This window comes from Anguilla rostrata, chromosome 8 (assembly GCF_018555375.3).
Source record: "Anguilla rostrata isolate EN2019 chromosome 8, ASM1855537v3, whole genome shotgun sequence".
Taxonomy (NCBI): Eukaryota; Metazoa; Chordata; class Actinopteri; order Anguilliformes; family Anguillidae; genus Anguilla; species Anguilla rostrata.
The window spans coordinates 51,021,611-51,093,346 of NC_057940.1; the positions used below are offsets into that span (position 1 = coordinate 51,021,611).

Consider the following 71,736-nt stretch of genomic DNA (forward strand, 5'->3'; position numbering starts at 1 on the left):
TCAATTCATTTTTATTCTCATCAATCTACATAAACCCCATAATGACAAAGCAAAAACAGGTTTAGAAATGTTTTCAAATTAATGAAAAATAATAAGACTGTAATGTAACAAAATGTGAAAAACGTGAAGGGGTCTGAGAATCAGCCCAATTCACCAATTTCTTTGCCTGACCTCAGCAAAACAGGAACAACGAAAAAAAATATCCTCTCTCAGTACAAAAAAAAAACAAAAACATGTTGTTGTTTCAAATCTGCCAAACCGCATCCTACAAATGTAGGAAGTCCTGATGGCTACTTTTACCATGAACTAAAGCCAGTCTGTGCAGCAGACAGACCCCACAGCACGTAGACATGCTTACATTCCTTACCAGAAATGTGTTGGTATCAAGTTAGGTAATTGCATAGAGGCATGCTCATTATTCATAGTACATTACATTACAGGCATATAGCAGATTGCATACATTTACACAGTTGGATATATACGCTGAAGTAATGCAGGTTAAGTGCCTTGCTCTAGGGTACTACAACAGTGTCTTACCGGGGGAATCGAACCTGTGACCTTATGGTTGCAAGACTGATCTTTTGTTGGGGGTTTCATGGCACTTTGTTCTATTTTACATCATTACTTACCTTTTGTGTTCGCTGCACATCAAGAGGCCTACATTGCAAAATGGGGAGCTTGCTACACTTTTGTTAAATGAATAGCCTATCGCTTCCACTGCAGAATACAATTTATCCTATTGAATAGATCGATGTGTCGTTTTTATTATAAGACCACGTTAGTGGCTAAGTGTTGAAAGAAAGACAAAAAAACAAGTGTATCGTTTGTTTATTACAAAGTTAAGCATTAATAAGAATTATTAATAAGCAATATCTTTTGTCATCAGTAGTCCCTCCTCTCCTGTACAGATTTCTCAGTCCATGAATCCATGTTTGAAAAATTTTGTTTATTGCCGTTATGACCTTAATACACAATGCAAATCCTGTTTTATTGATTGTTTTAAGAGCATGTCTTAATAAATCTCTCTGATATACAGTATACAACTCATTAATTGGTAGGCCCTGTTTTGAGTCATTCTTTTTATAGGCCAAATAGTAGATTTTAAGCTTATCAGTTAATCATTATAAATTGATAAATGGGAGCCGACGATTGATTAAAAGAATTGCACGAAATTTGCATCCCAAAATAGAAAGCTTACTACTTATTTATGACATGATATTAGTGTATGCAATACATATAATGTCTAAAATATAAGTATAGTTTATTTATAAGTAATTAAGATTTATATTTATTAACTGTTTTGTCGCTGGTCGCACACACAGCTGAAATGCCCATTTGAAGACCAATTTGTTCCATCAGTACAGTATGCAACTGAAATCCATTTCAACTAGTCACACTCCAAGTACTTTGCAGCACACAATTGAATATGACAGACAGAAGTTGCATTGGTTATGTTTGAACAACCAATTAAACCACAGGGTCACATCCAGTGCATAAGGGTCATCCGTCAATGGTCGTTAATGTTTTCTCAGTACTGTACTGAATGTACTGAGAAACTGGAAAGAATAAAAATGAACATGTCGAGGGAGCGTAATGTGTTGCCAGTTGATTAACATTTCCTTTTCATCATCCATGGCAATAACACAACTATTTTTTCGTTACCAAAGCAAGGAAATTGCATGCATCACATTCGGATATTTTGTACATTCGAAGCACCAGCAGTCAACTGGTTTACAGCGTGCGGCGCGTGCTCCGCAGCCCTAAGCTGTTTTGACAAGGGCTTACCCAATCAGAGAAAGGTTTCGAAGGAACCCCGTCCAATCAGATCGATACTTCATCAAAGCGTCGTCGAATCCTGCTGCTTATTATGTCGTGACGTCAAGCGACTGGAGTCGGGAAGAAAAAAGGGTTGTCTTGTGATGGTGGGGCGGGTCAACAGTATTGGGTCTACACAGCTAGCCGTCGCCTATTCAATGTATTACTGAAAAGTGAGAGGGATAAAAGTGGAGGGGTTGAAACAAAAATATGGCGAATGTCGAAGGAGATGAAATTCGTCCGGCGTCCCCGTCGCTGGTTGCACCGTCGTCTCGAAACGGATCCGGTATTGGTTCAGCTGCAGTCAGTCCTGAAGGCCAAACGGCGACCACGATTACGTCGGGTCCACGGATGGTACGAATTGTCAAGTCGGATTCGGGCTATGGATTCAACGTTCGGGGACAAGTTAGTGAAGGAGGGCAACTACGGAGCATTAACGGGGAATTGTATGCCCCTCTTCAACACGTCAGTGCTGTTTTACCGGGAGGGGCAGCAGACAGAGCTGGCATCGTCAAGGGAGACCGGATTCTGGAAGTGTGAGTGCGCAAACTTAGTTGTGTTTAAGCAAGCCTAAATTAATGTTTCGTGAAGCAACATGTAACTTGCTTGCTACGTTTCTGACTGACCTATAGTATTAGCTTGTCATGTCGTGATCGTGAGATCATTTAGCTAAGTGAAACATTGAATAGAGTACAAGTTAGCCATCAAGGTTAATTGCTGGTTAAATGAAAACGCTTGACAGCTATAATGCTTAGACTTGTGCTAAATGCTATCATAATTACCTAAGCTGCTCCTAACATCCCTTGGCGTGCCAAACCAAGCTAACCTAGTTCTGCTCGCTAGCCAATTTAAGGTAGCTATTCTAAGCGCTAGCAACTTACCAGCACTACATTGCTAACTGGTTTGCCTAGCATTGTGTTGCTAAAACGAGCACACAGATAAGTTAATGGAAACTGGCTAGTTGTAAGAAACTTACAATCTGCGAACAACAAAAGCTAGCTAATTAATTTGTGTTCCTGTTAACGCCACTGACCTGTTAACGATAGTCAGCATGGCTAACTGTAACTAGCTAGGTAACTTTAGCATCGGTGTGCTAACGCTGTTGGTACACAGTGCGACAGTGTTCATGTTAACGTTTGGTATCATTTGCATATTTTCCAGATAACTATCAAGGTTTTAAAAATAATAAATTGTGCTTTTGCCGTAAGTGGCCTGGCTAGCTTGTGAGCTAAACTGGAAACAAGCCTTTGCTGCAGCGGTGTGCAGCAGTACGGTCAGTTTAGCTAGTTCACTACTGTGACGCTGATGACTGCTTTTCTTACTTGAAAATTGTGCATGACTCGCATGCTAAATACCATGGAAAATCGCGTCACCTAGCTAGATAGCTACTCCTGTGGCCATGTACACAGAAGCCCTGGCATATGCAGTTAATTATAAGTATACCGTTTGCTAGATGAAGAATTGTGGCTAACTGTACTGGTCAGGTCGGCAGATTGTGTTTGGAATTACTTTGCATTCCTGGTTATGCTTACATTCCCTACTACTGGGCTATGACCAATGTTGCTCTAGAGCTTGATTCCTTAATGAAATAAAACGGTGAAAAATTTCAGGATTCACTGGATTTGTGAATTTGGCTAACAAAATAGCTATCTATTTTTGAGGAGGAAAGAACGTCTATACATACGTAAATAGCTAGGTAGCATGCTTTGGGCCCGTGCCTTTAGGTAAGAGTACGCATACCAGTATTGGGATGGAAGTCGTTATCATCAAAGCTATTAGGTCAAGCTCTGAATGCTAATGCGTATTTTGTCTCGTTAAAACGGTGGAGACACGATGATCTTACAGGCGATTTTGAAACGGCAGTAGTTTGGCTGGCATGGTGTACTTTGGTATGGGGAAGTGGCGTAAATCTGTTGTCATGGAATAGGCTCGCTCCAGCGCGAGGGATGTCGCGTTTTGGGCCCGCGTGAGATGAGGAGTGGGATATTCTAATGTGCTGCAGTGGCTCCATACCTAACTAATGTTGGGGTATCTCGTCATTAATTCGTCTGTGTGGAGAAAAAACTACTGCCTAGTCGGTTAATTTTTTAATATCCTGTGAAATCTTCATGACCCAAATGTACGCTCCTCGGGGATAGGAAAACCTGGCCTAGTAATTACAGTATTGGGGTCTTCAATATGGAAGAAATAATACAACACATTTATTGCCAAACCCCAAGACAGACCATTCTGTGGCACAATGCAAATTAGCCACAAATACAACCAAGCATTTTAGCGGAAGTTTTCACTGCAGTCCTTAAACAAAAAATGCACTAGAGATTGTGCATGAACAAAAAAAGGCAAAGTTGAACGCTGACCCATTGCGTGTGCTGGCAAGTAAGTGAGGGGGAGCATTAATAACACATGAAGTTTGGGAATTGGCATAAGGGTTTTGGGCGTGGAGGCTTGCACGGCGCAAAATACAAGTGCGTCAAAAGAAGCGTATCAGCTGGCTCGATCCTTTGTCTGGCGTGCACTCCTGAACTCACACTCCCGGCAACAGGTCGGTGCCTTTTCTCGCGCTCAGTGTCTGGATGAAAAAGAGGGCGGAAGAAAGCACAGAGAAGGTAGCATTACCATACATAATTTATTCACTCAGCTGACCTTTATCCCGATGCCTACTCGCCAAGCCTGCAACTTCACGTCTGGCGCGCGTTTGTAATCCATTTACGGCTGGTGCTGTTTTGGAGGGGGGGAAAGCACTTTCCTCGAGGTTACAACAGCTGTGGTCTGCCTAGGGTTCAACCGCATGACCTTCTGATCCTGAATTCAGTGCTATAACTACACAACCTACTGTCTTAAACATTTTGTAGCGGTAATTGTCAGTATGAACCATCATTTAAGATGTATTTTGTGCACCATTAAATGCTCCAGTGCTCTTAATAACCCAAGAACACAAATAACAGCAAGTTTTATGGTCTTTTTATGATTAATACAAATGTTATTCGCTGTGTTTAGTATTATTAAAAGATCTTGCTCTCTGCTAGCACTGAGAGGCTACTTTGTTGTGTACATGAAGTTTTGGAGTGAAGGACTGTTTGGTCTGTGGGGCCAAGGAGTGAATGGGGGAGACAAGCGTGTCTGTCAGCCTGTACTGTGGAGAAGGAAACAAGTAAAATACTGATAAGTAGACTTGGCTGATCTGAGGTGGAGGGTGGTGTCTATATCTCGGTGGTTATGTGGGTAGTCCTTTAGGCCTTCCAGACACTCTCCGTCCGTCCGTCCGTCTGTCTGTTTGCGGCTGATAATCTGGGGAGGGCCTCGGGGAGACGGGGGAGATTTAACGGACACTCTTTGTGCTTTGGGGAGACTGCGCTCTCCCCTGGAAGGGGGGCTGCCCCCCAAAACTGAGGAGGAGGATACGAGAGAGTGGGATTTTTCCCCCCCCCCGCTTACGCTTCAGTTTTCAGTGCTGGAGAAGCGCGAGACTGTGCACATTCGCCTCATGTGACCAGCGGCTTGCATGTTACACAGTAACCAGCGCACTCCTCTCGCGACCAGAGGAAGTGAAGAAATGCATGCTTTTGCATGTGCCGTTTTGCAAGTGTCCTCGCTTGGGTTCCGTTGCGCTGGGCTGCTGTACATTATGGTTACCGGCAGGGTTGTGTCACTCTTTGTTACTGATTTGGCTGTGCCGAGTTTCATTATTAGGTTGAGCTGTGGTTCATTCTCAGTTAGGCTGAGCTGAGTTTCATTATTAGGGTCGGCTGTGTTTCATTGTCAGTTAGGCTGGGCTAGTGTTTCATTGTTGTTCGGCTGAGCTGTGTTTTGTAATGAGTTAAGATGAGCTGTTTTCTGTTATAGTTAGACTGAGCTGTGTTTTGTTATGAGTTAGGATGAGCTGTGTTTTGTAATAAATTAAGATGAGCTGTTTTCTGTTATAGTTAGGATGAGCAGTGTTTTGTTATGAGCTAATCTGAGCTGTGTTTTGTTATGAGTTAGGATGAGCAGTGTTTTGTTATGAGTTAGGATGAGCTGTGTTTTGTTACTGGGTTGCTTGTGCTCTGTGTTTATCCCTAGTGAGCTTGACTGTGCCTGTCTGTGTGTTGTAGTCACAGCAGTTGTTTGGACTGTGCGTGTCTCCGGCTTCCATAGAAAGAAATGTATTTTCTCAGGGGATTTCTGTGCCACTCGGGTGTGACTGGTCCTTTGTTGTATAGCAAACTGATCCTGGGTCAGTGGGGCAGTGCTGGACCTGGGTGTTCTGTCTCCTGGCTGGCTGCATTGTTGGGTCATGGTATGACCCTGTCAGTGGGCGGCTTGCTGGACACAGCAGGGGTTTCTGTCCCCTGGGCTGTGGCTGCATTTGTTGGTCATGGAACTGATCCTGGGTCAGTGGGGCGGTGCTGGACACAGCAGGGTGGTTCTGCCTTCCTGGGCTGCGGCTGCGCTGTTGGGTCATGGTGAACTGACCCTGGGTCAGTGGGGCGGTGCTGGACACAGCAGGGTGGTTCTGCCTTCCTGGGCTGTGGCTGCATTGTTGGGTCATGGTGAACTGACCCTGGATCAGTGGGGCGGTGATGGTAGCAGCGGGCTGACAGGAATGGGGGTTCTCCACCCTTCGCTGGGCTGACCTGGCTGTGTTCCCTCCCGGTCCTCGTCCATTTCCTCTCTCCCCCCCCTCCCGTCACTAATCCTGGTCCCTGAGCCCCAGAAGGAAACCCTTAACTTGCATCGCTCACATTATCTCCTTCATTCTTTCACTCTCTCTTTCTTTCTCTCAAATTCAAATTCCCTCTCTCTCTCACTCTCTCTCTCTCTCTCTCTCTCTCTCTCTCTCTCTCTCTCTCTCTCTCAGGTTCACTCTTGTTTCGTGTTAGGGAAATGTGTGGAAACGTACAGTGTATTGCTCACAAGCCCTGTCCGGGGTCGTCCTGTCAGTCACAGTGAAGGTGGCGGGGCCAGAACTCGTGGCCGCAGGGCATTGTGGGGAGGCGTGGCACCGCTGACTGTAGCGAAGTGGGTCGCAGCCCAAAAACCCCGAGCGGGAACCGCAGATTGTTCTGAAAAGCCCGGCTGTCTGGCATGTTCATCCTGAAACGGGCCCCGCCCTGTCCCCTCCCACAGGAACGGCGTCAGCGTGGAGGGGGCCACGCACAAGCAGGTGGTGGACCTGATCCGGGCCGGGGAGCGGGAGCTGGTGCTGGCCGTGCTGTCGGTCCCGCCCCTGGAGGCGGACGGGCTGGACCAGGGGGATGAGGGCGGCGGCCAGCCCTGCTACGACTACAGCGACAAGCAGGCCGTGCCCATCTCCGTGCCGACGTACAAGCACGTGGAGCAGAACGGCGAGAAGTTCGTGGTGAGTGGCCTCTCTCTCTGTCTCTCTCAGTTTTTTTTTTTTCAATTTCAAAGTGCTTTATTGGCATGACAAATACAGGCACTTGTGTTGCCAAAGCAGTGGTTACAAGATACAACTAGCCTATATACAATGGATGGTAGACTATGAATTTGTTATTTAAAAAAAAAAAAGGCCAAGCCTATGACAAAAATATCAGTAAGTGATGTTAGGTGTGTGTGTGTGTGTCTGTCTATCTATCTGTGTGTTGTGTGCATGAGTGAATATGTGTCTGCTTTTACGTGTGTATGCTGTGTTGCTCTGTCTCTCTCTCTCTCTGTCTCTCTCGCTCGCTCTGTCTCTCTCTCTCTCTCTCTACCTCCCTACCTTGCTTTCATCCTCTCTCTCTCTCTCCCGCTGTCTTTCTACGGGTTTCCTCGCGCTTCAAACGAACTGGTTCTTACGACGCGTCTTGTCCGACCGCGACGGACAGCGTTTTTCACGGAGCTATTTTCGTGGCAAAATTTGTCGAACGGATTCACGAATCTGTGAACCAGTGCGAGCGGACAAGCTGGAGCAGTTGCAAACGTGTAGGACTTGAGCAAAGATAATCACAGCCTCTCAAATCTGCTTATTCAGCACTCTGGACTTTTCCACCAAATTCTGCAGTGAACCTTGAGCAGAAGGGATCGGCAAACTTGTAAAATGTTATTTGTAACGGAGTCCTAATGCTCTGGTGGGGGAGGGTCATTGCCTCCTCTTCCAACCAATCGGACGAGTGGATTTGTCTGTTCTCGTCTGCCGGCTGTACGATGCCCCCAAAGAAACAAATTCCTAATGGATTAATGAATGAATGAATCTGTCGATCAATCAGTGTGTACAGTTTCATCGTGAAAGAGAGATGGGTGAAGTTTTTGAACTGAGCAGCAGCAATCCTTGTTTGATTGCCGTGTTACCATATATCATTTGAATTAAAACACGGTATGTTTATCTGTATGATGTCGTGAAAATGTTTATTAGCCTTATTATTTTAGAAGTTCCATCTGTAATCAAAAGAGAATCCACACAAAGTCGACAATGATGCATAAAGATAAACAGGCCTGAAAGAAATAAAAACACCCTAAGAAAATAACGTAGTAGTGAGAATAACTGAATAAGAGAGGGGGAAAAAGTGGCCAGATGAGTTCGGAATTCTGAATTTGCTGACCTGAAACCCTGCCCATTGCGCACCTGACCAATCGCTATGGAGCATGGGTGTGGGGTTTGGAATATTGTTTTCGGAAAGTTCCCAAAAACCTCTCCGGCATTCCGAACGCCAGTTCGTTTGGAGCGTGCGGTAGCCACGCCTTTCTCTTCTTGCCGTTTTTCTTTCTTTCGTCCTCTCTCTCTCTCTCTCTCGCTTTCTTTCTTCTCTCTGCCTCTCGCCCTCCCCTAGCTCCCTAGCCTCTCCTGTCCGTGGGAGGCGTGGCAGGGTGGGATCAGCCGGGGGTTTCCTGTCCTGCTTCTCCGAAAATAGGCCTGGGAAAAGTTCGCTCGGGCCGTTCCCGTTCCGACTCTTCCTGACCTTATTAATCATTTACTGTTCCTGTTGTCGCCGGCCCGTTTTGCTCACCCGTAGCAATGCAGAGCAGGCAGAAGGCTGTTTATACAGTACGTGGAAGTAAATCCTGTAGGCTAAGTAAAGAGGGAGGTACTGTGTGTTAGCTTTTATGAAGGCTTGCTCGCAGACTGTCTGAGAATGAGTGAATTGAGCCTTTGCTTAGGAAAAAATCAGGAAAGAAAGAATCAAATCATGAAGGAAGATTACCTGCTAATTGTTGACCCAGACCCGACCCTTGTTTCACATCTGTTGGCTCGCCCCATTCCTGTGATGCCCTCCGTCGGGTCAGGAGCGCGCACGTAAGCGTGCACGTGCCCAGAAGCCGCCGCAGCCAGCTGCTGAGCTGCGCAGCCGCTGGCCCGGAGGACGGCCCTTCCCGCGCATCTGACGCGGGCGGGACTCGGGCGGCCAATCGGCAGAGCCGTTGTTGAGGCTGTGAGGCAGGGAGTGGCCAATCGTACGTCACTGTCCAGGACTCCTGGCCACAGTTGGCACTGGCACTGTCAGGCTTTCCCACAGAGCCCTCACTACATCAAAAGCTTGGACTTGCTGCATAAGAGTTCATTCTTAGTCTGTTTCTCATCGCCCCCCTATTTGCTGTGTCCATAAGTTCATATTAGAATGGCAGTCGAGGGCCTCCCGGGTTTTTGTTTCGGTTGCAGTCTGGTCGTGCTTTCAAAAAGGGAATTGAAATCTCGCACGGGCCCTGCTTCCTGTTCCAACACTTCCTTTTTTGGCGACTGTGACCTGATGGAATGTGGGTAATATATCTGGCTGTGAGTGTGTACCCATGGCGCCCCTTGTCTGTGTGCAGGTGTACAACGTGTACATGGCCGGACGGCAGCTGTGCTCGAAGCGCTACCGGGAGTTCGCCATCCTCAACCAGAACCTGAAGAGGGAGTTCGGCAGCTTCAGCTTCCCCAAAATCCCCGGGAAGTGGCCCTTCTCCCTGTCCGAGCAGCAGCTGGACGCCCGTAGGAGGGGTCTGGAGGAGTACCTGGAGAAAGGTGAGGAAGGAGAGCAGGGCTATTGCTGGGGAGAGGTGAGGAAGAAGAGCAGGGATATGCCTTGGGAGAGGTGAGGAAGAAGAGCATGGCTACACCTGAGGAAGGGTGAGGAGGAGGAGCAGGGCTGTACCTGGGGAAAGGTGAGGAAGAAGAGCAGGGCTACACCTGGGGAAAGGTGAGGGGGAGGAGTAGGGCTGTACCTGAGGAACGGTGAGGAAGAAGAGCAGGGCTATACCTGGAGAAAGGTGAGGAAGAAGAGTAGGGCTATACCTGGGGAACGGTGAGGAAGAAGAGCAGGGCTGTACCTGGGGTGAGGTGAGGAAGAAGAGCAGGGATATGCCTGGGGAGAGGTGAGGAAGAAGAGCAGGGCTATACCTGAGGAAGGGTGAGGAGGAGGAGCAGGGCTATACCTGAGGAAGGGTGAGGAGGAGGAGCAGGGCTGCACCTGAGGAAGGGTGAGGAGGAGGAGCAGGGCTATACCTGAGGAAGGGTGAGGAGGAGGAGCAGGGCTATACCTGAGGAAGGGTGAGGAGGAGGAGCAGGGCTATACCTGAGGAAGGGTGAGGAGGAGGAGCAGGGATATGCCTGGGGAGAGGTGAGGAGGAGGAGCAGGGCTATACCTGAGGAAGGGTGAGGAGGAGGAGCAGGGCTATACCTGAGGAAGGGTGAGGAGGAGGAGCAGGGCTATACCTGAGGAAGGGTGAGGAGGAGGAGCAGGGCTATACCTGAGGAAGGGTGAGGAGGAGGAGCAGGGCTATACCTGGGGAAAGGTGAGGAGGAGGAGCAGGGCTATACCTGAGGAAGGGTGAGGAGGAGGAGCAGGGCTATACCTGGGGAAAGGTGAGGAGGAGGAGCAGGGCTATACCTGAGGAAGGGTGAGGAGGAGGAGCAGGGCTATACCTGAGGAAGGGTGAGGAGGAGGAGCAGGGCTATACCAGAGGAAGGGTGAGGAGGAGGAGCAGGGCTATACCTGAGGAAGGGTGAGGAGGAGGAGCAGGGCTGTACCTGAGGAAGGGTGAGGAGGAGGAGCAGGGCTATACCTGAGGAAGGGTGAGGAGGAGGAGCAGGGCTATACGTGGGGAAAGGTGAGAGAAGAGAAACCACTTGGAATTAAGGACCAATGGGTCCTATCTTTTAGCTCCTTATAAATACTAAGGCATTTGTTTGTGCAGTAATGGGAGGAGGCTTCTCTTCAGTTCGTGGCTTTGTTTAATCACTGAAGAGCTGGGCATGTTTGTACCCTTCACATAGTAATAGACAATTGTGCCAAGAAAGAGAAAACTATTTACATGCTTTATAGATTTCTGGCTGCAGATTGAGTCCAGTAAATTTCACAGTCTGCATCGATGATTTGGCCAGGGTTCTGTCACAGTCTTCAGATGTTAGTCTCAGTGAGCCAACAAGACAGGGCAGTTTAATTCCTGCTCCATGCAACTGTGTTAGGAACCCGTTAGTCACCTAAACACAGACTGCACTGATGCTTGAGTATGCTGGAGAAATCCTGTCAGACCTGGGCCCTGGCATTGACCCTTTGACGAGTAGGTTTTTTTGGAATGTTTTCTTCAACATTCTAAATTTGTTTACTAGAACTCTGTTGCTTTATTGTTACATCAGCATTAGTATGTCCAGGTAAGAACATTTGAATAACATTTTTGTGACCTCACACCTTAAAGGGTTAAACATGAATAAAATGGCCTTTGACATCAAATGCACAAATATGAATTTATATGGGTATGCAATTTATAATAAATCAATGAAAAAGGAGTAGCTTGATAAGTCTGTGGCAGGTCACTTAGGGTACCTCTGGTTGTGACAGGCGTATTTACACACATATTATATATATATATGTGTGTGTGTGTGTGTGCGTATATATATATATATATACATATATAGCCAGTGTAATGGGCCTTTTTGCTTCCTGCAGGACACAGACAAAACAAATATTTTGTCAGTGTCCTGCGGTGCAAAGAGCTCTGGATGAACTTCTCTCACTCCTGGGGAATATATTCAGTATTCAGCCGGTGAGCATCTCCACAGCAAAATTTACTTCCACAGCACATTCTGTATTTTTGCAAGAATGTTGGCAACTTGATGCTTCAAAAATTAAACAGATTGTAGGACCTTCAAATAAATCCTTTATTACTGCAGTTGCCCTCGAGCTTGCTTCCGAAGAGTTGTTTATTCTCCATTCAGTCTCTTTCGTGTATAACCGTACTCCGTTCCTGTTTCAAAGGATGTGTGCTCCTTGAACAGCTGACGTTTCGCTTGGTGCATTTTTATATCTCGTAGGTTTTGTCTGTTGTCAGACGAGGCTCACGGGCAAGCCCCTTTGAACCCACGCTGCAGCTAAACCGCTAACGCAACCTCGCGTTTTTAACGTTTCCGACCGAGGCAGCGCTCGTTCGTTCGTTTCGGCTGGAGTTCGCGGTCCTCCTTACGGACGGCCCAAACTCGTAGCCCCAGTAAAAAGCGCCGGAGAGTTTTCTAGCCGCAGTTCTGAAAATCGCTCACCGACCACGAGCGTCCAGCAGTGGCTGCTTTTACACCGGAACTTAGTTACCGCCATCTGCTGAAAGTTGCGCGAGCGCTTTGGGGTGGGGGTGTCATATTCGGCGCTAATGGGAGCGCTTCTCTCTACGCGCTGCTGGGAGGTAGGCCTCGTCGCCGCGGTCCCTGCTGTGGCAGGAAGGGGAAACCGTACATTGTTGTGTGTCCAGTTACAGCGAGCTCTCTGACGCTCTCTCTCGCTCTCTCTCACTCTGACAATTCAATTCAATTTGCTTTATTGGCATGGCATGTTAACATACATATTGCCAAAGCGTACTGTTTCTGTAACATTACATTACATTACAGGCATTTAGCAGACACTCTTACACTTTAACACTTTACAGAAAACGGCAAAAACAATTATAGTAATAGTAATGATAATAATAATGAAGCAACAAAACAAATGGGAAAAAAAGTATTGTGGATTACTTATAAAATAACACTACTGTATGTAATAGCTATGGTTACAGGTCTCCTGTTGTGTCCAGAAGTTACATAATCGGCTGGAGAATTTGCCTAATGCTCCTCCTCTCCGAGCAGTTTTTGCATTTGTTTTGTTTCGGACAGGTCTGGAAAACTTGGGTATAGGATTGTGAATTTTGGGAACCAATGATCTCGATTTCTGTTTACGTTTTTCACATTTAATGAGGAAGTGCAGCTCTGTCTCAACTTGCGCTCCCTCTGTCTCTCTTCCTCTTCCACTCCCCCCCCCCCCCCATCTTCTCCACAGTGTGCTCAGTACGGGTGATTGGGGAGAGTGACATCATGCAGGAGTTCTTGTCTGAATCGGATGAAGTAAGCACGTCTTTGTTTGTGCAGTGTGCCTATTTGTCATCTTGGTCTGAGTCTGAGTCTCCTTCTCTGCAAGCGGGTTTGACCCCCTTCGCTCTTGTCAGGCTCGTCTGTGTGTGTGTGTGTGTGTGTGTGTGTGTGTGTGTGTGTGTGTGTGTGTGTGTGTGTGTGTGTGCGCGTATGTGTACGTATGTGCGTTTGTGTGTGTGTGTCTGTGTTATTGAGTGTGTTTGTGCATGTACATGGGAATGTGCATTTGCGTGAGCATGTGTGTGTCTGTCTGTCTGTGTTAATGTATGTGTGTGAGTGTATGTGTGAATGTGAGCGTGTGTGTGTGCTATTGAATGTGTGAATGTGTGTGTGTCAGTGGTCAGCGGGTGTGAGTGTGTGTGTGTTATTGAGTGTGTGTGGTGCTGAATGTGTGTGTGTGTTATTGAATGTGTGTGTGTGTTACTGAATGTGTGTGTGTGTGTTTGTGTGTGTGTTATTTAATGTGTGTGTGTGTGTGTTACTGAATGTGTGTGTGTGTGTTATTGAATGTGTGTGTGTTACTGAATTCTGTGTGTGTTACTGAATGTGTGTGTGTGTGTGTGTGTGTGTGTGTGTGTGTGTGTGTGTGCTACTGAATGTGTGTGTGTTAATGTGACTCTGCTCTCTCTTCCCTTTGGCAGAACTTCAATGGCGTGTCGGACGTGGAGCTGCGCGTGGCTTTGCCAGACAAGACCACCGTGTCTGTGAGGCTGCGCAAGAACAGCACCACTGACCAGGTGTACCAGGTACGACCGTCAGTATCACCACACCACTGACCAGGTGTACCAGGTACGACCGTCAGTATCACTGACACCACTGACCAGGTGTACCAGGTACGACCGTCAGTATCACCACACCACTGACCAGGTGTACCAGGTACGACCGTCAGTATCACTGACACCACTGACCAGGTGTACCAGGTACGACCGTCAGTATCACTGACACCACTGACCAGGTGTACCAGGTACGACCGTCAGTATCACTGACACCACTGACCAGGTGTACCAGGTACGACCGTCAGTATCACCACACCACTGACCAGGTGTACCAGGTACGACCGTCAGTATCACTGACACCACTGACCAGGTGTACCAGGTACGACCGTCAGTATCACTGACACCACTGACCAGGTGTACCAGGTACGACCGTCAGTATCACTGACACCACTGACCAGGTGTACCAGGTACGACCGTCAGTATCACTGACACCACTGACCAGGTGTACCAGGTACGACCGTCAGTATCACTGACACCACTGACCAGGTGTACCAGGTACGACCGTCAGTATCACTGAACCCACTGACCAGGTTTACCAGGTACTAACCGTCAGTATCACTGACACCACCGACCAGGTGTACCAGGTACGACCGTCAGTATCACCGACACCACCGACCAGGTGTACCAGGTACGACCGTCAGTATCACCGACACCACCGACCAGGTGTACCAGGTACGACCGTCAGTATCACCGACACCACTGACCAGGTGTACCAGGTACGACCGTCAGTATCACCGACACCACTGACCAGGTGTACCAGGTACGACCGTCAGTATCACCACACCACTGACCAGGTGTACCAGGTACGACCGTCAGTATCACTGATACCACTGACCAGGTGTACCAGGTACGACCGTCAGTATCACTGACACCACTGACCAGGTGTACCAGGTACGACCGTCAGTATCACCACAACACTGACCAGGTGTACCAGGTACGACCGTCAGTATCACTGACACCACTGACCAGGTGTGCCAGGTAGGACCGTCAGTATCACTACACCACTGACCAGGTGTGCAAGGTACGGGCATCGGTATCACAGCCAGCGTCAGTGACTGAGAAACGCGTCTGTAGTTTTCCACAGAACTTCCACGAGGATGTAATGGATTGTATGACATCACTCTTCACGGCAGTATTATTTAAAAACACTCCGTCATGGTACATGTGACCTCGTGCAGTTCCTGCAAACATTTCCAGCAGAAAGTGTGTGCTTGCGTGCGCAGTGAAATGTCCGGTGTCGATTCTAACTCTCACAGAGTACTTACGAGTCCTGTTAGGGGATCTTTAATATGAACTGGTAGGCTGTTCAAGGCAATTCGTATTACATTTGGGATAATATTATGCAACATATGCAACATTTGTGCTCGTGATAGTTCAAGTGATGCCCACGTGGAACCGCAGCCTTACTGCCATGCGTTTCCTCAGAGTTGCTTTTTAAATGCTGACTCGTCGCAAAAAATCGGTACGCCGAAACAAACTCCGCTCCTGCTGACGTAGCGATTAAAAAGGACCACGCTCAACATGCGGTTTCCTTTCCCCTTACCGAAGTCAGACCTTGTTCAGTTGGAACAGTACGGCAGTGTTGTCTCATGGGTGTGAGTGTCTTGGTTTTACCACTTTGGGGTGCACCGATCGATCGGTCGTGGACTGGAACCGGCAGTTTTTTTTTTTTTTGCTTCAGAACATGGTCCTCGGTGACCGGCAGGTTTATTTTTAGATTTTGGCTGATCGGTGTTCCGGTTTTATGATGTAAGGAATGTGGGCGGAGTCCACGTGCAAGCTGCATTGGAATGCTTGCTGATGTATCTTTCCCAAAATGTCTGCCGTCTGGAAACGGTACAAAGTGTGTGAGGTGGACATTAAAGGTCTGTTTTTTTTCAGCCTGGGTCTTATTTTCGTAATATTCTTCGTCAATATAGGATTCTTCTGATAGTTCTGATAGTATTTTATGGACCGTCTGTCGTGTTCACTCCGATGTCTCGTGTGTTTTAAACATTGTTTGGGAAATCTACTGTCATTGCGTCTGTTCTTCTCAGCTCTGAGCAGTCTTTAGCATAATCTGTTCTTTGCTACATCTAGCTGTCTGTCGTTGGCTGTTCTTGTTACGTCAGCTACTGTTGGGGGCTAGATTCTTTGCTTTGTCTTTGCACTCTTCATTGTCTGTCTGAGCAGCTAGCATTGTTAGCTTTGCTACATCTAGCTGCCTGTTCTTGCCCAGCAGGATTCTTTGCAGTACTGTTGGCTGGCAACTTTGGCACATTTATAATTCCTTTTCCTCCAGCCCGGGGCACTTTATCTGGTGGAATGCAGAGGTTACTCCCTGCCCAGTTTGAATTGATTTTTGGTCTCTCTCTCTCTCTCTCTCTGTCCCTCTCTCTATGTTTCTCTTTCTCTCTCTCTCCCATTTCCAGGCAGTAGTAATGAAGGTGGGGATGGACAGCATCACGGCCAGTTACTTCGCCCTCTTTGAGGTCATCAACCACTCCTTCAGTAAGAGCGCCCGCACGCCCCCGCCCCTCCGCCCCGCTCTTCTCACGCAACGCCAAACTCAGGGAGGCTCTCTGGTTGGCCCGCTTGAGCGCTCACCCGCCAGCCTTTTCGGCCGCTCTCGTTGACGTCCGGCCGAAGGCCCCGTCGTCCCGGCGATCACGGAGCGCTCCGGCTCGTCCGTTAGCGCAGAGCTCGACTAGCGCGAGCTTGTCGAAGAGTCGCTGTGACATCACGTTACGTTTATTTAGCTGACGCTTTTATCCAAAGCGACGTACAAAAGTGCATATCGTGGTCATTGGACAACTACAAAACACAGGTTCAATAAGGTACGATATTCATTTCGTACAGCTATTTATAGCCAAGAACACAGTTCAGTGTTCAGTGAACATTAATCTGGCGTAACTTATGCCAAGCCAAACTAGGGAGAAGAACAAGCTACGATATTAGGAAAAATACAAGTTACAGGAAGTGCTGGAATGGGGGTACATGTAACATGAGTGTCACAAACGGGGGGGATTTAAAGTGAAATGATGCACAGAGCAGTAGCAGTTAGTCCAGGTGTGGTCTGAAGAGATGCGTAGACGTAGCGTAGCGAAAGTTCCGGTTCCGCTCAGGGATGTGAGGTGTGTGACTGACGGGGGGGGCTCCCCCGCTCTGCCCCCGCCTGTCTCAGTGCGCAAGCTGGCCCCCAACGAGTTCCCGCACAAGCTGTACGTGCAGAACTACACCTCGGCCGGCCCGGGCACCTGCCTCACACTGCGCAAGTGGCTCTTCACCATCGAGGAGGAGGTCCTGCTCAGCGACAACGAGCTGGCCATACACTACTGCTTCCACCAGGTGTGTGCTAGAACCTTCTCTCTCTCTACCTCCCATACCAACACCACCACCCATCACCTACTGCTTCCACCAGGTGTGTGCTAGAGCCCCCCTCCCTTTACCTCCCATACCAACACCACCACCCATCACCTACTGCTTCCACCAGGTGTGTGCTAGAACCTTCTCTCTCTCTACCTCCCCCCATCACCTACTGCTTCCACCAGGTGTGTGCTAGAACCTTCTCTCTCTCTACCTCCCATACCAACACCCCCGGCCATACACTACTGCTTCCACCAGGTGTGTGCTAGAACCTTCTCTCTCTCTACCTACCCTACCAACACCACCCCCCCATCACCTACTGCTTCCACCAGGTGTGTGCTAGAACCTTCTCTCTCTCTACCTCCCATACCAACACCACCACCCCATCACCTACTGCTTCCACCAGGTGTGTGCTAGAACCTTCTCTCTCTCTACCTACCCTACCAACACCACCCGCCCATCACCTACTGCTTCCACCAGGTGTGTGCTAGAACCTTCTCTCTCTCTACCTCCCATACCAACACCACCCCCCCATCACCTACTGCTTCCACCAGGTGTGTGCTAGAACCTTCTCTCTCTCTACCTCCCATACCAACACCACTGCCCATCACCTACTGCTTCCACCAGGTGTGCCCCTCTGTCTCTCTCTCTCTCTCACTCTATATCTCCCTCGCTCTCTCTCAGTCACACTCTCTCTCTCCCTCTCACTCTATATCTCCCTTGCTCTCTCACTCACTCTCTCTGTCTCGCTCACTCAATCTCTCTCTCACTCACTCTCCTTCCCTCTCTCAATCTCTCTGTCTCTCTCTCTCTCTCTCACTCACTCACTCTCCCTCTTTCAAATTCAAATTCAAAGTGCTTTATTGGCATGACAAAATTTGCATTTGTATTGCCAAAGCATGGCAAGGAACATGTGAAACAAAGAATTAGAACAGGATAATAAGATTGTATATATAGTATACATAATGTATATACATACAGCATATATATACGTACATACATATATACGCACATATACACATACACATATACGTGCACATACATACATACAAACATACACATATATATACAGATACATACATATGCATGAAGTTATAATTACATATTAATTGTTATAACACTAACATGCTAATAACATAATAATAATAACAGCCAACGTGTTGATTCTAAGCATGTGTGAGTGTGTGTGTGTGTGTGTGTGTGTGTCTGTGATGATGTTTGTTTTGTCACTCACTGTCTCTCATTATATGGCATTCAGACACACATTTTGCTGTAATAAGTGCTGTTGGTCCCTCCCCCAAGACTATTAGCAGTTTGTTGCCCTCTTCAAGATTGAGGAAGTTGGGGATATGTTTTTAAAATTTCTTAAAATATTTCCCCCTAATATTGTCATATTTTTGGCATTTTAGGAGGAAGTCTCTCTCTCACTCTCTCTCTTGCTCACACTCTCTACATCACTCCATCTCTTCCCCTGTCCTCTCTTGAGGCTCTACTCGATCCCTTTGTTTCTCTCTCCCTTTTTTGCCTCTTCATTCATCCTGCTTTCCATCCCTCTATTTCAACTAATTTACATCCCTCTGTGTCAAGAAGTCATATCTCTCACTGATTCTCTGACTTTTTTCCCTCTTTCACTTCTGTAACTTTTTCTCTCCCCCTCCCTCATTCCCTCTCTTCTCCCTTTCCCCGTGCCCCTCCTCCCTTTCTCTTTCTCTTTCTGCATCTCTCCGTTTGTTAATAATATCTCAGCCCGTGGGATGTGCTGAATCAGGCTGGTAGCAGTGAGCATGTGTGCTGAAGGCACACTGCTGCAGAGACTGTGACGAAATATGACGTTCTCCCCTCTCTCCCTCTCCTCTCTTCTCTCTCTCTCTTCTCTCTCTCTCCCCTCTCCTCTCTCTCCCTTTCCCCCTCTCTCTCTCTCTCCCTCTCCCCCCCTTCCTCCCCCCTCTCTCTCTCTCTCTTACACTCTCACTCTGTCTCTCTCCTCTCTCCCCCCTCTCTCTCTCTCTCCTCCGCTCTCCCTCTCTGTCTCTCCCCCCCCCCCATCTCTCTCTCCTCCACTCACCCTCTCTGTCTCGTTCCTCTTCTCCTCTCTTGCCCAGGCCCAGGATGACGTGAAGAGGGGATCTATCAAAGCGGACGACAAGTCTTACCAGCTGCAGAAGCTGGCCGAGCAGAGCAAGACGATCATGGTCTGTTGCTCTCTTTCTCTTTCTCTCTCTCTCTCTCTCTCTCTCACTCACCCTCTTCAGTGTCAACTGACTGAATCGTCTCTGCTCTCCTTCTCTCTCCCTGTCTCTCCGTTCAATTCAATTTAATTCAAAATGCTTTATTGGCAGGAAATACTTCGGTGTACGTGTTTGCCAAAGCTTTACAAAACACAGTACAATGTACATAAAGTACAGTGTAATTTCATCAGTTATGAAAAAAGAACACCTAACATGCAAATACATGAACTTAAGAACACCATTAATAAACAACAAATGACAGTTCATTATACTTTATTAACATTAAGGGTCACAGCTGTTCCTCAGGCTGTGGCAGGTGGCTACATATTGTGCAGCCAAATTTTCCTCTCCCAGGAGAATTAGATTTTTATTTGCTTCGGGTAGGATTGGGAAGTTTGGGTTTTTTTTGTGAGTTAAATTTTTTTTTGCATTTCTCACGTTTAATGAGGAAGCGCAGCTCTGTCTCTACCTGCTCTTTGTTGTAGTGGGAGCACAGCCTCTCCTCCCTGGGCAGCCAGGTCTGCCTGTGTTGACCTGTCTCTGTCTCCAGGCTGTGCTCCCTGAGTCACTGTGCTTCGACTGTGTTTTCCTCAGCTTCTGGTTTTTCACTCTGGTCAGATCTGTAAGTCTGCAACAGTGTGTTCTCAGTTTAGGGCCGAACAGCATGCCAGTTTGTTTAGATTTTTTGTTTCCCAATAGCTAATGTAATTTTGTTCTTGTTGTGCTATGGTTTGGCTGATTCTGATGGTGGATGCCCCGGCGGGTAATACTGGTTGAGACCTTTAGAGTGGCTGGTACCTGAGCATCGTGTACCTATGGCTGCTTACGAAGATGGGGGTTAGTGACTAGGGATGAACTGAGCCTCAGGACCAGCTGGCTGAGGGGGCTCTTCTCTGGGCTCAGCTCCTGTCATTTCTGGGCGTCGTAATTGTATGAGTGGGGGGTCGCTGTTTTTTTTTTAGGTGCATCCAGTATTTAACGGCTCTGTTTTTGGATGCTTATGAGCAGCGCTGGATATCGGCCTAATTCTGCCCTGCTTGCGTTGTTCGGTGTTTTCCTCTGCACACGGAGGAGGTTTTTACAGAACTCTGCATGCAGGGTTTCAGTTGGGCGTTTATCCCAATGAGCAAAATCTTGCTTTGTAAGCAGACCCCACTCTTCACTGCCATATAGTGTAACTGGTTTTCTCTCTCTCCCTGTCTGTGTAGTGTTCCCTCCCTATAGGTTTTTTATTTGTTTCTTTTTGTTGCTTTACATTTTTAGTTTTATCTGGTCACACCCGTCACTCTGTCTGTCCTCTGTCGAACGCTGTAATTCCTCACACGTGAAAGTGTGTTCGGCCATTCACCCGGTGCATGCTGGGATAGGCTCCTGCCCATCCCCTCCTTGACCCTGACCAGGTATAAGTGGTTTAGAAACAAATGAATGGATGGATGGAGTTTGTGGTCATTTTCTAGGGTCTTGTGTGTTTTTCCTGCCCTATGTCTGGCCCTGTCTGTCTGTCTGTCTGTCAGTCCGTTGTCAGTGTGTGTCGCTAACGGTAACCGTTTCCCCCCCCGGCAGTACCTGAGCATGCTGCGCTCGTGCGAGGGCTACAACGAGATCATCTTCCCGCACTGCTCGTGCGACTCGCGCCGCAAGGGCCACGTGGTCGCCGCCATCAGCATCCGCCACTTCAAACTGCACGCCTGCACCGAGGAAGGCACCATGGAGGTGGGGGGCGGGGCCTGCGGAGGGGGAGGGGCGTGGGATGGGGTGGGAGGGGTGAAAGGGGGAGGGGAGGGGCATAGGAAGAGGACGGGAGGGGTGAAGGGGAGGGGGAGTCCATAGGAAGAGGACGGGAGGGGTGAAGGGGAAGGGGGAGGGCCATATGAAGGGGCTGGGAGGGAAAGAGGGGGAGGGGCATATGATGGGGTGGGAGGGGTAAAGGGGAATGGGCATATGAAGGGGCTGGAAGGGATAAAGGGGGAGGGCATATGAAGGGTGGAAGGGTAAAGGGGAGGGCATATAGAGGGTGGGAGGGGTAGAGGGGAAGGGGCATAGGAAGAGGGTGGGAGGGGTAAAAGGGAAGGGGGAGGGGTGAAGGGAAGAGGAATGACGAGTGCGATGACAGGAGTAAAGGGAGGAGCTTAAGTTAGAGGGTCAGAATGGTGGCTAGCAGGATGGTAGTATGGAGGTGTGCGTGTAGGAGCGTAAGTATGAGCATGTGCGCTTTTGACGGACCGCCCCCTCGCTCTCCCTGCAGAACCAGGTGATCGTGTTCGAGTGGGGCGAGATGCAGCGCTGGGACACGGACGAGGAGGGCATGGCCTTCTGCTTCGAGTACGCACGGGGCGAGAAGAAGCCGCGCTGGGTCAAGATCTTCACTCCATACGTGAGCCCCGAGCGTCGAGTCCGCCTCCGGGACTGAGTCTGGAACAATAGCACATCTGCCTCTGGATTCCCTAATAACACATTTAACTTTGTGTGTGTGTGTGTGTGTGTCTGTGTGTCTGTGTGCGTGCGTGTGTGCGTGCGTGTGTGCGTGCGTGTGTGTGTGCGTGTGTGCGTGCGTGTGTGCGTGCGTGCGTGTTTGTGTTTGTGTTTGTGTTTGTGTGTGCGTGTGTGCATGTGCGTGCGTGTGTGTGTGTGCGTGTGTGTGTGTTTGTGCGTGTGTGTGTGTGTGTGTTTGTGGCCTCTCCCCAGTTCAATTACATGCAGGAGTGTTTCGAGAGGGTCTTCTGCGAGCTCAAGTGGAGGAAAGAGGTAAAGTGCTCCCGCTCTTCTCCGCAGTAGTTATAACCTACACAATCTTTCTGTCTCGTGCAGTTACAGCAGTTTATAACCTACACAAGCCTTTTTATTGGATTTAGTATATGCAGTTTATGACCTTCATGAGCCTTCTTATCTGATGCAGTTATAGCTGTTTATAACCTACACAAGTCTTATCTGATAGTTATAGCAGGTTATAACCTACACAAGTCTTATCTGATAGTTAGAGCAGGTTATAACCTACACAAGTCTTATCTGATAGTTATAGCAGTGTATAACCTACACAGGTCTTATCTGATACAGCTATGGTAGTTCATAGCCTACACAAGCCTTTTTATTGGATTTAGTATATGCAGTTTATGACCTTCATGAGCCTTCTTATCTGATGCAGTTATAGCTGTTTATAACCTACACAAGTCTTTTTTATCTGATATAGTAGTTTATAACCTGCATGAGCCTTCTTATCTGATAGTTATAGCAGGTTATAACCTACACAGGTCTTATCTGATAGTTATAGCAGTTTATAACCTACACAAGTCTTATCTGACAGTTATAGCAGTGTATAACCTACACGGGTCTTATCTGATACAGCTATGGTAGTTCATAGCCTACACAAGTCTTCTTATCTGATGTAGTTATGGTAGTTTATAACCTATACAAGCCTTCTTATCTGATATAGTTAGTAGTTTATAACCTATACAAGCCTTCTTATCTGATATAGTTATGGTAGTTTATAGCCTACACAAGCCTTCTTATCTGATACAGTTTTGGTAGTTTATAGCCTACACAAGCCTTCTTATCTGATACAGATTTGGTAGTTTATAGCCTACACAAGCCTTCTTATCTGATGTAGTTATGGTAGTTTATAACCTATACAAGCCTTCTTATCTGATATAGTTAGTAGTTTATAACCTATACAAGCCTTCTTATCTGATATAGTTATGATAGTTTATAGCCTACACAAGCCTTCTTATCTGATACAGTTATAGTAGTACATAACATACACAGGCCTTCTCATCTGATGCTTATATCAGTTAATAACCTACAGGTGCAGATACAGCAGCGTATATCATGCACAGGCCTTCTTATCCTGTACAGAGACGCTGTGTGTAAATCAGTGTCCATCTCAAGAGGCTTCCTTCTCTTCTTAAACAAACTGAATCAAAAACCTGTCTGCGCTTGTCTTGCTTAATAGTGCACGCGCTATTGGGAAACACACGGAAGTTGTTGCGAATGTGCGTGTGTGTGTGTCAGGCATATTGCAGTGCAGGAAGTGAGCCTTTGTCCTTCCCCTTTGGGATGAACAACACCGTACATCTCCTGAGGTTTTAGTTTAGAACATAAGAAATATGCAGTGAGGAGAGCAGACCATTCAGCCAGTCTAGGCTGGTCCTTTACCTGCAGTCTGGGGAATAATCAGCATGAAGCCTGGTGTGAAAAGGGTCTGTGGCTCTCTGCTACATGAAGCCTGGTGTTGAGCAGCCTGAGGGTCTGTGGTTTTCTGCTACATGAAGCCTGGTGTTGAGCACCCTGAGGGTCTGTGGCTCTCTGCTACATGAAGCCTGGTGTTGAGCAGCCTGAGGGTCTGTGATTCTCTGCTTCATGAAGCCTGGTGTTCAGCAACCTGAGGGTCTGTGGCTCTCTGCTACATGAAGCCTGGTGTTGAGCACCCTGAGGGTCTGTGATTCTCTGCTACATGAAGCCTGGTGTTGAGCACCCTGAGGGTCTGTGGTTTTCTGGTACATTAAGCCTGGTGTTGAGCACCCTGAGGGTCTGTGGTTTTCTGCTACATGAAGCCTGGTGTTCAGCAACCTGAGGGTCTGTGGCTCTCTGCTTCATGAAGCCTGGTGTTGAGCAGCCTGGGGGTCTGTGATTCTCTGCTACATGAAGCCTGGTGTTCCAGTGACAGCGTACTTCCTGCTGTCCTTGCCAAATGTACCTTTAGCTCATTTCCACATGTTGCCCCTTGTCACACTGACTGCATTTAACCTGCGGAATGTTTTGCGGGCGACTTCCTCAGTCCTTCCGCTAGATAAACAGTGTGTGCCGTGTGGGGAGTGCTGGGCTGACCTTTGCTTGGCTCCTCGTAGTAGTCGAACCCGTCAGGACGTCCTGGTTGTTCCGCTACCCGTGATGTTTACAGGAGGCCGGCCAATCAGAGCTAGGCAAGCTTGCTAGCAAGCTGAGCCGGACAAGGCAAGGCGTTGACCGTTATGGTTGCGGTGCAGCTGTGGTCAGGGTCAAAGGTTATGGGTGGGGGGATTTGGGTGGAATTCAGAACTCTTGGAGGGATACATCTATATCTTTGAAGTGGACTCCACCTGCTTTTCAGTCATGGCCTCTGTGTTCCTCTTCATCAGGTGGAAGAGGAGGCTACAGACAAGGACAACAAGAACTGCGGTAAAGATGGTGAGCAGCTTTCATACCCTCCGTGACTGCAGCGCACCTCAGGGCAAAGTCTCACACTTTTTGTTCGTTTGTTGTTAGTGTGTGTGTGCGCTTTCGCCTGTGTGTCTGTGTATGTGTGCACGTTCACCTGTGTGTGTGTGTGTGCCTGCGTGTGTGTGTGCATTTGTGTATGTGTGTCTGCCTGTGTGTGTGTGTGTGCCTGTGTGTGTGTGTGTGTGTGTGTGTGTGTGTTGGGCATGTGTGTGCCTGTGTGTCTGTGTGAGACTGTGTGTGTGTGTGTGTGTGTGCCTGTGTGTGTGACTCTGTGTGAGAGGCCGTGCTGAACCCTAGTGCTCGCAGTCTGCTTATAAAGCTTTATAGATCTCTCCCCTGTGGGCAGGCATCAGTGAGGTTAATCATTGCTCCGGATGAGGCTCGGGGCTTTTCTCACTGTTTTAAATGCGAGTGTGAATATTAAAGGCACGGCTCGTGATCCTCCTCATCGATTAACTTTCACAGCGGTTTAACTGCCCGAATCGCACGGAGGGCGCGAGCCAACGAGAGAGAGGCTCCATGTCCCACCAAAAAAACACCCAGTTAGCAGCCTGCCTCATTGCACTTGTGTCACATCCATTCTGCCCTATACTTAACGGCATACTATGCAGGATTTTTAACTCAAACACATAAAGTAACCATACTGAGGCACATCTGTGATGCACTTCCTGTCTCTGTCGTTTCCGGCAGTAACCACACCTACCATAGAGGGTTCCAGTGAGAACTAATAAGGGTTCCACTGTGAAGACAAGCTAGAGAAGGCTTTCTGAACCCTTTGTCTGTAGTGTTGGGCAATCGCAATGCCGAGTTCTGAACGCGGTCTCTTTTTCAGAGTACCTTCCGTCCGTCGAGCCGCAGAAGGGATGGCGACACGTGGGGAGCGAGATCGCCACCTAGGCGCGGAACGCCGACCCGACGCAACGTAAACGCAAACGCAACGTAAACGCAACGCAGCCGCAACGCAACAGTCACCATCCACAAACCGCCAGCCCCCGGAGGAGAACGCAGAAGCGGGAGAGAGAGAGAGAGAGAGAGAGAGAAAGAGAGAAAGAAAATAAACGATCCGGGATCGCGAAACCCCAAGAAACCCCTCGCTTGCGTGCGGAGGAACCGGAAACCGCGAGGGACGTACGCATCATCACAAGTTTTTTTTTTTTTAAAACAAATTAATATTCATTAGAACCATAATGTCACTTCGCTTCGAGGGGCTGGACTCAACGTTGTGATGTTTTTTTTTTTTTTTTTTTTGTGTGCATTGTGATTGGTCGAGGAAACGAAGCATCCCACGATACCGTTTGGTCAGTAAATAGAATTTAGACGGTGGTTTAGAGGAGACGGACATCTGCAGTGTGATTGGTCGAGGGGGAAACCCGGCCTCTGACGCGATTGGTCCAGACCGTTGTGAATATGTACCTCTTAAACTTTGGGACCTGTATGGCGTAGGGAAGTAGCGAAGGTAAAGGAGAAGGGAGAGAGAAGAAGAAGCGGAAGAAAGAAATAAGAGAAGAAATCCCGTATTCCCAACGAAAAAGGACAGTATGGAGGGGTGACAATTCAGAAATGAAGGCAGGGAGGGGGGGATGGAGGGAGGGAGGGAGGGAGGCTGGAAACTACTTCTGAAATTATAAAGGAAAGAAGTAGAACTAATATTTGTTGAATAAAAACTAACAGCGTTAAAAAAAATAAAAAAAAACTAGTGCTGGTCGAAGCTGGTGAGCCATTTCCACTACTCTGTTTGCAATGGATGCGCTTTCGCTGAACTAACACGCAGGGAAAATGTAGTTCCTCACCGACCAACATTTTTACTTTTGGTAAAACACATTCCCTCTAAGTATTTATGGAGGCAATTTAGCTAAATTATGTTGCTGTAAAAAAAAAAAACAAAAAGAGATAAGTGACAGTGTAAATTATGCTGGGTAGGGTGGCCTGTGGGAAGAAAAAAAAAAAACAGGTGAACGGGCCGTTGAGAGGGAGAAGGAGAAGTGTTTTTTGCCGTTTAACATAATATCAGAGAAGAAGAGTTACGGAAGGGATAACATGAGAGGCGCTCCTGGAGCTGTAGTACCTACGGTAGCCACCAGGGGGCGAGCTGCGCTTGGTCAATGCGTTGAGCTTTGAAAGGGAAGTCTTTCCCGCCTGAATCCCTGAGGTTCCTCCTCCTGGTGTGTGTGTCTCGCGAACAGTGTTCTGTGTTCAGTGTGTCTGCCTACACGGGAGGTTTGTGTGTGTGTGTGTGTGTGTGTGTGAGCGCTTTCTGATTCAGCATTCGGTGTCAGGACTCTCGTGTGTCGTTTGTATTTTTAGTGATTAATTACAGAAGGAAGCTGCAGCCAGCTTGTGTAGAGCTCCGTTGGGGTTCCCCCGGACAGACTTGTCGGGGCAGTGGACGGGAATCGATCGTTTCGGGGGGGTGTCCTGTCCCTGGCGGCAATCCAACGGGCGGACAGCCGAGGAGAAGGGAGGGAAGGAGGGAGGGAAGACGTATGGAGGAGGAGTGGCTGCCAATACTGAGAGACAGACAGAGAGATAGAGAGAGGGATTGAGGGCTTGTTCCGATCGCTTGTTTTCACTCTTCGCGTCCTTTCCTCGTTGCTTAGCGCCACCTGACGGAGGACGCAGGGAAAGGAAACGAGGACGGAGGAATCGAGGAAACGCGTGTCAGGCACACGGAACATCTTTATTCAGCCGAGCGCCAGTCTGAAGCCACGTCTGTTGCAGACGCGGCAGGTGGGGAGAGGTGGATCCACAGGTGGGGAGAGGTGGATCCACAGGTGGGGAGAGGTGGATCCACAGGTGGGGAGAGGTGGATCCACAGGTGGATCGTTTGTACGCCACGCGTTCAGGGGAGACCTCTGCACAGGACGCGCTTGTGCATCCTCGCCGAAGCATCCTTGGGGGACTCCTCCAAGGAACATCTTTAAAGATGGCGGCCCTCGATCGATTTCAGGGTCACGCGAGGACCGAGGAGATGAGGACGGATAAAAGGAGTGATTGGAATGAGACAGAGAGAGAGGGTGAGCGAATCAGAGAGAGAGAGAGAGAGAGAGTGGGTCAGAGAGAGAGAGAGAGGGTGAGAGGGTCAGAGAGAGAGAGAGGGTGAGCATGAGCGAGAGAGTGAGAGGGTGAGCAAGTCAGAGAGAGAGAGACAGATGGTCTGATCTGTTTCATGGAGATATCCCCATCGGTAGGCCCAAATCCACGCCGTTTCTACGCCCCCCCTGGTGCTTTTAACAGCCCCCGCCCTCATGGTCCCGCTGTGGGGCTGGTGAATGTGGCTAACGGGCCCCCCCCCCTCCAGGCCCTCGGGCCCCCAGGACCAGGAGGCTTCCGCAGGGCTGCTTTAGACGTTAGCGTTAGCGCCTGGTCCTGCGGCCGCGGGAAGCGAAGCTGCATTGAACCGTTCCGCTGCTCGTACGGTCCAGGGCTGCCAGTCTGGGCCCCGGGGAGCAGCTGTGGAGTCCAGCAGATCTCACTGCCTCCTGAGGTAACCTGGCAACAGAAACAACAAAAAGAAGTTGACACCCCCCCCCCCCCCCAAAACTCCAGCAGTGATCTCATCAAGATGATCCCTTGATTAGTATTCATTTTGTAACACTCATTTGTGTCCCGAGGTAGATTGGCGGCCTGTCCAGGGTGTATCCCTGCCTCTCGCCCAACGCACCCTGCCCAGGGTAAGCGGGTATAGGTAACGGTTGGATGAATACTCATTTGCATACACGGCCCCGCCCTCTCCCTGTGTGTGGGCGTCGTCTTTGTGCATCCTCTCTGTCTCGGACTTCGTTCGTTGTTCCCAGTAAATGCATATAACACATGGACCCTGGGTCAGACTTTCTGTACCAACGTACACCCACACACACACCCACATACAGACGCACACACACACACACCCACCCACACACACACACGCACACACACACATACAGACACACACACACACACCCACATACAGACACACACACGCACACCCACCCATCCCCACACACACACACATACGCACACGCACACGCACACCCACCCATCCCCACACACACACACATACGCACACACACACGCACACCCACCCATCCCCACCCACATACACACACACGCACACACACACACACACACTCTCCGGACTCCCAGCGTGGGACGCGGCGGCTCGGCGGACGGTCGTCATGGCGACGGGAGGAAACAGAGCCGCGCGCTTCCTCCGCCTCTGCGCGCGTCCCTCGGAAACGGCGGGGGCGCGTCGGGACACGTCTCGGCCGAGCCAGGGCTCGGGCTCGCCCCCCCCCCCCCCGCCCCCCCCCCCCCCCCCCGAGCCAAACGCTGTGATGGCCATCAGCCGGCCAAGCCAGGGCTGCAGATTTTCTAACAGTGGTGCGGCCCCCCCCCCCTTCCCGAAACGCTGTGATACGGACTCCGCGGAGTCCGGGCGTCCTCTCGAACCCTGCGGAGTGTCCGGCCGGCCGAGCGACCTTCGCTCTCGATCACGTTCGCGGGGGAGCGGTTCGGTCGTAAACGCAGTCTTACGAACGTCGTGCGCTCGGGGTGAATGATTTCTGAATACGCGACTCACTAAAGAGGGCTTTCCTCTTACTAGTCAGTGCTTGGAGTGTGTGTGTGTGTGTGTGTGTGTACAGTATCTGTGTTCAGCTGTAGAGACTTTTAAGGCTGAGAATTATTATGTTACATGGAGTGAATCCATTCTTTTTCTCTCGAAACGAAATGGTTTGTTTTAATTTATGCCGGCGAAATTGTAAAGGCGACATAAAACTTAATCGTGTAGAGTTTCCCTTTTTTTTGTTGTTGTTTTTTTCTTGGCGAGGGGGGGCGAGGGGGGTTCCTGATGAACGTAAACAGCGCGGCGAGATCTAACAGAAACACGAGGCACGTTCCATTCTCTCATTCGAGTCACGCCCAACTAACAAGCCTGTTTTTTTTTGAACGAGAAGAGAAATCTCGCAGGGATTCTGCAAAAAGCTAACTCACCGCTAGAAGAAAAAAAAATGTTTGATAATGTCACTTAGTGTAATAAATTGTAACATATTATTTTAAATAAATTGATTTATTGATGAAAATGACTGTTCGGTGTTTGCGTAGTGTGTCCGCATGTTTGACGGTCTTCCCGAACGTCTTGTCTCTCTCTCTTTTTTTTCATCTTTCCATTTCTCTACCTCCCTCTCTTCTTTTTTTTTCTGCTCCTAGCTCTGCTTGTTTGCCAATCCGCAGTAATATTCTCTCGCTCTCTGGACATTCCTTTCTTCCAAAAAGTGGCTTTTATGTCCTTTACTTTCATATTTATATCTTCAATTAAAAAAAAAAAATTCTACTATTGCTGGGTTTTTAATTTTATGTGAAGCACTTTGTAACTGTTTTGAGAAGGGCGATATAAAGTTTTATTATTATTATTTGACAGCAAACTGCAATGAGTGCGAAGCTGGAGTGTCTCTTTAGTCTGTTTTCTTTATTCTGTGATATGGGTGGCACTGCAGCTATGGGTGGCACTGCAGCTATGGGTGGCACTAGATATGGGTGGCACTGTAGATATGGTTGGCACTAGATATGGGTGACACTGCAGATATGGGTGGCACTGTACATATGGGTGGCACTGCAGCTATGGGTGGCACTAGATATGGGTGGCACTAGATATGGGTGGTACTGCAGCTATGGGTGGCACTAGATATGGGTGGCACTGCAGCTATGGGTGGCACTAGATATGGGTGGTACTGCAGCTATGGGTGGCACTAGATATGGGTGGCACTGCAGATATGGGTGGCACTAGATATTTGTGGCACTGCAGATATGGGTGGCACTGTAGATATGGCTGGCACTAAATATGGGTGGCACTAGATATGGGTGGCACTGTAGGTATGGGTGGTACTGCAGATATGGGTGGCACTGCAGATATGGGTGGCACTGCAGCTATGGGTGGCACTAGATATGGGTGGCACTGCAGATATGGGTGGCACTAGATATGGGTGGCACTAGATATGGGTGGCACTGCAGATATGGGTGGCACTGCAGGTATGGGTGGCACTGTAGATATGGGTGGCACTGTAGATATGGTTGGCACTAGATATGGGTGGCACTGTAGATATAGTTGGCACTAGATATGGGTGGCACTGCAGCTATGGGTGGCACTGTACATATGGGTGGCACTGTAGATATGGTTGGCACTAGATATGGGTGGCACTAGATATGGGTGGCACTAGATATGGGTGGCACTGTAGATATGGGTGGCACTGTTCATATGGGTGGCACTGCAGATATGAGTGGCACTAGATATGGGTGGCACTAGATATGGGTGGCACTGTAGATATGGGTGGCACTGATAGTGCATCTAATTGGTGGCACTGTAGATATGGGTGGCACTGCAGATATGGGTGGCACTGCAGCTATGGGTGGCACTGTAGATATGGGTGGTACTGCAGATATGGGTGGCACTAGATATGGGTGGCACTGCAGATATGGGTGGCACTAGATATGGGTGGCACTGCAGATATGGGTGGCACTGTAGATACGGTTGGCACTAGATATTGGTGGCACTTCAGATATAGGTGGCACTAATCGTGGGCATGCAGATATGGGTGCACTGTAGATATGGTGCACTGATATGGGTGCCTTTAGATTGTGGCACTGTTGATGAGGCACAGATATGAGTGGCACTAGATATGGGTGGCACTAGATATGGGTGGCACTGTAGATGCAGTTGGCACTAGATATGCGTGGCTCTAAATATGGGTGGCACTGTAGATATGGGTGGCACTGCAGATATGGGTGGCACTGCAGCTATGGGTGGCACTGTAGATATGGGTGGTACTGCAGATATGGGTGGCACTAGATATGGGTGGCACTGTAGATATGGGTGGTACTGCAGATATGGGTGGCACTAGATATGGGTGGCACTGTAGATAAAGTTGGCACTAGATATGGGTGGCACTAGATATTGGTGGCACTGTTGTACAGATCCGTGAGGGAGCTTGGCTTACTGTTGCACTGCAGATATGGGTGGCACTGTAGATACGGTTGTCACTAGATATGGGTGGCACTGTAGATAAAGTTGGCACTAGATATGGGTGGCACTAGATATTGGTGGCACTGTTGTACAGATCCGTGAGGGAGCTTGGCTTGCTGTTAATGAACTCATTTCGTTTACATCTGGACTGGGGATGAGGCACCCTTGAGCGCGGTCCTTAGCCTGAATTGCTCCGGTGATACGCAGCCGTACAAGCGGACCGTGTGTGAAGTGTTATCTGTGTAAGTCCCTCTGGATGAGTGCGTCTGCCTAACGCGGGATGTAAATGCGATTAATCATCGCCGAACGGCTCCTTCGCCGGCTGTATAATTTCAACAGATGGGAAGCGGTTACACAAGATTGGACTCCTAATACCACTCAAAGACGTTTGCCAGGGTTAGCTTTGTTTTTTTTTTTACTCCTTTGCGATGCAAATAAAGAGCGTTTGATACGTTTTTCAACATTTTTTCTAAAATTGCGTATGTTTAGAGCTGTCATTTCTTCCCTCAGAGTGGCACCTTACACCTTTGGCGGATGGTAGGATGTCAGAAAGAGGTGGAGTAACTGCAGTCCCCTCTAGGGGGCAGCGGCGAGCGACATTTTAGTTTGCTCTGGCCCTGCTGCAGGTCTGTGATTGGGCGGAGTGTGGACTGAGGCTCGGAGGCATTATCCTGGCGTGGAGCTGCATCATAACTACGAGATCAAGGCGTGACGACGTGCGAGTTGCGGTGCGCTGCGGCTGACTCCGCCTCTGATCCCGATTGGCCATCCCCGGGCAGCGTTCCCGTTTCCTTTCCTTTGATTGGCAAACGGACGCGCCGGCGAGCGCTCAAACGGCCCTCAGAACACCTCGCGCGCACACACACGCACACACACACACGCACACACACAACCAGCGGCACAGAGAAGCGGGCGGAGTCTCTGGAGGGTTCCACTGGAGGCTTTGAGAGCTTTATTCTGGCATCAAAGTGCAACATCTCTGCACCCTAGCAACTCCAGGTACATACACGCACACACACACACACACACACACACACACGCGCACGCACTTATGCACCTAACTATTTTGTTTCACACATTAACACAGATATTACATTTCCTCAAACACACTTACACACTCGCACTCGAACATGCTCGGGTGTAAGGACGCAGACCATAGAGCTCAGACCATAGAACTCGCATTAAACAGAAGCAGCTTTTCTTCCCTGTCCGTACAGGAGCAGGTGTTCTGGTACCCGCGTCCAGTTCGGGGTTCTGTAGTATCCCCCCCGTCGGGTCTTTGGCTCTGAACCGCTTGGTCTCTTCCAAACGAGCTTCGAGGGCGCGGCCGGCCAGCATCTGCAAAGGGCTGCTGCTCTCTTTGGTCCTTCCAGCTTTGATTTAATTCCATCCCCACTTTATATTCAGGCTGGCTCATCTTGCATAAACACCATTAATCGCCGCTTATTTGATTAAGTATTTATACTGCAGAGGTCAGAGACGAAGCCTTCCAGCAGTCAGGGACTCCACTGACCTTGGATCAGCTTCTCAAAATGGACGGGTTCACTGTTAGGGTTCTGCAGACCGATCCTGCATCAGCTGATGATCATTTTTTTGCCACCGCACATCAGTTTAACTTATGGCTACAGTGATTTTATGGTTTAAAATGAAAAAACTCCATCCATATTTGGTGATCTCGGCTCCACCAATCACAGGGGCGAGGGCCAGCCAGCAGGCCAATGAAGAGAGGCCTGATGAACAAAGCGTTTTCAGACTGAGGAAGTCATTAACCCTTTGAAGAGTAGGTTTTTTTGGAATGTTTTTTTTCTTCTTCAAAATTCTAAATCAGTGTTCTAAGAACTCCATTTGCTTTCTGTTACCAGGAGTGATTATTACGTCAGCATTAGAACGTTCAGTTATGAAAATTCTAATCGTATAATTGTGACTTTAATACCTTAAAGGGTTATACAAGCCTTCCCTGTCCGGTAATTAGAAGTATTTTGCTGCGAACGGTCAGAAGTGACATGTGCCCCCAGCGCCGAACCCCGCCCCTTCCTCTTTGTGGGGGGGGTGAAGCGCAGGAAAGTAGTCCGGCTTTGTTAGCTTAATTGGGGCGCTCTGCGTAGCCCCAGGTGGCCTGAGTGGGGCTATCAATCTCCGCGCGTAAGCAGGCCTCACTCAGTCAGCGCCATCGATCGGGGCAATCTTCTTCCATAATTAAAAGCCATTGATCGCGGCACGTCTGGGAAATCGCACGGCGCGCTCGCTGTGCGAGGAGGAAGAGGCTTGGGGGGTTAGAGAGGAGCAGGTAACGCAGTTTTGTGCGTGTGTGTGTGTGTGTGTGTGTGTGTGTGTGTGTGTGTGTGTGTTTGTGTGTGTGCATATTTTTTGTGAGTTTGCATGTGAGTGCACGTGTGTGAGTGCATGTGTGTGTGTGTGCATCTGTGTGTGTGAGTGTGCATGTGAATGTGTGTGTGTGCGTGTGAGTGTACATGTGTGCATGTGAGTGTGTGAATGTGCATGCGTGTGTGTATGTGTGTGTGTGTGTGTCTGTGCGTGTGTGAGTGAACGTGAGTGTGTGTGTGTAAGTGAGTGTGTGAATGTGCATGCGTGTGTGTGTGAGTGAACGTGAGTGTGCGTGTGTGTGTGTGAGTGAACGTGAGTGTGTGTGTGTGTAAGTGAGTGTGTGTGTGTGCGTGTGTTTGTGTGTGTGCATATTTTTTTGTGAGTTTGCATGTGAGTGCGTGTGTTTGTGTGTGAGCACATGTGTGTGTGTTCGTGTGTGTGTGTGAATGTGCATGTGTGTGTGTGAGTGTACATGTGTGCATGTGAGTGTGTGAATGTGCATGCGTGTGTGTATGTGTGTGTGTGTCTGTGTGTGTGAGTGAACGTGAGTGTGCGTGTGCGTTTATGCATGCATGCACACACAGCTCAGGGTTTTCGTTTGATGCAGTGTCATGTTTGAGTAATTAGTGCCTCTGGGTGCGTTTAGATGTGAATGTGCTGAGCTATTCACACATGCTTGGGTGGTTGGAGGGGTGGTGTTTGCGGGTGGGTGACTCCTAATTTCCTGTCCCCGGGGTTATCTGCGGGGCCTGGGAACGCCACTGCCTGAACGCTCGCTAATTTACTCTCTCTCCCTCTCCCTCTGTCCCATCTTTCTTTCCAGCTGAGTGGACACAGTAAATCTGAGAGCCAAGAGAGTGCACTGCACAATTCATAACTACATGGAGAGAGAGAGAGGGAGTGTGAAATAGATAGAGAGAGGGAGAGGGAGAGGGTGGGAGGGAGAGAGAGAGAGAGAGAGAGTTACTGAATTTGGCACCATAGCAAGCCTGAATTCTGTTCATGTTGCTGAAGCCCTGCCAGTACAAGCACTCTGACGCTAACAGTCTGCTTGGCTGTCACTGTACACAACTACAGCCTGATTCATACTGACAGACCGGCACACTGAGCTACCGGCCCACTCACTGACCAACTGAGTCCCAGATTCACATAACGACTGACCAGCACTCACTGACCGACTGAGTGCCAGATTCACATAACGACTGACCTGCACTCACTGAGTGCCAGATTCACATAACGACTGACCTGCACTCACTGACCGACTGAATGCCAGATTCACATAATGACTGACCTACACACACTGACCGACTGAGTGCCAGATTCACATAACGACTGACCTGCACTCACTGACCGACTGAGTGCCAGATTCACATAACGACTGACCTACACACACTGACCGACTGAGTGCCAGATTCACATGACGACTGACCTGCACTCACTGACCGACTGAATGCCAGATTCACATAATGACTGACCTACACACACTGACCGACTGAGTGCCAGATTCACATAACGACTGACCTACACACACTGACCGACTGAGTGCCAGATTCACATAACGACTGACCTACACACACTGACCGACTGAGTGCCAGATTCACATAACGACTGACCTACACACATACTGACCGACTGAGTGCCAGATTCACATAACGACTGACCTACACACACTGACCGACTGAATGCCAGATTCACATAACGACTGACCTACACACACTGACCGACTGAGTGCCAGATTCACATAACGACTGACCTACACACACTGACCAACTGAGTGCCAGATTCACATAACGACTGACCTACACACACTGACCGACTGACTCACGCAGCGCCTGACTGAGCACACTGACTGTCCCTGTGTCCACCCCGACTGGTATTCACACAGCGCATCTGAGACGCCTTTTTAATATTTTCATTTGCTTTGTACTGCATGTACTGTACGAACGGTTTGCGTGGGAGTCGTGGAAACCGACAGGAACAAAGTGATCGTTCTGTGGACCCCCCCCCCCCCCCGCCCCCCCCCGGATTCATTCTGCTACGCGCCGAGATGCAGCACGGCTAAACTTAGCTTCCGGCAGTCTGACTGCGTGTAATTGCCGCCGGAGCGCGTTCTCGTTCTGACGGATCGGGATGATTGACAGGCGGTGACGTCCGGCCCCCCGCCGCCTCTCGCTCCGTCGAGCCGCGGTGCTTTCGGCGGGAAAAGCGGGAGTGACAGACGCCGGGCGGGCGCGTGCGGAGAGACCGCCTCGCTCGTTAGAGCCGGAGACGCCGGGCCGCGTGACTGACAGCTCGGCGGGCTAGCTAGCGCGCTAGCGGCGCGGCCGGAGACGGATTTCTGTCACGCGGGGAGGGGGTCCCCGGGGGGGGAACGGACCCCGATGAGCGGTCATCGATCGGAGGGAAGCTCGGCCCGAACGTCTTTCTGATTATCCTCCACCGCCGGGCCCGTGAAAGCAACCTCCACCCTCCTCCTCCACCTCCCCAAACGGACTCCACTCCGCTGTGACGGAGTAATCCATTAAAACCCTGCCTTGCTTGCAGTGTCAGCGTTTCCAGCCACCCCTCCTGCCCCCACCCCCCCCCGCCCCACACACCTCCCCCCGCCGCCTCCCCCCACCCCTCCCTGCACCCCCCCCCCCCACCACCCCTGTTCAATTCCACTATTGTCATTTTTCTCTACAAGCACAACAGCCCATTCTCACCACAAAATGACAGACAGGGGGCACCAGTTTCTGGAAAAAAAAAGACAGCAGTGTTTTTATTTGGGGGATTCAAATTGCTGACAGCGGAGTTCTTTTCTCCTCCAAAGTGTCAACCGTCAATTTCCCGAGATCTTATTAAAAAAAGGAAAGACAGTGATGAAAAAAAAGACAGGAAAGTAATCAGTCTCACAAACCTTTTGTTTTTTTTTCTTCTGCATTCGCCGCACTGCCGGAACGTTCTAGGACACAGAGAGTCTGAAGCTGACTGTACGGAACTGTGTGAGTTTGGGGCCCCACTGCCCTCAGGGGCCCCCGTGGCCCGGCACGGCCCTTTGGCCCCGGAACAACCCGCTCGACGCCGCCGCCTCATTAAGGAGGAATTATGCTATTTACGGCCAGCGGGACTCGGCCCAAGGGCGGCCATGTTGTCTGGCAACGGCACCCAATAAACACATAGGGTGAGGGAGGCTTCCTCCGTTTTCTAACCCTGCTCTCTCTCTCTATCGCTCTCTTTCTTTCTCTCTCTCTCTCTCTCTCTCTCTCTCTCTCTCTCTCTCTCCTCTCTTCCCCATCGGCCGTAAGTGTGAGCGCTCCGTCAGGGAGACGGAAGACCAGCGAGTGCCTTTCGCCCTCCGTTCCCCCCGCCACACGTCACTGTCACCGGAAAGAACAGAGAGACGTGCGCTCGCTTTCTTCTCTTCTCACTCTCGTCCTCCGAGAGAAACTGGCCCCGTCCGCCTGTCTTCCCTCTCTTTCTGTCCCCCCCGGGCCGTGCTGTCTTTCTTTTCTCTCTGAAGTGTTCCCCCCCTCCTTTTCTTTCTCTCTCTTTCCTTCCTGTTATTTCCTTTGGTCAGACCTTTGATCTCGCTCTGCCTCAGTCTGTCCGCCTCCTGGTGAGTAATGTCTGGCTCTCTGCTTTACTGTCCAGGACCTGACTGTTATTACGGAGTCATGACCCCACCCGCTCCACCCAAACCCCACCCACTACCATCTCAGCCCCACCCAAACCCCACCCACTACCATCTCAGCCCCACCCAAACCCCACCCAATATCATCTCAGCCCCACCAACCCCACCCCTCCATCTCACCCCACAAACCCCACCACCTCCACTGCCCCCAAACCCACCCACTCATCTCAGCCCCACCACCCCACCCCCCCACCCACCCAAACCCACCCACCCACTGCCCAATACCAGCCCTCGCCCCCATTCTATCCACACCCTGCCCTCTCCACCCAAGCCACACCCACTGTCATCTCAGCCCCACCCACAACCTTCCCAAACCCCACCCCCTCTCTACCCAAACCCCACCCACCCCACCCATTTTATAGCCTCGCCCCCCAACAGTAAGCCCACCCACTCCACCCAAATCCCACCACTCCCTCCTAACCCCAACCCTACCACCCATTTTCTAGCCTCACCCCACAACAGTAAGCCCCACCCGCCGCCTCTCCCTCTCAGATGAAGTCCTTGGAGACGGCCTCCACGAAGTTGGGTGCGGACATGAGGATGGAGATGGTGCAGATGATGTTGAACACGCTGAAGGCCACGAGACAGAGGCGGTCGATGACGGCCGCCGCGAACTTCCACTGCTCGGCCACGCCCTCGTTCTCGTCCTGCTCCCGGAAGCGGTCGGCCACGTAGCGCACCTCCTCCAGGATGGCCTGCAGCTGCGGGTCCCCCGTCCCGCCCTGGAAGCCCGGCGCCACGCCCCCCAGCCCCCCCGGCACCCCCAGCCCAAACCCGCCGGAGACGGTGCTGGCACAGCCCATGGTTTCCAGGTTGGGGGCGGGCGGAGGGGGGCTGCAGAACTGGGAGGGGAGGTGGGGAGGGGGGCTCCCAGACCCGCCCCCACCCCCGCCCCCGGGCCCCGCCCTCTGGGCGAAGCCGCCGCCCCTCTGGGCGGAGTCGGCCACCGGGTCATCCAGGTTCTGGAAGCCGATGTAGAGCAGGGTGCCGTTGTTGGCGCTGGGCTGGGCGTGCGGGTGGCCGTGGCCGGGGTGGGACAGTCCCGGCTGGAAGGGGGCGTGGTGCCCGGCGGGATTGGCGAGGCTCCCGCTCTGGGAGCCGGAGGAGCAGCGGCGCAGGTGGGGGGCGCAGGGGGGGCGGTCCGGGTCGTCGCTCTCCCCCGGACGCTTCATCCGAGGAACCAGGCAATCCACTGCAGCAAGATCAGCTGCACCTGAAGAGAGAGAGAGAGGGAGGGAGAGAGAGAGAGAGAGGGGGGGGGAGAGAGAGAGAGAGAGAGAGGGGAGGGGGAGAGAGAGAGAGGAGAGGGGGAGGGGGGAGGAGAGAGAGGAAGAGAGGGATGGGGGAGAGGAGGAGAGGAGGAGAGGGAGAGAGCCACAGAGAGAGAGAGAGGGAGAGAGAAGAGGGGGGAGGAGGGAGGAGAGAGAGAGAGAGAGGAGAGGGGAGGAGAGAGAGGGGGAGGGAGAGAGAGAGAGGAGAGAGAGGGAGGGGAGGGAGGGACAGAAGAGAGAGAGAGGAGAGAGAGGGGGGGAGGAGAGACAGAGGACAGAGAGAGGATTGGGAGAGAAGCGGAGAGACGACCAGGAGCCCAGCAGAGGAAGCTAGTGTGAGAGAGAAGGGGACATGAGGAGGGCAGGAAGAGAACAGAGTGAGTTAGACAAAACGAGCATTGATGGAGACAGAGAGAAGAAAGAACCACAGAGGAAGAGAGAGAAAGGGGGAGGGGGGAGAGGGGGGAGGAAGAGAGGGAGAGAGGGGGAGGGATAGACAGAGAGAGAGGGAGAGAGGGGGGAGGAGGAGAGAGACAGAGAGAGAGGGTGGAGGGAGAGGGAGAGAGAGTTGGAATAAACACTGCGATAAACACCCAACTGAAACCCTGCATGCAGAGTTCTGTAAAAACATACTCCATGTGCAGAGAGCACCGCTACTCATTAACATCCAAAAACAGAGCCGTTAAATACTGGACGCATCTAAAAAAAACAGCGACCCCCACTCATACAATTACGATGCCCAGAAATGACAGGAGCTGAGCCCAGAGAAGAGTCCCCTCAGGACAGCCCCATTCCAATTACACCAATCAGAATCAGCCGAACCATAACGCAACAAAAACTAAAAAATTACATTAGCTATTGGCAAAATGGGCAAACTGGCATGTTATTTGGCCCCAAACTGAGAATACACTGTAACAGACTGTCTGACCACAGATAAGACAGACACAGGTCGACACAGGCAGACCTGGCTGCCCAGGGAGGAGAGGCTGTGCTCCCACTGCAACACAGAGCAGGTAGAGACAGAGCTGCGCTTCCTCCTTAAATGTCAGAAATACAAACAAAAAAAACTGAGAACATTTTATCCCCAAACTCACAACACAATTTCAAAACTTTTCAAAACCTCCCTGAGTCATAGAAGATTCAGATTCTCCTGGGAGAGGAAAGGTGCTGCCAGAATTTGGCTGCACAATATGTAGCCACCTGCCACAGCCTGAGGAACAGCTGTGACCCTTACAGTTAATAAATTCTGATGAATTGTCATTTAGTTCTTTATTAATATTATTCTTAGGTTCATGTATTTGTTATGTGCTTGTTTATAATTCATGACTTGGGCACTGTAGTTTATGTACATTGTAATGGGTTTTGCAAAGCTTTGGCAAACACATTGAAATATGTCATGCCAATAAAGCATTTTGAATTGAACTGAATTGAGGTGACGAGAGAAATGGAGTGAGAGTCAAAGAGAGAGTGTGTGGATGAGAAAGCAAGGGAGGAGGGAGGGAGGGAGAGAGGGACAAGTAGAACAAGTACAATGGAACAAGTATAACAGAACTGCACAGAGAGGAAGTATCCATATAAACAATGCAAACAAATCTGAAGTGAGACTTGCATCATTCGCATACGATATCGAAATGGAACTTTTCCGATCGTCCATGAAGGATTAATAATAGTGTGTCATTTAATTGTGATCCTTGATTTTTACGATTCTTCAAGTTCATCTTCTTCCTTCGACCCTGCTTTTATATCACCTGTCCAGGTAAACCTCTCTCTCTCTCTCTCTGCCACACACAACAAAACACTGGTCGGTTAACTTGCCGTCTGTTTGCTCTCTCGTTAATTAAAACCCAGAATAAAAAAGTCTTCTCACGTGCTGAACCCAGCTTCTGTTAAATCACAGGGAGAGGGCGATGGACGGAGAGATATATAGAGCGAGAAAGAGCCTTTAGTCAGCTGGTGCTGGGGCTGACTGGTCATGTGACACTGCAGTCGGTCAGGGCTTCGCGCGGTGCGGTGGGAGACCCATAACTCTGCGACTCTACCCAGGCCCCCCGGGGGGGGAACCAGCCACCCAGAGAATGACATTAAAGCAAAAACTAATTCCACTGCGATTTAACTCTGAGAGATTACACACACACACACACACACACACACACACACCTGCCAAGCACAGTAAACACGGCTCGACGGAGCAGAGAAGGCGAAGAGTAAAATGGCCGTGTGCCATGAGTGTGGAAGGAGCCAGATAAACTAAAACTCTTTTTTCTGAACCCCTGAGAAAAACAAGGGCAGAGACCGGCAGCCAATCCGCTCCTGCCACGTCAGTCACAGAGGCGGGGCAGAACCGAGCCAGGCAGCAGTAGCCGAACCCAGAGGAGGAGGCAGAGGTGGGAAACCCAGATTCAGACAGTAAGAATCCTCCCCAGTATTTTCTTCCAGTTGCGTGGATTTGCTCATTGGCACAATTCTTCGGCCAGGAGGTGGAACTAATTGGTGAAATCAGCTGGCTGAGTCCATGGGTGGAAGACACACACGGCAGGACTTTTATTTTCTGACCCCTGGACCCCTGGCAAGTTTCTGACTGAATCAAAACCCTGCTGCCTGCTGCCCAACCCTGATCCTGGAGATCTACCCTGTCGCTTTTCACTCCAGCCCTAGCAAAGCCAACCTCACTCAGCAGCTAGATATCTCGTTGAGCTGCTAATTAGTAGAATCAGGTGTGCCAAATGAAGGCTTAAATGAAAACCAACAGGACAGTAGATCTCCAGGAACAGGGTTGGACAGCCCTGAACAACAGCCATTAACTTCAGCACCACATCAACATCCGCCATCTCACTGCAAACAGACGCTAAGACAAAGCAAGAATATAAGAAAATGAAATAAAGAGTTTAGGACAAGTACTCCCATTAATAGATTTATCAAATCACAATGGTGATGTGCATTGGATGCAGACTCCACCAGATAATGATTAATGACAAGTTAAAGGGAATAATATTTAGAAAATGTAAAAAAAATGTAAGAAATGATAACCATTTCCATAGGTTCAATAAGAAAATGTGCTTACATTGTTTGATCTTTTAGTGGTACAATTAGCATTATCAAAACTGCAGTCTGAGAATTAACATATGCTTAAATGTGCAAATGTCCTAACTTCCAGATGTCACATTTTAGAATCCAGAATGAAAGCTCATACATGTACTCATCCTCCAAAGAAAAATTCATTTTTTACTTTTAAATTTAAATAAAATTTAAAAATAAATTTACATTTAAATAAAATATCACTTTGCAAATGTCAAGCGATCTACCTCTACTTCAACTGCCTCAATGGATAAATGCATCAACGGACGGACGGACGGACAGAGCCCTACCCATTTGGGCATGTTTCCTCCGTTGGGGTCGTGATGGTGGTACTGGAGCACTATCACCGTGGCGATCACGGACATGCCCACGATGATCATGATGCTCGCGAAGTACTGGCCTGGGACACACAGCGGCGATCAAAGGGTTAATCCTTCACATCTCATAACTCCAGAACCCAACCCGTGAGCACGGCATGACTACGACACAGCGGGCAAATTTGTATCAAAATAAAAGTTAATGAAAAACAATATTGATTCTTACTGCGTGCGTTGCCTTGCACGTAGGGTATAATCAAGCCTGTTTATATTTTTTACAGCAAGCATACCGTATATCTAGTCTATGAAACTGGTGACAGCATGCATGCATAAGACACAGTTTGTGAATTTATATCAACATATAAGTTTATGTCAAACAATACTGATTCTTTCTTTGTGCGTTGCCTTGCAGGTTGGGTATAATTAAGCCTGTTTATATTTTTTTTACAGCGAGCATAAAATTAGTCTATGAAAGCAGTGACAAAAAAAAAATGTTTTTGACAGTATTTTCTATCTCTCCCGCCGGCGTTATGGATGTGGGTATTTAACGAGCATGTGCCGCTTCCTCCTGAGGGGCTAATTATGTCCAAGCGCTCTGCCGGAAAGCAAAGCCCATCAGTCCTACCGGCAATCTGTGGGCCCCGCAGGCCAGCGAGCCGAGCGCCGAGCACACATCAGATAGGGCGCTGAGACCGGGCTGTGATTAGCCAATCAGCAGACAGAGCGCGGAGACCGGGCTGTAATTAGCCAATCAGCAGACAGAGCGCTGAGACCGGGCTGTAATTAGCCAATCAGCAGACAGAGCGCGGAGACCGGGCTGTAATTAGCCAATCAGCAGACAGAGCGCTGAGACCGGGCTGTAATTAGCCAATCAGCAGACAGAGCACTGAGACCGGGGGTGTAATTAGCCAATCAGTGTGGGGTACGATTAGATTGATAGATTAACAGAGTTCAATGAGACTTGGTCGACACAAGGACGAGGGACCTTTTTAACTAAAGACTACACACACACGTAAATTCACACATACACACATCACACACACACACACACACACACACACTCACAAAACAGCAACCTCTCTATTCCCCAGTTGTCTGATTATTTCCCGCTTTTATACTTTGTTGTTTTTCACATAGAAACCCACACAATTTCACTTTAACCACATAGAATCACAGGGGATTTACACACACCACACACCACACCACACAAATTGTGTATGGGGCGACATAGCTCAGGAGGTAAGAGCGGTTGTCTGGCAGTCGGAGGGTTGCCGGTTTGATCCCCCGCCCTGGGCGTGTCAAAGTGTCCCTGAGCAAGACACCTAACCCCTAATTGCTCCCAACGAGCTGATTGGTACCTTACATGGCAGCCTTTCGCCGTTGGTGTGTGAGTGTGTGTGTGTGTGTGAATGGGTGAATGAGAGGCATCAACTGTCAAGTGCTTTGGATAAAAGCGCTATATAAAATGCCGTCCATTTACCATTTACATACCCGCAAGGACACACACACACTTTCAAAAACACAAACAAGCACTCGTAGCCTAGTCTCATATGCGCACACGCACACACACTGGCTCACCAATTAGTGGTATTGAGTCTGATGTGGCCGGCATAATCTCAGCAACCAGCAGCATGAATACAGTGAGTGACAGAAGCACTGTGATTCCTACAGAGAGAGAGAGAGAGAGAGAGAGGAGGAATGGAGGGGGAGGGGAGACAAGAAGGGAAAGAGGGACATGTTATTTGTTGTTTGTAATACAACTTTTAAAATGACATCTAACATAACACTCGTTTGGTCACAACAACAGGATATTTCGCATTTCAGTATGCACAAAGCTTTCTTATCATTTACAAATAAACACATTTTAAATTTAATGCAAAACGTAATGTCAGCCAATTTCAATCGGTATCAAAGAATTGCATCACTGATGAACCAAATTCCAAAAAAAAAAAAAAGAAAACATTGCAGAAATGTAAAATTCCCAGCTGCATCACTGTTTTTTTATGCTATTGCTTTTTGTCACTTCTGCTTCAGCAATTAAGTTCATAACTGAAAACTAGAGACAGAGAGAGAGAGAGCGATAGAGAGAGAGATTCATACAGTCAGTTGGCACTGGAACTGCACAGAAACATTTTGCATATTTGAAAGTAGTTCTGTTGAATTCCGTTAAGTTGCCATGGTTGCAAATTGCTCTGCAAACATTCAGAATAGGATCTCGGAGTCTGAGCTCCTCACTCAGATGAAAGTCGGTACAAAAACAGCTTTACTTCGGCTTGACAACTAAACGAAATATCAACAACAGTCCGTCCAAGGAATTTCATAACCTTGGCTGATGCAAATTAGGACGTTTGTTTATACTTTGATGAAATGGAAAGATTGAATATCTTTGAAACATGTCTGTTCTCTGGATAGGGGAAGGAGAGCAGGTGAGGATGAAAGGAAAGGTACAGAGGAGAGTGGGCAGGAGGAACGGGGAGGTGATGGGGGGATGAGGAGAGGAAATGAGGCAGAGCGCTGCCCTGTTTTTACTCTCTCTCCACGCTCCTCTCTCCCTCCCTCCCATCCATCCATCTCTATCTCTCACTTCGCTCCACGTTCCCTCCCTCCATCTCTCTCCCTACCTCCCCCCCTGCATCCATCCATCTCTATCTCTATCGCTTCTCTCAGCATTCCCACCCTATATCTTCTCCCTCCCTCCTTCCCCCACTCTCGCTCTCTCTCCCTCTCTCTATCCCTCCTTCCCTCCACCCATCAATCTCTACCTCTCCCTCCATCTATCTCCCTACCTCCCCGCTTTCATCCATCCATCTCTATCTCTATCGCTTCTCTCAGCATTCCCACCCTATATCTTCTCCCTCCCTCCCTCCCTCCATCCCTCTCTCCCTCTCTCCCTCCCTCCCTTTCTCTCTGAGCATTTTTCCTGGCCAGACGAGGGCAAAGGCTATCAAACCAGTAAAGCGTCAGTGGAGAGAACAAGGCGCCGGGGTGCTATAAATACAGTAAAGGTTCATTAAGAAAGCTGAGGGATGTTTACACACACACACACAGCGTTCTAAGTCCCCAGTAGTGACTGTGAGGTCCCCAGGAGACTCGTCCCTCGTTTATCAGTGAGTAAATCTTTCCTCTGCTCCCAGCGCTGTCTTCCCTCTCTCCTCCCTCTGATCCCCCCCGTCTCTCGCTCGCCCACTCTCTCTCTCTCCGCTACCTGGGAGCTCTTCATCGCTCCTCGCCCACCTTCCTTCTTTCTTTTACACCTCAGCCTCTCATTTCCTCAGTTTCCTTCCTGCCTCAGTTGCCCTCCTCTTCCTTCTCTACTCCTCCTCCTCCACCTCCCCTTATCCTCTCCCCCGCCTCCCTCTTCATCCTCCCCCTCCTTCCTCTCCTCCTGCCCCTCCTCCTCTCCCCCCTCCGGCCCCTCCTCATCCTCCTGCCACTTCTCCTCTTCTCCCTCCCACTTCCTCCTCCCCCTCCTCTTCTCCCCCTCCTGCCCCTTCTCCTCCTCCTCCTCTCCCTCCCCCTTCTCGCCTCCTCCTCCACTCTTCCTCCTACCCATCCCACTCCTCCTCCTCCTCCTCCTCTCCCCACCCCCTCCTTCCCCTCCTCCTGCCCATCCTCCTCTTCCTCTGGATGCTCCTGCTGCCCTCCCCATCCCCTTCCTCCCTCCTCCTCCTCCTCCCACTCCCCACCCCCTCCTTCTCCTCCTCCTCTCCCCCTCCGCCCCCTTCCTCCTCCTCTTCTTCCTCCTGCCCCCCCTCCTGCCTGTCCTCCACCTCCTCCTCCTGTCACTCCTCCTCCCCTGCCCCCCCGCCCCTCCTGGTCCTCCTCACCCAGAGAGATCTTCTCCCCCGAGTCGGCGGGCAGCAGGAAGATGAGCAGGGTCATGGAGGAGAGCAGGACGCAGGGGATGAGCAGGTTGAGGGCGTAGTACAGGGTGCGGCGCCTGATGGTGACGGTGAAGGTCACGTCGGGGTACGGCTCCTTGCAGCAGTCGTAGAACACCTCGTTCCGGCTGCCCGGAACCCCTGGTCCCGGGACAGGGGGGGGACAGACTTTTATTCGGAGCCACTGGCAAAGAGCAGCTTTATTTACAGACCCAGGGGCGTCCAGCACCACCAGCAGAGAGAGAGAGGGAGGGGGAGGGAGAGAGAGGGAGAGAGAGAGAGGGAGGGAGAGAGAGAGAGAGGGGGAGAGAGAGAGAGAGAGAGAGAGAGGGAGAGAGAGGGAGAGAGAGGGAGAGAGAGAGAGAGGGAGAGAGAGAGAGAGAGAGGGAGAGAGAGAGAGAGCCTGGAAGCACTCTGGGTTTAGCTGAAGCAATCACACATCAAACAGCGCACAGAATAAATCACAGAAATAACAGAACCATGAAGGTGTGGAAAAAAAACCTTTTTGACATTTATTTTGGTGTTTTATTAACCTGGGCTGTATTTTAAAAAGCAAATTGATGAGCAACAAAGCCTGCCGAAGCTCTAACAACACAAAAAACAAAAGGTAAAAAAAAGATTTTAAAATGCATTCATTTTTTCTCAACATTTTAATACGATGTAGCAGGAGAGTGAGCGAGGGGGGGAGGGAGAGAGACATTGAGGGAAAAGAAGGACTACTGTTGTTCCAAAAGAGGAATAAAGAGAGATCAGCAGAGAGAGGGGTTGTTTTTCTGTGGTTCAACATCTGTATAATACAATAACTGGGCTCCTGGGACTGCTTGCCAGCTTGGATCCAAAGTGTGGCACAGCCGCTGAGTCTTTGAGTAAGGTGCTGCGGGGCACGCATCCAGCCTGTTTGTAAGAGCATGATCTATATGCTGTGCAAGGCACCCTGGGTAAAGTCTCCCGCGGAGACTTCTAAGCAAAACGACAGGAACGACGAATTGAAACTGCACCGTGGAAAAACAGAGAGATGTTAAGAAGATAAGGGGAGAGATGGAGGGATGGAGGAATCCATTGACTCCCAAGCAGCCTAACTCAGAGAAAGGAAGAGAGAAGCAGAGGAGGGGAGCGGGGGCAGTATTGACAAAGTGCCTGTCTTCAAAGGGTTGACGTGCGCCGCGCTCTCCTCCAATCAGACGGTCCCTCCAGTCGCCCGCGTGCCTATTCCGCCTCATCTCTCCGTCTGCGGCCCGGCGAGCCTTCCCCCGCCATCAAGTTCCGAGCCGCCGGAGCAGAAACGCACTTGCACCGTAAAAAAGAAAATGGCTTTGTCCCAGAAGGCTTACGAGTTCAAATCCATACGTGGCCCTGACGGGTAGGAGGTTCTGCAGTCGAAACCTTGAGCACGGTACACAAATGGACTTTTCTTCTGTAAATATCCAGGCGTACAAATTGATACTGTATAAAACCAACAACAAAAGCGTGTAGATGTGGACATTACCCTGGATAATGGCATCTGTCTGCTGGGTGCGTTAGTAACAGGGTGGTGGGGTGCTCGACTGGCAACTGTGAAGTTGCTGGTTTGAGTCCCTGGTGGGCATGTAGGGATGCTGACTTGTATCTCGAGAGATGAAGTTGTATCCCTACTGCTCCAGGGGCTTTACCTCCCTCTCTCTCTCTCTCTCTCTCTCTCTCACACTCCCTGCTTGCAACTGCTCTCTCTGGCCTTTCTCCCAGAGCATGCTTGAAAAGGAGAAATATGTTCTCAATGGACCTTTAATCCTTATTTTAAACATTAAAGTATGAAAAAATAATAATTATGTAAATTGCTTATTTAAGCAAATGAAGTGTGAGCATATATTAGTTTTTGTTCACATCTTATGCAAATGATAGCTTTTGTCGGGGCTGTATCCATGTTGCCCACGCGCGATCTGAATTAGTGAGGCGCATCTGGATTTGAATTTAAGAGGACGAGAAAGAAGAGTCTGGTGAGTGAGTGAGCGAGCGAGTGAGGGAGAGAGAGAGATTCATCACACACACGCGCACACACACACACACACACACATAAAGTTGTATTCTGTTTACATGTTTATTCGTACACCTGCCTAAGCAATATGTACAGTACTGTGCAAAAGTCTTAGGCACCTGTAAAAAAAAAATGCTGTACAGCTAAGATGCTTTCAAAAATAATGAAATGAAAGGTTATAAATATCGAAAAAATAATATAAAGAGCAGTAAATAGTTAAAAACTAAATAAAATCAATGTTTGGTGTGACCACCCTTCGCCTTTAAAACTACATCAATTCTCTTAGGTACACTGTCCGGCAGTTTTATAAGAAAATCGGCTGGTAGGTTGTTCCAAGCATTTTGGAGAACTTGCCACAGTTCTTCTGCAGATTTTGGCTGTTTCGCTTGCTTCTGGCTCTCCAGGTAATCCCAGAGACCCTTGATAAAGTTTTTATCTGAAAAGTAGTCTATTACTTAAAATATTACTTTATTTAACAAAATACAAAAATGTATCTGTAAAATTCATGTTTGGAAACCTCAAATTTGCTCTTTTCTACTGACACACTAATACAGAAAACAAAAAAGAAACATCTAAGACCCTATATATATATATATATATATACTATATATTATATTTTAAAATCTAGGGTGCCTAAGACTTTTGCACAGTACTGTATCTATATACGTCATGCCGATAAAGCTCATTTGAATTTGAATTTGAGAGAGAGAGAGAGAGAGCGAGGGGAGGGGAGGGTTTGGAAGGGTCCTACTCACCCACCAGGTCCCACTCCCCGTTGGGCATGTACCCCGAGATGTCGGCATCGGTCATCTGCAGGTCCAGCAGCCAGCCGTCGAAGGTCCAGGACCCGAACTTGAGCTCGCACTTCTGGATGTCGAACGGGAACCAGCGCACGTCCACGTTGCACGTGCTCATGAAGATGCCTGAGAGAGAGAGAGAGAGGGAGAGAGAGAAATGCACAGTGCATCACCACTTGCCACAAATAGAGGGGCACTGAGTAATGTCAACACATAGGCAAAGAGGCAAGACATCTGGATCAACCCCAGCCCACTATACAAGGTTCTATATGTTCTCTTCTCAATCTCCTTTTTTGGATATTCTTTCTTTAATTATTGTTCCATTCATTGTTTCACCGAATATACATATGACACAACGTTACAGTTTAACATACACACGTAACACACACACATACTCACAGAAATGTGTATTCCGTTATGTTTCTTCTATGTTGTGCTCATGTTTCGGCAATATGTAACCATGTATGTCATGCCAATAAAGCTCATTTGAATTTGAATTTGAGAAAAAGAGAGATGTATCTACAGAGTTGGCAATAGAAAGGGACTGAAGACAGAAAACGTGGCCAAACAAGCAAGAGAGGGAGTGAGAGGGAGAGAGACGAGTACCATGTTGGATTTTGAAACGGCTTTTTAACTGAATCGTTCACGCGTCAGACGGGTCAGTCGCACGGTAAAACGGAACCACGGAGGCCTCCGGAGACCGGGCCCCAGAATGCACCACGGGGGGGGGGAGAATCGGAGATGAGAGCCGCTGGGCCAGCGCCGGCAGCCCAAATTTATGGAGCGAAGGGACAGCGTTCGCGCACACGCAGCACTCCTTCAACGCCTCCTCTCTTCGGTTCAGTGGGACGAGAGAGAGAGAGAGAGAGAGAGAGAGAGAGAGAGAGAGAGAGAGCCAGAGAGAGAGAGGGAGAGAGAGAGCCAGAGAGAGCCAGAGAGAGAGAGGGAGAGAGAGAGAGAGAGAGAGAGAGAGAGCCAGAGAGAGAGAGAGAGAGAGCCAGAGAGAGCCAGAGAGAGAGAGGGAGAGAGAGAGCCAGAGAGAGCCAGAGAGAGAGAGGGAGAGAGAGAGACAGAGAGAGAGAGAGCCAGAGAAGGAGAGAGCTAAAGAGTTATCACACAAATGAACAGAGAGCTGAGATGAAGAGAGCTGTTCCCGCTTAGAAATTTGACAGCTACTGGAATGGAAAAGTGGTTCAATTAAAGGACGAAATTCAATAAGTTCCGTGCACCCTGCCGGAAATGGTACACAAAAAAAAGAGGCCCAGTTTCCACGGGGAAGAAAATAGACGAAGCGCAGACATCACTCAGACAGGTCTGCATACCTGTCAAAGCTGGGGCCAAGTGTTCATTAGCAGGGAGCAGAACTGTCATTTATATTTACCATACATTTACATGCAGGCATTCAGCAGTCACTCTTATGCAGAGCGAGGATATGAAAACACCGCCCGACCCAGAAAATCAAGTTCGTTTCACAGTTTGAGTCATGCTGTAATTTGAACATGAATTGATCTGCACGTTTGTTTTCTGGTTGCCTTGACAGCTTCTGATTCTTATCTAAATTGGATTCTTGAGAATTGACATTTCGAATCAACCGTACGATGACTGCAACGAATGTTAAAAATGCAATTTCTTTGTCACTCCATTTGAAGGAGTTTGATTTTAACTGAGAGAATTTTCTTTCTTTTGAATTTTAACAGCTTTCTTTATTGAACTGGTGACAGAGCACAACATACCAAGCCCGCCAAGCAAAAATGCACAGATCCGCCCCCAAGAAAAACACAGAAAAGAAAAGAGAAAGATAAAACATAAAAATAACAAATAAAAAAAGTTATTAACAAAACAAAAACACTATCAGGAGTCACCCAAAGGAATTCATAAATATTAATTTACCACCAATTTATGGAGAATATTGTCCCTTGGTAGCACCAAACAGTATGAAAATTCCCAAGGGTGCTCACAGCCTTATAGCACATACAATCAACTCTGACTCAGGCCTGCATCATCCTTTTCAAAACTGCCACTGCCTCTCTGTCTATTCTTTTCCTGTTGATGTACATCACCAGCAGGAATAGAGAAAAGAATGAGAGAGAGGAAGAGAGAGAGAGAGGGAGACAAAGGACAGATACCGAGAAACAGAGGCAAACTGAGGTAGACGAGAGAAATGCAGTGGGTGAGTTTGGGAAGTCTGTAGCACTCAGAAACAGGAAAGAGAATCAGAAGTTACGTCATTACTGCTAAGACCCCGCCCACAGCGCTCTGCCTGAGAGCAGCCTGCTAGTTCCGCCCGTTTTCAAATCAATGCGACTCCAAAAAAAGTCCCAGGCAACCCTGTTTGTCCCATGAACTCATCCATTAATACAAATGGGTCCAAACACCGACTGCAAACGCATTGACCCGACTCTTTGAAACAATTAGCTCCATTAGCATCAATGAGAAACGCACCAGGAAGACAGAGCAGGCTTAAATCTGGACGGCAGGGCCCTTAATTAAATCTTCCTGGAGGGAAAAACAGCAAGTATGGCTGAACTGTCCAAAAAAATAAATAGAAGTCACTTAATCTGAGCCTTAATGGAAATGGCTCATAATTAAATGAGAAATGTCGCAGTTTCTCAATTTCCTCGTTTTAATGCTTCAAGCTTGGTGAAATGCTTCAGGTAATATTTTCCTCAGACCAACCAACCATAAATCCCGAACCGTGAGCCTCAATTACTTTGTGTAATAGATTTATACTTATCCAGGATCGGGGTCAGATGTTATCAGGTTCAGACTCTTAAATGATATTAACATTCCCTTAAAAAGACCAAAAACGGCTTCGGAAATGCGTAGCATTTTAATTAAAATAAAGCTAGGAGAATACTTAACAGAGCACTAAGGCGTAGAAATAAGGCCTGTTGTAGCACTGTAGGCTAAGCAATCTCAACCGTTGCCCAGGCTGGGTATGCATGTAAATGAATCTCAGGAAAAGAGATTGCTTGGACGTGCCGAGCGGCGAAAAAAGGTTTGAAATCAGCCGCGAGAGAGGCTATTATTGCGTGTTTGGATCATCCTTTTTATGTGCCTCAACTAGGGGGATCAATTTGAAGTATCCCCTAATGAACTCTTTCTGGAAAAAAATCTATACAGTAACGTCAAACTCCAAGTTGGCAGACGGGCTAAGTGATTACTGTCTAATCCGCAGACTGAAGTCTCATCTCTTCAGACCGCTCCATGGCTCCCCTGGCCATTTCTTTGGGTATTATTTTACTTTCTTTTGGGATTTCCTTTTGGGATAATGTTCTAAGTACAGCTGTGTGAAGACAGAGTCGCTGTTTACCGGTATTTACTTTTGGTGGCAATATTAATTGTTGGTCTGTTCAGTTAACTTCACACTTATTGCTTATAAATGAGCCTTCTGGGCCTTGGCGATGTGGAGATTACCACTGATGTTCCCTGCTTTTGTAAGTCGCTCTGGGTGAGAGCATCTGCTAAGTGACTGTACTGTAACGTAAAATTAGTTGCATGTTTTGGAGAGCAGCTGTTGGTACCTCTCTAAAAAGCACATCATTGGGTTACCGTTATTCCAATCTCAGCACAATTCCAATGCTCACACGTGATCCTCTTCAATAAATTATCCTGTCCCTCCAGCATCCTGTCATTTTTTACAACCTTCATTGATTCATTAGAAAAAAAAAATTAGATTTGATTCTATTTCAATTGAAGCATTGTACTGCACAATGCCAATGACGCAGAGGGGTACATACAACCATCATGTATGATATACTGGCGTAAGTGAGCACGGTGTAAATCTTGATAACAACAGATTGGATTCTTCTCACAGAGTATCATGAGGTAAGGCTACAGGCGCAGTCAAACATTATTCAATGTTTACGATTGTGATTTAAAAGTGCTCTTAGAATAGACCGGAGCCCAAGGCCTGGTTCTTTGAGAGAGCCACAATTCCTGCCCCTGATGGCTGACCTGCTCCTGTGTTTGACCACAGGGTAAAAAGGGTATCGAACAGCCGAACCGAGACTTTCTGGAGTAATACTGTCAAGACCGGGCCCTGGCAGTAAACTTTAAAAACACAGCATCAGCAGAACCATTCTAAATGGAACACCCAGTTAGATTCTTTTTTTATATATAAAAAAGAAAACATAATATATCAAGAAAACACCAAGTAACGCACATGAGATAGACTGAAGATGGCATTCAATGGCAATAAATAATCTGAAAGGTCGGCAACATTTTTGGCTGCATCAAAAAGCCCAGGACTAAGCAATTTTTAAAAAGCAGCCCCCATCAGCTGGTACATGAGATGACCCTTCCATAACCCACACCAGCTGCGCTGAACAAGATGCTGTCCTCTGGCTGGGGCCTGTATCACAGAAGCAGGATTACTGAGTTAGCTGAGTGAAACCCAGAACAGCTCTTTTTACTTCAGTCCATGTTCCCGATTTTGTGAGGGTTCCAGGTTTTACTCAGCGCAGTTATCCAGCTAACTTGTAATTCTGGTTCATGAAACAGGCTCGAAGGGGGTTACTTCACAAAGCAGGATTACTGTGTTACCTGGATATCTGTGCTGAGTAAAACCTGGAACAGCTCTTTTTACGTCAGTCCATGTTCCAGATTTGTGAGGGTTCCAGGTTTTACTGAGCGCAGTTATCCAGCTGACTCAGTAATCCTGGTTCATGGAACAGGCTCGAGGGGGGGGGGGGTACTTCACAAAGTAGGATTGCTGTGTTACCTGTATAACTGCACTGAGTAAAACCTGGAACAGCTCTTTTTACTTCAGTCCATGTTCCAGATTTAAGAGGGTTTCGGGTTTTACTCAGCGCAGTTATCCAGGTAACACAGTAATCCTGCTTCGTGAAACAGGGCCCTGCTCTTTCTACCTCTCGTGGCCTGAGAGGCCGGCAGGTCTTCAGGCATAAGCACTCCGGCAAAGACAAGCACACCTGAGGCTGATTAGCATTCAGCCTGGGCATCGCTCGTCATCAGCTGTGTTTACGAAGGCATTCTGTTCTGTTCTGGGCTAGCACGACGCATCCCTCCCGTTTTTTTTTTCTGTTTGTTTTCGACGGACAGCTCGACCCGACAATTCATCTTCGCCAAGCAGACCGCGCAGGCAGCCCCCATTGGCCCTTTGGACCGATCCTGCTCATCCAATCACGGCCTGGCACGGTCGCCACGCCTGTCACCGTGCCACACAGCCATAAACTAGAAATGGGCAAATGAAGAGATCTGCCAGAATAGCAACAATGAATACTACGGGGCCCAGAAAAGACAATTCTCTTGCTGAGTAGTTCTGCACTCTCGTACAGAAACACCCTGAATTTGAGTGCTGGGGCCTCAGATAGGTTCACACAAAAGGCACACACTATAACTAAGAAGGCTGAGTATGAGTTTGGTAAAAGTACCCGAACTCATGAGAAAAGTCTATTTCAAGGGAAATTGGACTTGTTATCTCCAGTATTTCCCAAATAGAAGAAAATAATAAAAATAAATACACTCTACAAGAAACCGTCGCATCAATTTAAAATCGTGTTCATCACATCCTGTCCTAACCCGGAGACCACTGAATAATTCCACGTAACAGGGAACAAGCACAACCGTAAGCACTGCACACCCTGTGCTTTTGCCTTTTATTGAGTTCTACTAATGATGGGAGACTGAGGTTCCTTCAGCCCCGTAATGGATGGATCTGCATGCAGCCGCCACTCGCTGACCTGTTTGCACGGATCAAAGGGTTTTGCTTTCCACAGACAAATGCAATGATTGGTTTAAATCAGTGAGACCCTGACAGGTTATTACCGTAGCTCCGCCTTTTTTCTGTCTTCAGGAAACCTCACTCTCCGACCACTGACTCACCGCAGCTCGGGACGTGTGCTTTAAAAATATATATTAACGGACGCGACCGCCGCAATTTGAACTTGCGTTTTCCAAAACCAGCCCCAGATTTTGGGGGACCGTCACAGAGAAACAAAAGCGGGGTGTGATTCGTTTAGAATTTTACTCCGAAATTGATTTATTTAATCTGAGATTTATCGGGATGGCATCGAACTTGAAAGCATTACTCTCGCAGTTAATTAAGATGCATGCTAACTCCTTTCATCGGTTCATCTGTGAATTACCACATAAGGTTTCCAGGCATGAGGTCGTACAATATCGAGTGTAATTTGTACAAGTAAACAAATGAAGGTGGATTAATAGGGTGAGGCTAAGCTGTGATAAATTAGAAAGGTTAGCACAAGGTGACCATCTACTCAAAGTCTGACGAAGAACCAGAGCTAGGACACTTACCTGGGGGCAGGTACTGGCAGAAGCCGTTTGAGTTCACCTTCACATTGGTCTTAAATGTGGAGTCAAACTTGTCATCTGCACTGAGGGGGGGAAGGGAGAAAAATGAGTAAAATATAAACAAAATTAGGCATCTTACAACAGATACAGAACTTTTTATATACACAGAGGTCTGTAATGTACTGTGTGTGTGTGTGTGTGTGTGTGTGTATGCATGCAGGCATGTGTATATGTGTGTGATTGTGCATGTGTGCGTGTCTCCATGTGCGCGTGTGTGTCCATATGTATGTGTATGTGTGTGTATACGCGTGTGCACGTGTATGTGTGCATGCGTGTGTGTGGGTGTGTACATGCACATGCATGAATATGTGAGCATGTGTGTGTCACGCATGCACATGCATGTGCATATGAGCATGTGTGAGTGTGTGTGCACTTGCATGTGTGTGTGTGTGTGTGTGTGTGTGTGTGTGTGCACTTGCATGTGTGTGTGTGTGTGTGTGGTGATACCTGTTGTACAGGAGGATATCGGGGGTCCAGATCTGGTCGGTGGTGAACCTAGGTTTCACCCGGAACCGTGGTCCACTGCAGGTAGGATCGTATCACCGTGATGAGGCGATGTTCCTGCAGGTGATGACCAGGCTGACAAGAGGCTGGGTGGAGCAGCTCATCCTCGGCTGCAATGACCCATGCAGCGGCTGCGGCCTGCGACGAGTCGTCAGCATGCGCGGGTGCAGCAATGCGCCAATGAGCCAATGAGCCAACGCAGGCGCAAAACGATCCTGCCTGCATTTGACGCGCTCCGCCTGTCCCTTCTCTACAGGAACGCCCCAAGTGCAACAGGAATCTAAAGAGGGGGTGTGTTTTTTTTACCCCCTCCCCGAAACGGTCACCCGACGTTTCCCCCAACGTCGGGAACGCGCCCTCGCGCCGCACGAGCGCGGCTAACGTGTCGATCCGTGCGAGCGCGCTCTCTCGCCAACGCTCGTTTCGCCCTCGCCGTCTCTCCACGACACGCCCTCGCAAGCGCGTAGTTTTGAACGCTCGCTCGGCTATTACCATCTGCAGCCAGATGTTGGTGGTGAGGACCTGATTCTTCTCGTCCTGGGAGAGACAAGATAGAAAGATATTTTGGTTAGATTCACATTTTGTTATGATGAGCGCATTATGACGAGGATGTTTTTTCAGTCTTCTTGTCACAGGAACAAATCTTTGCAGGATTATATTAGAGATGTTCTGAATTATTATAGTATTGAAATGGCAGATTAGTTTAACATCGTCAGCATCCATGATGCAATTCACGCAAGTGGACCATCCTTTGAAGGTTGTTCCTACAATGGCCCAGGCGACTGAAAGATAATGTTCTGGGAATGTTCTGAGAATACCAGAAAATCACACGTCTATCAAACCAAAAACTGTTATTTTTCCCCTAATCTCTCTGCTCCCTTGAACATTACCTCTCCACTGTCGGATAAGGGGTAGGAGACAGGGGACAGGTATCGACACAAAGAGGGAAAACAACTGGACAAGCAGACAGACAGACAGACACAAAGAGGAAAGGACAGACAAGCAGAGAAATAGAGCACACACTTCACCGGCATTCCTTTTATCCTTTTATCGTTTTTGAATTTCAGACATAAACAGAAGAATTGCACAGAATAATTATTTTGCGTGCCGTCAGTGTTCCGTGGCTCGGTGACTAATACCGTTTATTCGAAACACCACAGGGATATTGAGATATGAGACTGTTTACAGCGCCAGCCATAAAAGGAGATGGAGGGTCAATCGGAGGCCAAGGTAGAGAGACGGGTGGAAAGGGAACTAGCGGGTCTGAAGAGACCGGTAGATGGACAGATGGAATGCCGGACAGACGGACAGATGGAATCGGGACAGACGGACGCTCTCACCACGTCCATGATCTGCACGAGGATCATGGATAAGTTCACGGTCAGGGTGTGCGAGTCGTTGGCCACCGGCCTCTCCATGCGGTTGTAGTCCTTGAGCAACTCCCTCAGCAGGGTGCGCTGGTGTGGACCCTGCATCGACACTGGGGGGGGGGGGGTGGTAGAGGGGGTAAATAGGGAGTGTGGCACAGGCCACCGAAGTGGCTTTCCAAAGTGCCCTCCAGCACAGAGACACAGGGAGACAATGTTAAAACCAGTCCACACTTATTCTCGAGGGTGGCAAGATGTTACAGCCGAGGAGCAGATGTAAAACACTGTCATGACAGAGAGGCTCTCCCTTGGCAGATTTAACCCGTGCGCACTGATTACCTCACCACGCACAGGTGCAGCCACCCCTGTTCCCGGGTCCAATTAGCCCGGCCAATCATCTCATTCTTAACCAATTATCTAATTGGCCAGGTCTAATTAGCTTGGCCCAGGGCAGGTGTGGCTGCCGAAGCCAGCCATCCCCACAAAGAAAGAAGGAGAAAGGTGAAAGAGAGAACACGAAAGAGTGAAAAACAAGGTGAGGAGTAGAGCAAACCAGCGAGAAGAAAGCCAGTACGGGAGGAAGTACGGGAGGAAAAAGAGAAAAGATGAGTAGGCATGGGCAGAAAGGGGAGAAGAGTAGTGAAGAGCGAAAGAGCAGTTGTGGAACAGCAGGGGATGGGAAAGAGGAGAGGAGAGCAAGAGGAGAGTGAGAGAGAGTCCGGGGAGAACAGCCCTCAAAACTGTTCACTGCCCTCGGCGACTGAAAGGAAAACCACCTTCGCGAGCGTGAAAAAATGTCAGCGACATCACGGAAAGCGGCGTACGGGGTATGAAACAGTAAATAAGGCTCGGAGCGCGGAGCGCGGAGCGGGGGAATGTAAACGCCCTTCGGCGCTTCTCCTAATTGGCTGAACTCAGCGGACCCCTCCTGCACCGCCGCGCCACGTCCGTAACGTCGTTAACGAGGGGAGGAAACAGAATCGAAGCGGATCCATAACGGTGTAGTATCGACGCCGGGGCCGCTCGCTAGCCGTCCTCTCCGGGAGCGCCCCCTTCGCACGCCGGTGTTCGGAGAGGTGGGCGGGCAGGGGGAGTCGGAGTCGCTTACGGAAAATTTCGCGGCTCCAAATCCGCGCTGCGGAGCGTCCTGTCCTTCCCCTTCCCTCATTAATGCGAGGGAGATAACCGGCTCCCACCCTCACGCAGAGTAAGCTCATTATGTTCTGATCTTATTCAGCGATAACCCCAATTAATACATAATGCATACCTTCCAGCGCACACACACACACGCACGCACTAAGGGGGATGCACATGCTTTTACACGCTTCCAAGCTGGCACACACACACACACACACACACACACTAAGGGGGATGCACATGCTTTTACACGCTTCCAAGCTGGCACACACACACACACACACACACACACACTAAGGGGGATGCACATGCTTTTACACGCTTCCAAGCTGGCACACATACACACACACACACACACACACACTGTCTCACTGTTTCTCTCTCTCAGGCAAACACATACACACACAGACACTTCCAAATACACAAAGTCATTCTCACACACACACAAACACACACAGACACTTCCAAATACACAAAGTCATTCTCATACACACACACACACACACACACATTGTCTCACTGTTTCTCTCTCTCAGGCAAACACATACACATGCACATCCAAACACACACAATCTGTCTGTCCATCCTTCTTTCTCTCTCTCTCTCTCACACACAAAAACACACACACAGACACACATGTACACACACACTTCCAAATACATAAACTAATTCTCATACACACACACATACACACACTTCCAAATACACAAACTTATTCTCTCACACACACACTTCCAAATACACAAACTCATTCTCATACACACGCACACACACATACACACACACTTCCAAATATATAAACTCATTCTCATACACCAAATACACTAAGTCATTCTCATGCACACACACACACACACACAGACCAACACTCTCATGCAGACTTTCAAATACAAACATCTTCCTCCTCATCCTCCAGTCTTACCCCCAGCACAGGTGTCAGTACAGAGGCAGAGAGATTCAGGCGGACTGACCCTGGATCAGCGCTGAGAGAGCGCAGGTGTCGGTACAGAGGCAGAGAGATTCGGGCAGACCTACCCTGGATCAGCGCTGAGAGAGAACAGGTGTCGATACGGAGGCAGAGAGATTCAGGCAGACTGACCCTGGATCAGTGCTGAGAGAGCGCAGGTGTCGGTACAGAGGCAGAGAGATTCAGGCGGACTGACCCTGGATCAGCGCTGAGAGAGCGCAGGTGTCGGTACAGAGGCAGAGAGATTCGGGCAGACCTACCCTGGATCAGCGCAGAGCCTCCGATCAGCAGGAGAGCCACGGTCGGCCACATGCTCCTCCGGAGCGGCAGGAGGGAGAGGAGCAGGGAAGGGAGGAGAGCCGGGTTCTGTGGGAAAGCGGGACCTGCCTCGATTCAAATCCACCCAGGGACCAACGGAGTGTGAGAGAGAGAGAGACAGAGAGGGAGAGACAGGGGGGGAGAGAGAGAGAGAGAGAGAGAGAGTGTGTGTGAGAGAGCGAGTGAATGTGTGTGTGTGTGAGAGAGAGAGACAGAGAAAGACAGAGGGATAGAGAGAGAGAGAGTGTGAAAATGTGTGTGAGAGAGAGTGAGTGAATGTGTGTGTGTGAGAGAGGGAGAGAGACAGAGAGACAAAGAGAGAGAGAGAGAGAGAGAATGAGGAGGGAGCAGAGCCAAACGTACACCTCAGCACAGTGTTTGCAAATCACTGCAAGTCAAAGGGGAAAAAAAGCCGACAGAAGCCAGTTCTAGACACACAAGTCCGCTCTCTCTCTCTCTCTCTCTCTCTCTCTCCCTGTCTCTCACTACCCCCCCCCCCTTACCCCTCTCCCCACCTCCCCTCGGTCATCCCTCCCTCCCCTGCTCAGCCGGAAAGAGGGGAGGTGGAGCGAGGGAAGGGAAGAGAACGGGAAAGTGGGGATGAGGGATGAAGAGTAGCGAGAAGCAGACAGTGGAACAGCGGGAAGAGGGGGGAGGGGGGAAGGGGGGGGGGGGGAGACCAGGCATGCGACGAGCATGCAGCGGCTTCCGCTCAGCTCAACGTTAGCATGCTAACGTGCTAATGTGCTAGCGCACGCGTGTGAAAACTGAGCCGTAACCACAGAGGAGGGTGGGAAAGATGCTGACCCCCCCACCCCCCTCCAAAAACTCTGACTGAGAGAGAGAGGGACTTTCAGTCAGCCCTGCGTGACCTGACGAGAACTTCAGTGACCAAAAGCATCGTAACCATAGTAACCAGGTGCAAAAACTCTCACAGATAATTCTCCGAGCCACATTGATTCACTGTGTTAGAGTACATAACCACTATATACACACACATGTGGGTGCACACACACAGACACACACACAAACACACACTGCATACAGCACACACTGTACACACATCTCTTTCTATTGATCAAAGAGATAGAACTCTTCAGCGTGAAACAGATGTGTCCATGGAAACAGACCAAGAGATCCAGAGTCTGAATGAAATTCTGGCGAGCATCTTGTATAATACAGAACCCCATTACCCATGCTGCCCTTCACCCTACGGAGCACAGTCACCCGTGCCCACCAAAAGCAAATACGCGCACATTACTCACACGTTCAATCGCTAATATCCTGTAGCGCGCACGTATGCTGTGCGCGGCATAGCTCCACACTCACGCAGATGCTAACAGGCTGAGCCGGACACGGCTCCTGGCGTTGGACTCGCTGGGGCCGGGGGGACACCTGGTGGACGAATGTAGAACTGCGGTCGTGCCTTCAGCAATTCCACAGAGGCCTCTGCTGTGCGCTGTGTTGTACTGAGATGGAGAGGGGAGGGGGGAGGAAAGGGGTGATGCCTGGAGGCACTGTGTGACCAGTCCAAACAAACAGCGGCCACCTCCGATGGAGAAATTGGTGGCCTTCGCTGTCTATGAGAATGTGATTGTTATCACCCCGAAAAAGTCGCTGTGCTTTAATCAGACAAGTCACTGTGTCCCAGGCTGTTAGTGTACACAGCAAACAGCGCCTAAATGTTCTGGTAAATGTTTAGGTCACCTTTAGCCCCATCACTGCGATGGACCCAAGGGGCGACGCGTTGGTTTCTGGACTTAATGGGGAGCTATGTACTTAATCATTTAATCAGCCACGAGCAGAATCTTTAGCTACATTACAGCTAATACTTATGATCTGCAGGACTTCCCGTTCCTATAAATGAGTAGATAGATAGATAGATAGATAGAAATAGTAGATGATAGATAATGTACTAGAAGAATATGAGATAGATAGATGTAGTAACATAGATAGATAGATTAGATAGATAGATAGATCATCACAAAAACATAGTACACACAACCATATATAATAGGTGCATGGTAATGCATGTCAGTAGTATGTGAGGAGGGGGTAGAGGAAGGAGTTCAGAGTCCTCATAGCTGAGGGAAAAAAGCTGTTTGTGAAGCGTTGAGTCCTAGTGGACAATGACCTGTAGCGCCTCCCTGAGGGAAGGAGCTGGAAGAGGTGAGGAGCAGGATGTGAGGGGGCGGAGATGATCTTCTTTGCTCGCTTTACAGTTTGGTGAGTATGTAGAGATTCAACTGAGGGGAGTGGGTTGCCTATGATTTTGGATGCCTTGTTGACAATACAGTGGGCTAATCTACGGGTGAACCTCATTGAGCCAGGGTAACTGGTGAGAACAGAAGCCTGCATACACACTGGGTCTCCAGGAATAGGATTACTCAGGCCTGGTGTACTACACTGCGTGAGCGAATAAGACCTTTAGCCTGTTAGCCAGAGGGTGTAATCCCTGTGGAGCCCAGCACTCTCATGTTTTTATGGGGTGTTCGCCTCATTCTTTAGCTTCAGTTACCACCAGGGGGCACTGATGAACAATTCTCGCCTCCACCAATCTGGGTAATGTATGGTAATTAACATTTTAACTGGGATATTAGCATAATATCAGCAGTATGTGTGCAGGTGCCATAACTTGCTATTCTATATAGTGCTTTAAAAAAAACTCCAGCTAGGATCTAAACAACATTTGTCTTTATCTTGACTAACAATTTAAAGCAAGAATACATATTTTCTTCACAGAAACCATTTGGAAAGGGAGCAGTCCTCACTCCTCAAGACACCAACGCGCAGGAGCCGCAGAGTGTTCTGGTGATTAACGCAGGACACGTGTGACCCCCATAGGCTGTGAGTTTAATTCCCGAGCGGGGTTTTTTTTTAATCAGGGTGCTTAACGCAAACCGCTACTGCAGATGCCCGGCCGCGTAAATGGAAAAAAAGTGAAATATGAAGGCTTACACAGGCAAACGACGCCGGCTACACAAATGACTCCGTAAATCATACAGCGGCTCCACAGCGAGGCCGTCGGCTCGTTAACGATAGAAACACGGAGACAGCCTCTCTGCACAGCGAGGCCGTTGCTTGTTTACGAGAGAAAAGACTGTAGCGGCTCCGGCGCTCGTTTACGAGAGAAACACCGAGGAGGAGGCGGTTCTGTCTGTTCGACATCCGCACCTATCCGCTCTCCTCGTGGCCCCGGCCATTCTCTGTCCCCAATCCCGCGATGGTGCAACAACCTTAACCACTCGTTCAGCGTTTTCCACATACTTGTAAAAAAACAACCACCTTTTCACAACACTACATCACTAGCTTTACTTATGTATTTTTTAAAAGTAGAAACACTTAAGTTACAGCGGTTGCTGGAATGTTTCTGTAAAAAAAAAAACTATCCTTCTCTCCCTTTGTTTCACGGGACTAAGGTAAGGTAACCACCTTGGCAGTGGCACTTCTATGATTTTAAGCTTGCCTGTCTCTAGCTCCCTCTAGTGGTGTCAGCACCCTGTGAAAAGCGCTTCTGTGTGTCGCTTTGGCTGAAAGCATCTGCCAAATGACTAAATTGTAATATGTAACTGTAAACAATTCGAATGAGGAACAGTGTAACAGTGTATCGAGCAAAATAAAAAAAAATTTAAAAAGTAAAATCAATCACAAAGCTGGAAAGTGCAACATCTGGATAGTGCAAAAGAAGAAGCCATGTAAGGAATGTTTAACTATTTAAAAAAAAATACTGTTTAGAATATTGCAGAAATGTATAAATGTACAGTAACTGGACATGAAGTGTTGATTAAATATATATTTAAGGAGGACTTTAACTTAGATATGTGTGTGTGTGTGTGTGTGTGTGCATGCATGTATGCAAAGAAGATGTCCATGTGATCGAGGCCCACTGATTCCATTCATTGCATCTTATTCTTATTACATTGCATCCATTTATACAGCTATACATCGATACAGCTGGATATATTTTGAAGCAATGCAGGTTAAGTACCTTGCTCACGGGTACAACGGCAGTGTTGGGAATCGATCCTGTGACCTTTGGGTTACAAGACCAGTTCCTTACCCATTACATTACACTGCAATACATATGGCTATGATATATGACTGTGAATGGATTCATTATTAATCGTGTGTGAATCGACTGGCACATGGGTGGGTGTAATGGCTCTGGCAAGGGCGCGCTTTGTCTCCCCTCCTGTTGCTGGCGTTCACGGACGGGATCTCCAGGGATCCGGAGATCGACCGGCGTCTCGGCGCAGCGGCCGCAGTCACGCGATTGGATCAGACGCTGGTGGTGAAAGAAGGAACCGAGCGGAAAGGCGAGGCTCTCCGTTTACCGGTCGATCTTCGTCCCCTACTCTCGCCCACGGTCACGAGCTATGGGTAGTGACGGAAAGAATGAGATTGTGAATCCAATCCAAGCAGCCAAAATGGGGTTCCTCCCTCGCGTGGCAGGGCTTACTATCCTGGCTCCTCTCGATGGCTCACCTCGATCCACTTCCGGGTCAGTCAAGGGCCTCGGCGACAAAGGACGAATGAAATAAGCGATTGAAACGCACCCGCTTTGACAGATGTGAAAGTATTATTTTTTTTATCTGGGCTGCTCTGCTTGCCCTGTTGCCATCGCAACCCTGATCTGGACTAAGCGGTTACAAAATGGATGGAAGGATAGATGGATGGATGGATGGATGAATTCATTATTATATAAGTTATGATGGGCAGAATGGATACTAGTTGCGTATTAAAGTAGTTACATAAATGATCTGCCAACATAAACAAACCATGCTCTCTCCCTATTGATCGAAGTGCAATGATCCTAATTTGGGAGCAGGGTGTAGTGCTAGCACTAGATGGCGCTCCAACATAAAACACCCTGATTGCAGCTCGATGGAGAGCCTGTCATACAAGGGCCACATTCCCCTGATATTTTCATTCAGTTTTTCATGTCTGTGGGAAAGAGAAGGGGAAAGAGAGAGAGACAGAGCCAAGGGAGACAAACAAACATCACAGTATCCTTTTTCTTCCCGTCTAATTTTGATTTCTTGGATCAGAGCATCCAGTTCGGTGCTAGTTCCTGGTATCTGACCGGGCTATCGATCATTACAGCCTGTCTGGTTTACTCTCTGATTATAATTCACCACAGGTGTGCTTTCTCTATATTAGGAGAGAGCGTTACCGCAGTGAAGTATCGACAGTGTCCCTTTAAGGTGTGAGATCACAAACGTGATGAGAATGTTCTGAACATTCTAACTCTGATGTCACAATCACTACTGGTGATAGCAATGGAGTTCTAGAACACGGACTCAGAAATTTCTTCGTAGGGTTAAGTAGCACAAACCCAGAGCATCCATGGGTTCAAATATGAGACTCAGAAAGAGACTGAGAGGTAAAAGGAGGGAAGGAAGTGTGCAGAGGATGGGGGGGAGGCAGGAGAGGAGAGATGGGAAACATGTTTCACCTTCTACGCTTTTCTTTCTCACTGTGGTACACAGGTCTTGCTGACCAGATCACTTCCTGGAACGAGCCGATGCCCCACCCCCTCAAAATCCTTCCTGAGCTCCGGACGTCCCGTATCCACGGACACCACGCCGGACACCACGCCGGACACCACGCCAGACGTGCCGGTCACCGAGCAGGGGGCCCCGCCCACTCTTCATCGGAGACCTCCGAAGGGTTTCGTCCGCGGCGGCGAGGCCCCCCGCTCCGCCCTGCGAGGGCAGCCAGGCGGCCGGTTCCTTTGCTCGCCTTAAAAAGCAGCAGCCGTTCCGGACGGCAGAACCCAAGCGAAGGGTGCGCTAACCGCGGGATCCGCTGGCTTCATTTGAACAATTAAATGCTGAGCAACAAGGAAAATCGGCGCACCAAGAAACTCGCCAAGAGCCAGAATGTCTACCTCTGCTTCGGCCCAGAGCTGTTTGTGGACGGAGTGTAGCACAGTGGGTAAGGAACTGGGCTTGTAACCGAAAGGTCGCAGGTTCGATTCCCGGGTAAGGACACTGCCGTTGTACCCTTGAGCAAGGTACTTAACCTGCATTGCTTCAGTATATATTCAGCTGTATAAATGGATACAATGTAAAATGCTATGTAAAAAGTTGTGTAAGTCGCTCTGGATAAGAGCGTCTGCTAAATGCCTGTAATGTAATGTAATGTAACGTATTTCCTCTCGTCTGGAGGCCGGCAGCTCAACCGCCCAGCACTGTCTGCCCAGCGGCGCCCGTGCCAAGAGCTTCGGTGTGTGGCTCGGTCGGTCTGGCCGGTGACCTCCGCCGCGTGTGGCAAGTCCCGAGCTGTGCAGCCGCCCCCTGCTGGACGCCGGGGCGACCTCCGCGCTCCCTGACCCCGTTGCTATGGCGCCCTCGCTCTCTCTCCTCCAGGCCCCGAGAGCGAGACACGCCCTGCCGTCTTCCGCTGACTCACCCGCTGACCAGCACAGCGACAGCTGAGGGGCCACCTGCTTTAAACCAGGCTGGGTGCTCCCCGGATGTCCCCTGAGTGTGTGTGTGTGTGTGTGTGCGTGTGTGTGCGTGTGTGTGCGTGTGTGTGCGTGTGTGTGCGTGTGTGTGCGTGTGTGTGCGTGTGTGTGAGTGTATGTGAGTGCGTGTGCGTGTGCGTGTGCGTGTGCGTGTGTGTGTGCGTGTGTGTGCGTGTGTGTGAGTGTGTGTGTGTGTGTGTATATACGTGTGTGAGTGTGTGTGTGCCTGTGCGTGTGTGTGTGTGTTTATGTACGTGTACGTGTGTGAGTGTGTGTGAGTGTGTGAGTGCGTGTGCGTGTGTGTGAGTGCGTGTGCGTGTGTGTGAGTGTGTGTGTGTGTGTGTTATACGTGTGTGAGTGTGTGTGTGCCTGTGCGTGTGTGTGTGTGTTTATGTACGTGTACGTGTGTGAGTGTGTGTGAGTGTGTGTGCGTGCATGAGTTTGTGTGTGTGAGCGAGTGGGTGTGTGCATGCGTGCATGTGTGATTGTGTGAGTGGGGGTGTGTGTCTGCGTGCATGTGTCTGTGTGTGTGTGAGTTTGCGTGTGTGTGAGAAAGTTAAGTGAACATGTGTATGTGTGTATGATAGAAATTACATGAGTGTGTATGTATGCGACAGGGAGAGAGAGAGGTGTAGGGGGTATTGGGTATTGCGGACACAAACACCCCCGACCACCAGATCACCCGACCCCGTGCTGACTCTCCCAATCACCAGTCTGTTTCCGGAAACACCCCATCAACCACCCCCAGCGGGCAGCTGAACCCGCCACAGCCGGGGGGGGGGGGGGTGAAGTGGGGGGGGGCAGAGAGACATACGCTGACACGTCACCTCCACCCTGACCCCCACAGACCAGCCTCCTCGACCCCAACAACCTAACCAATTCTGCTGAGCGAACAACCGACGCAGATAGCAACTTCTTTCCAGTTAAACGACCGCACACAAATGTGAGCCAATGGCCTCCCACCACGATTACATGACATTTCACTACACTACATTACATTTCACTACATTACATTGCATTGCATTTCACTGCATTACATTACATCACATTAATTCAGCACATAGCCCTTTTCAGAGTGACTTACAGTGTGAAAGGATGTAAGTGCCTTTGTAGTGAGTTAAATGAGCACCAGTGACATCCACCAGAGGCATAACACTTTTAGATGAGAGGCGAAGAGCATCAGCATCGGATCGGATCCACCGTAAATAGCTCGAAGCGAATGCAGTCTTGTATTAAGCCACATAAACCACCATTAAAAGTGTTATCACACTATATGCTTTCAGTACCACAACAGTCCAGCTTGAGTTTCATCTTTAATTCAGGGTTTGAGTACGCGTTTTACGCAGGGCCGTGTGTCATTCGGTTAAAAATAAAACACCAGCAGCGGGGGAAAAAAAAAAAGAAATAACGCAACGATACCGAGCAGGAAGCTAAGGGACATGTAATCATTGCGCTTCCGTCGATAATATTTACGAATTCAATCAACTGCAGTAAATCATTGCTCGGAAATGAGAATTAAGAACCCTCTACATCCTGTGGAGATCTTGCAATGTCGGTGCCGCTGATTCGTTTTTATGGCACGAGGTCCATTAGTCAATGTGCTGCGCTTGGTGCTTTTATAACTCACGGGTTAGCTGTCTAGGAGGAAAGACCGGCTCCTTCCGTCACGCACTCTCGCCGAAACTTTTGGGGTGTTAATCGGTCCAATGGCTGGGTTCAGCCGTCTCTCGTGTCTCATTGTATATTAATGTCGAAACGCCGTGCAGATCCGTTCCCGTGCGTTTCTGTGCGTTCGCGCTTTGTTCTTGAACACTGAGAAATCGGTGTTGTTGGGCTTGGTGGTGGTGGTGCTCTCGGAGTGCTTCTAGCGTTTAACAAGGCCGGACGATCCCAACCTTTTCAGAAACTAGTCCCGCAAGTCGCGCTGGGTTCTTTCATTTAGCGACGCCCTCGGGCCAGGAATGACAAGAGACCTCACTTCCTGTTCGGATAAAGGACTTCGGTCAAGCGGTTAGTGTGAAGGTGAGCCACGTCTAGGCCTCGGTGGACAGGAAATGCCCTCGGTGGGCCGAGAAATGTGCCATTTGCACAGGAAGTCCAAACCGATTCCAGTGCACGAAATGTAATTGTGTCCAGGTGTGCTGCAACATCGTACCATGGCAACAGTGGACTGTTTATTTTTCATCCAGAACAAATGGCTTAGCTTTATCCTTTCTAAAGGTTTTTATCCAGGAAAGCCTGCCAATCAAGTGTATGGCATAAAGATAAAAGACATTGAAAGGTTGTTACCACAAGCTAAAGCTATTGCATGTTCAAATTTGGGTTCATATTTAACCTGTAAAATTATGACTCAAAACAGTTCATAAACATATAAATGTTTATTTGTAGTTAACAAAGTCAAACATAAAAAAAACATGGCCTGGATGAAAGAATTCACACACCCACGATGAGCTTATTTTCTGGAATAGCCTAAATGAAAATACATAAAACTGATACCTAATAAAACATAATCCGTTAAAAAATTGAAACAACAGAAAAACTGCACATCAAAACCCAATACAAAACATATATCAGTAAACAGAAAGGATGTTTTTTAAAACACACACACGTACACACATACACACAGACAACAGCCACACGAGATGAAGATAAAACGTACTCACACCTTGTATCTCCGAAGGAGATCTTGTAGATGTCACCCTGCATCGCGGCTCTGCTGTCTGTGAGCGATCGGGGGCCTCTGGGGCTTCATTAAAGCTTGTAAAAGCCGAGTTGCCTTCAGCCATTAATAAAACTGATGCACCGGGCGCAAAACCGTTCGGTAAAGGATGCGGCCGGGTTCCATTCCGGCAGGACCGCGCTTTCGTTTCCACCGATTGCCCTGGCTGTCATAGCCAATTAGCGGCGCGGGCCAATCAGAGTCCGTTCACAGACCTGATCGCAGCAAAGGCATTTTATACCAGGGAAACAAGGACAGCCTTTAGCTGTCACTCACAAGATAAACAAGAACTGCGGCTAACGTGACAGACACGATTGGTCGGGTTTTCACGAAGTTAAGAGCAGGGATTGGCCTGAAATCCAGCAACCCGTGAGGCCCTGCTTGCCCGCGTCCTGGTTTAGTACCATTCGTCGTTGCCATGATTAAACTAAGAGACAGCCTCCTGAATTTTTTCAAGCAAGGGTTCACCGACCTCCGTAAATTGGACGCGATGACAGAACAATCCCAAGGAGCTGAACTTCCTGCTTTCTAATGCAGAGTCCAAATTTGGGGGTTTTCTAAAGGGGTGTGTCTGTGGATGCATTAGGGGTGCACAATTCTGGGCACCCCACTATAATAAAGGTAGAGATGTTCTTGAAATGGTACAAATAAGGCCAACTAAAAGTAAGAAGTTTGAGGAAAGCCTTTAGAGACTTCAGGTGTAGCAAAAGACGACAAAGGGGGGATTTTAACTGAGCTTCGTAAGTTTATAAGAGGGATTACCTAAGAGAACTACAAGGCTGAGTTCTGTCACTTGAACAGCAAGGCTTAGTGGAAATTTGTTTAAGACAAATTCCACACAGATATCAGCAATTTGTTTTTACACCACAGAGTTGTCAACGCACAAAACAGTCTCTGTGTGGCTGGTTTTTCTTTTAAATAAGCACGTGTGTTGCCAAGCTGAAAAAGTGAGGAACACACTAATGGATCATAATTAATAGATGTGCTTCTAACAAGAGCATAATTTATGTTGTGGAGGATAGGTCATACCTGCCCCCTAATATTACAAAACAGGCCAAACAACCCCCAATAAATACACGTAGTATAATAATGAGAAAAATTATTTCTTATTAAGATGCACATTTCATGTTACGATTAGGATATACCGATCATAGCCTGCATTGAGTAAGTAGGCATTTTCCCCACCTGAAAAGTTCTTTTAAAAAATTTCTTCCAGGGGGGCATGTCACCGGACGCCGAAGGACAGTTACAGTTCTTGGGGTCCATGCATTTAAACACCCCCCCCCCCCCCAGAATATTCAAACTAAAGCTACGCTCTTGGCTCCTAGACAATTGTCCAGTTAGCACGCATCAATGTTAGCAAGCACACCTAAAATGGGAACACTGTAGAGTCCTGAACAAACAGATTCAGACAAAAAAAAACCACCAGGGCCAGTGAGTTAACTGTGTAATGAGTAGTTACTTACAGAGTGACTGTGCAAATCTGCACGCACCGCACCAGGAATAACACCGGAACAAACATAACATCTCAAAAAAACCACCTTCATACATTTTATCAGGAGTGGGCTGCCCTGGTCCTGGAGTCCCAGGAGTCTTTAGGGTTTCTAACCCATCAGCGGTTTGTTGCGCAATATATTAATATTTAATAATGAAAGCCTTATCCTGAATATTCAGGGCATGAACGGAGAGCCGCCAATCCAGTGCTACCCCCCGGTACGCGGCCACCTAGCATTCATAAATATATAATGTATAAAAATCACGCGTGGCCATGCATAATTAACGCTATCGTGTAGTCAGGGGTTTGGAAACATCGGGATAAAGATGAAAAGTGGACATCAAAGAGCGGACGTAAAGGGCCGAGGGAACACTGGAAAAAAATCGATGTCCCGGACGGTCCGCGGCCGTCTCCCACGATTCACTCTCAGCGCGTCTCCGGGTTCAAAAAGCGAGGAAACATTTCGCCTGGAAAAGAGGCTCGCGCCACTTAGGAGGAAAGGGAGAGAACATTTTCTCGGCGTCATCCGAGCCAAAGGACGCGGCAAATAATAGCCCTGACTGCAGTGGCTGCAGACAAGCCGGGTTGTTAGACTGTCTGGAGAACATGCAATTAGCCGCGAGCACGCTGTTTGCAACCGTGCAGTTCTAGTGGTCTTCAAGTTTTACTTTATGTTTTTTTTCGGGGGGGGGGGGGGATTTTCCAAATTTTCTATAATTTGGGTTTAGGGAGTGCCTTTGGAGTCACAGCTCCGCCACCTGTACCTGAGCAGGAGGAGGAGGAGGACCGCGGCAACCACGGACACGCCCCTCTGACAGCGCTACAGGAGAAGGGGGGTGGGGGGGGGGTGACTGAGGAGGAACTCTTCACTCATTGGTGGGTCTGTTGCCGTGTGTCACGCTATTGGGCGGAGCTAACCCTGCGGCAGGCCTAAGGAAGGCAAGCTTGCCGCCCATCATACCTATGGGGCCGCTGTCGGGGGGGGCGGGGAGGACTACCAGGTGTGTTGTCCTGGCCCCTGGAGGCAGAGGGGGGGCCCCAATGGTCCGTGAACTTGTGGTAAATATTATTGTCCTGGGCACAGAAATAACTGTAATAATATAATTCTGCCCCAGGTGTGGTAATTTCACCGGTATCCAGTTATGTCCGGTCACTGTGGCGTTCCGTTCGGACCGAAAGCGGTCGCAGTCTGGTAAGGTGGCGCTGGTCAGGCACGGGCCTGTTATCTGACAGCTCACGCGGTCCACCCTCTGCTCGTGGTGGGTGCCCTCACCAACCCAGCAGTCTGGAAGGCAGGCTTGAATGCTTTCAGTTATGAGGGGGAAAAAAAGCTGATTGCATCTTGGCCTTTCTTCTGTTAAATCGTGTTTCCGTGACAACTGATCAAGGGCACGGAATGGATCCATTAGGCGGCCACCTGTGAATATGCT

At 49.0% G+C, this 71,736-nt stretch overlaps 2 protein-coding genes across 2 annotated transcripts; one reads left to right on the forward strand and one right to left on the reverse strand.

Annotated features, from left to right (window-relative positions):
• The first annotated feature begins 1,879 nt into the window (after positions 1-1,879).
• On the forward strand, positions 1,880-29,710 carry snx27a (sorting nexin 27a). The gene is made up of 14 exons (XM_064348595.1): positions 1,880-2,351; positions 6,922-7,153; positions 9,544-9,736; positions 13,014-13,078; positions 13,747-13,851; positions 16,293-16,371; positions 17,045-17,208; positions 19,329-19,418; positions 21,018-21,167; positions 21,700-21,828; positions 22,140-22,199; positions 24,566-24,614; positions 25,480-27,374; positions 27,441-29,710. Exons 1-13 carry the CDS (start codon positions 2,026-2,028, stop codon positions 25,542-25,544), a joined length of 1,707 nt encoding a protein of 568 aa, XP_064204665.1. The 5' UTR covers positions 1,880-2,025; the 3' UTR covers positions 25,545-27,374; positions 27,441-29,710.
• Positions 29,711-38,080: 8,370 nt separating this feature from the next.
• Positions 38,081-60,098, reverse strand: chrna11 (cholinergic receptor, nicotinic, alpha 11). The gene is given in 12 exon segments (XM_064348596.1): positions 38,081-38,819; positions 38,822-38,855; positions 42,279-42,388; positions 43,884-43,970; positions 46,133-46,327; positions 48,953-49,120; positions 55,274-55,353; positions 55,778-55,834; positions 55,836-55,909; positions 56,327-56,371; positions 57,175-57,314; positions 59,566-60,098. Coding segments are annotated over 12 exon segments (1,731 nt in total). The 5' UTR covers positions 59,618-60,098; the 3' UTR covers positions 38,081-38,130.
• Between the last annotated feature and the right edge of the window lie 11,638 nt (positions 60,099-71,736).

Excerpts from the sequence above, each read along its gene's own strand:
- snx27a (XM_064348595.1), top strand. The coding sequence starts at position 2,026 with ATGGCGAATGTCGAAGGAGATGAAATTCGTCCGGCGTCCCCGTCGCTG. Across the intron at positions 13,079-13,746 it reads TCTTGTCTGAATCGGATGAA|AACTTCAATGGCGTGTCGGA; the intron begins GTAAGCACGTCT and ends TCCCTTTGGCAG. Across the intron at positions 21,168-21,699 it reads CCGAGGAAGGCACCATGGAG|AACCAGGTGATCGTGTTCGA; the intron begins GTGGGGGGCGGG and ends CTCTCCCTGCAG.